This window comes from Cherax quadricarinatus, chromosome 58 (genome assembly GCF_038502225.1).
Source record: "Cherax quadricarinatus isolate ZL_2023a chromosome 58, ASM3850222v1, whole genome shotgun sequence".
In the NCBI taxonomy this organism is placed as follows: domain Eukaryota; kingdom Metazoa; phylum Arthropoda; class Malacostraca; order Decapoda; family Parastacidae; genus Cherax; species Cherax quadricarinatus.
The window spans coordinates 23,930,757-24,002,845 of NC_091349.1; positions in this window are offsets into that span (position 1 = coordinate 23,930,757).

The window sequence follows — 72,089 nt, forward strand, 5'->3', positions numbered from 1 at the left end:
GAGGTCGTTCCTGCCTGACAAATTTACTGACGTTCTTCAATAGAATTTTTGAGGCAGTAGACAGTGATAAAGAATATGATATTGTTTATTTGGATTTTAGTAAAGCCGTCGATAGTGTACCTCACAAGAGTCTCTTAAGAAAAGTGGCAGCTCATGGTATAGGAGGTAAAGTTCTAGTATGGATAGAGGTATGGCTTACCAATAGACAGCAGAGAGTTTCCATTAATGGGGTCAAATCTGAATGGGGATTAGTCACTTGTGGCGTTCCACAAGGATCAGTTTTAGGCCCTCTCTTGTTCATAATTTACATTCATGACCTTGATGAAGGGATTACGAGTGACATGAGCAAGTTTGATGATGATAAACAAAGATCGGCCGAATGATTCATTCTGAGGAGGATACCAATGAACTCCAGGACGATTTAGACAAATTAATGTCTTAGTCTGAAAAATGACAGATGAAGTTCAATGTGGATAAGTGTAAGGTACTAGTCCTTAGGAATGAAAATAACCCTCGAAGCTATAATCTAGGTGAAGCAGAGCTTGATCATACAGAATGTGAAAAAGACTTGGGAGTCATGGTAAGCAGAAATCTAAAGCCAAGATAGCAGTGCCTAAGTGTGCGCAACAAGGCTAACAGATTACTTGGATTTATCTCAAGAAGTGACCTGTACTTAGCTCAGAGATGACCTGTGCTTAGCTCAGTGAGAACGTGTCGAGTGTGCCCTCTACGGACTGAAGCAAGATGCCCTTCATCGAGCAACTTTACCAACAGCTTAAGGAAGAATTGAGGATGGCGAAAATGGAGATTCGCCGACTGACCGAGGAAAATAAGAAGATTCGTAATAGTCCTCCTGTTTTGAGTCCTCAGGTCAAGAAGGGAAACTGGTCAGTGGCTGGACAGCACGGAACGAAGTTGACGATCAAGAAGACGAATGGAAAGGTAGAAACGATGAAGAAGAAAGAGACTGCCGTGGAAACTGTGGTGGAAACATCTAATACATTCTCAGTGCTACCCGACGAATGTGAGTCGACTACTGGGAACATCACGACGAACGACACCAAGGAAGGTAATAATATTGTTGTTGTAAAGTAAAAGGACACAAAGCACAGAGAGTGAACACTGAAACAACCTGCCTCATTCCAGTTTATATTTGTCCAACCTATTTTTATGTTACCCAAGTATTAGCTTTTATATCCTTTTACTCATGTACGAATTAATTGCTTTTGTCACTACCACTACTACTACCACTAGTGAACATCGAAATGGTACCTCACTAGTATTCACCTCACTCTGAGCCTTTATATACCCTCTGTGTCCATGTATTGTTTGTAATGGCTTGATAAAGCTCCTGGAGAGCGAAACGTTGCCACAATAAATGTCACATTAGTTGCACTTGTGTCCTTTTACTTTACATATTGTCGGTAATTCTACCAACTTTATTACAATATTGTTGTTGTTGGGGATAGCCAGGTTAGATACATGGATAGGGCATTCTGCTTGAAGGACAGGAGTAGGAGACAAAGGGTATGCTTTCCTGGGGCTGGGATGGAGGACATTGTTAGCCGTCTGGATGACATGAGAGGTAATGGGAGCATTCCTATTATCTGTCTCAGTGCTGGAGGCAACGATGTTGGCAGACGTAGGAGTGAAGATCTGATTAGCAGGTATAGGTCAGCAATAGAAATAATTAGGAGGAAGGGTGGTAACCCTGTCATATGTGGTATTTTGCCAAGGAGAGGAGTTGGAAATGAATGGTTGTCCAGGGCAATTGGTGTCAATTGCTGGCTGGACAAATACTGCAAGGAAAATGCGGTAACATTCATTGACAACTGGGACCTCTTCTATGGCAGAAATTCTATGTATGCCATAGATGGGGTTCACTTATCTAGGTCTGGGGTGGTAGCACTGGCAACTGCAGTGGAAGGAGCCGTTAGGACTTTAAACTAGGAATAGTTAGTGGTATGGGATTTGGCAGGAAAGCAGTGAAGTTCCAGTGTAGTAATATTATGAGTTCTAAGGGAACTAGTAATAAGTAGAACGAGGTAGATATTCAAAAGCCAGTGCCACTAGGCGATAAGGATAATAGGTTCAGTAGAAAAACAGAAATGAGCAGGAAGGGTAAAGAGAGAGTCTTTCAATGTTTATTATGCTAATAGCCGTAGTGCTAGGAATAAGATGGACGAGTTGAGATTAATTGCTAGTGCAGGTAACATTGATGTATTTGCCTTAACTGAGACGTGGTTTAATTTAAAAAGTCGGGACATGCCTGGGGAATGTCACATTCAGGGTTTTAAATTGTTCCAAGTAGATAGAAGTATCGGGAAGGGGGGTGGGGTGGCATTGTATGTCCGAGATCGCTTGAACTGTTGCATAAAAACGGGTATTAAGTCTGAATACCCTGCATAAGTGAACCCCATCCCTGGCATACATGTCATTTCGGCCATAGAAGTTGTTCCAGTTGTCAATGAATGATACTAAGAACATAAGAACATAAGAAAGGAGGAACACTGCATCAGGCCAGAGGTTATACTGCAGCTTTATATATCATTAGTTAGGCCTCACCTAGATTATGCAGCTCAATTCTGGTCTCCATATTACAGAATGGACATAAATTCGTAAGAAAACATTCAGCGTAGGATGACTAAATTAATACATAGCATTAGAAATCTTCCTTATGAAGAAAGATTGAAGACTCTTAAGTTACATTCACTTGTTAGACGAAGAATGAGGGGAGATCTGATAGAAGTGTATAAGTGGAAGATAGGTATTAATAAAGGGGATATTAACAAGGTCTTGAGGATGTCTCTCCAAGAGAGAACCCGCACTAATGGATTTAAATTAGATAAGTTTAGATTTAGAAAGGACACAGGAAAGTATTGGTTTGGAAATAGGGTAGTAGATGAGTGGAACAGTCTACCTAGTTGGGTTATTGAGGCTGGGACTTTGGGTAGTTTCAAATTTAGGTTGGATAAGTACATGAGTGGGAGGGGTTGGATTTGAGAGGGACTTGCACATCAGAGCTTATTTCTTGGGTAGCATTGAAAATTGGGTTGGGTAAATGTTTTGTTAGTGGGATGAATTGTAAAGAACCTGCCTAGTGTGGGCCAACAGGCCTGCTGCAGTGTTCCTCCTTTCTTATGTTCTTATGAGAGTAAGACACATGTGCAACATCTGGGTATCTTTATTGTAGACGTTTCGCCATCCAGTGGCTTTATCAATACAAATTCCAGGACATAACTTGAAGACAGTAGAACTATGTACAGAAGATGAGGTAATCAGTCCCTCAACCTAGGAGTAGGTGCGAACAGCACCATAGTCGTGGAGATTCTGATACCCAGATGTTGCACATGTGTCTTACTCTCATCTTGTCGGTATTATATACCATTCGTACACAACATTATGTTCTTATGTTTAGTGAAATTTCATGACCTTAAAAGCAGTGATCTTCACAATATTACTAAAAAATGTCATCACATTCCCCAAAATTACATCATCACCATAAAATTATATCAGCAACACCAAAAAGTTCAATTTCAACCACCAAATTGACCTCTCAATCACCAAAGGAAATATACTTTAACAAAACAAAACCAAAAATCACATCACGAACAATTCAAAATTATAATCCTAAAACCAAAACAATACACATTAATAACCCCTAAAACTTGAATAAACCATAATCACCAAAAATTTATAATAAATCACGAAATTTTGACTTTGACCCACTTTGAAAAATCATTAAACTTTCCATCACTCCGAAATAATCATTATACTTTTATTTAATTTCATTACAACGATTAAATAAACATTTCATTTTCTCAATCATGATATAGAACATAATACATTTCATTACACTTTTCGTCATCCTGAAATTAAAAATTTTTTATTTCATTATCTTGAAAAAATCATTACACTTTCATTCCATTACCCCGAAATAAACATTATTCTTTTGTAAAGTAAAAGGACACAAGTGCAACTAATGTGACATTTATTGTGGCAACGTTTCGCTCTCCAGGAGCTTTATCAAGCCATTACAAACAATACATGGACACAGAGGGTATATAAAGGCTCAGAGTGAGGTGAATACTAGTGAGGTACCATTCCGATGTTCACTAGTGGTAGTAGTAGTAGTAGTAGTGGTAGTGACAAAAGGAATTAATTCGTACATGAGTAAAAGGATATAAAAGCTATTACTTGGGTAACATAAAAATAGGTTGGACAAATATAAACTGGAATGAGGCAGGTTGTTTCAGTGTTCACTCTCTGTGCTTTGTGTAGTATAACAGGAGAGACTATGTGATGGCAGGGTTTACTGTTTTCAGGAGGATTCTTGCTAAGACTTCGGAGATGGTGAAGCTGCCGTTGTTTTGTTTAATTGTATTCGAAACAGCGATCAGTGCTGATTCAAGGCATTTGCGTGTGCGGAAATTAGTTTCTTTTATCACTAATTGGGCGTCTCTGAATTTCATAAGATGATTGGTGGAATTTCGGTGTTGTACACAGGCATTGTTTAAGTTGTCGTTCCTACATGCGTATATGTGTTCATTGAGGCGGGTGTCGAGGTTTCTTGCTGTTTCACCTACGTAGATCTTGTCACAGCCTCCACAGGGTATAGTGTAAACTCCTGCATTGACTGGTTCGTGGTGCTTGGGTTTTGTCCTGGTTAGATCCTTTATTGAAGTGGTAGAAGCGATGGCGACTCTGGTGTTAGCTTGTGAAAGTACTTTTGAGACGTATAGTGCAACCTGGCTGTTGGGAAGAATAATAACTTTGTTGGGAGCGGTGTTGATGCGTGGAGAATTGATGATCTGAAGAGCTCTTTTCTTGCAGTCTTTGATGAAAAAAGAAGGAAATTGTAACTCAGTGAATGTTTGGTGAATGTAAGTACATTCCTCGTCAAGAAACTCAGGACTACAAATTCGGTATGCTCTTAGGAAAAACCCGATGATGATGCCTCTTTTGGTCTTGGTATCTTGACTGGAATAGAAGTGTGTGAGATCATTTTTATTGGTGGGTTTCCGATAAACTTGAAATCTTAGGTTGTTGTCTACTTTGTGAATGAGGACGTCGAGGAAAGGTAGCTTGTCATTGGACTCTTCTTCTAGTGTAAACTGAATCGCTGGTTCAACTGCGTTGAGCCTTGCCTGAAGATCCCGTACATCAAAACGTTTTGGAGTTATTACGAGGACATCGTCCACGTAACGTAACCAAGTGACGCTTGAAGGGATGATGTTGGCGAAGTGTTCGGACTCTAGGTGTTCCATGTATAAGTTGGCTAGGACGGCACTTATTGGGGACCCCATTCCCATGCCGTAGGTTTGTTTGTAGAGCTTGTTATTGAAGGAAAAACAGTTGAAGTTAACACAGAGTTCAATCAAGTCAACAAAATCTCCGGGAGGTAAAGGAAGATTAAGGTCCTGGTTGACTTTACGTCGTAGAACCTCGATGGCTTTTTTGGTAGGTACTTTTGTGAAGAGGGAAGTCACATCCAAACTGCTTAGTTTCTTGTTACGGATGGAGAGGTTACGGATGCGGTTGAGAAGGTCGCCTGAGTGTTTAAGATGAGCGGGGCTGATGGTCCCCAGAAGGCAGGAAAGATGTTTGGCAAGAACTCCGGCTAGTTTGTGTGGAGCACTGCCTATTCCTGACGTGATTGGTCTGAGAGGAATATTGTGTTTATGGGTCTTTGGTAGACCATACATGTGTGCTGGTTTAGGGTTGCTTGGTAACAAGTACAGAAGTTTCTTCCCTTCTCTAGTGCGTTTGAGTATTTGTCTGCTTTTGTATAGAAAGTCTTTGGTGAGCGTCTCCCACTGTTGAGTGCTGATAGGTTCGTATGTAGATTGATCATTCAAAAGGTCCATCATTTTAGTGTTGTAGTCACTGGTGTTGAGTATGACGACTCCACCTCCTTTGTCGGCGGTGGTGACGATAATGTTGGGGTCGTTGGCGAGGTCCTTAAGGGCAGTGATGTATCTTCTAGGAAGATTAGAAGAAGAAGGTTCACATAAAGCTGCAGTGAGAAGGCCCTGTATATAACCCTTCTGGAAGTTGCTGTCACTGTGTCTATGGTTCCTGGTAACAAGATTGAGTTGATAGTTAGGTTTGCGTATGTTGGTGGTAAATTTGAGTCCCAGACTCAGTGCTTGTTTCTCGTAGTCGGTTAAGGTGCGTGACGATAAGTTGTTTATCAGGGATTCGCGTCCCATTTCCTTCCACCGACTGTTAGTGCTCACTAGTATTCACCTCAAGTGCAACTAATGTGACATTTATTGTGGCAACGTTTCGCTCTCCAGGAGCTTTATCAAGCCATTACAAACAATACATGGACACAGAGGGTATATAAAGGCTCAGAGTGAGGTGAATACTAGTGAGGTACCATTTCGATGTTCACTAGTGGTAGTAGTAGTAGTAGTAGTAGTAGTAGTAGTAGTAGTGGTAGTGACAAAAGTAATACAATATGGCAGAGCAATTAATTCGTACATGAGTAAAAGGATATAAAAGCTATTACTTGGGTAACATAAAAATAGGTTGGACAAATATAAACTGGAATGAGGCAGGTTGTTTCAGTGTTCACTCTCTGTGCTTTGTGTAGTATAACAGGAGAGACTATGTGATGGCAGGGTTTACTGTTTTCAGGAGGATTCTTGCTAAGACTTCGGAGATGGTGAAGCTGCCGTTGTTTTGTTTAATTGTATTCGAAACAGCGATCAGTGCTGATTCAAGGCACTTGCGTGTGCGGAAATTAGTTTCTTTTATCACTAATTGGGCGTCTCTGAATTTCATAAGATGATTGGTGGAATTTCGGTGTTGTACACAGGCGTTGTTTAAGTTGTCGTTCCTACATGCGTATATGTGTTCATTGAGGCGGGTGTCGAGGTTTCTTGCTGTTTCACCTACGTAGATCTTGTCACAGCCTCCACAGGGTATAGTGTAAACTCCTGCATTGACTGGTTCGTGGTGCTTGGGTTTTGTCCTGGTTAGATCCTTTATTGAAGTGGTAGAAGCGATGGCGACTCTGGTGTTAGCTTGTGAAAGTACTTTTGAGACGTTTAGTGCAACCTGGCTGTTGGGAAGAATTATAACTTTGTTGGGAGCGGTGTTGATGCGTGGAGAATTGATGATCTGAAGAGCTCTTTTCTTGCAGTCTTTGATGAAAAAAGAAGGAAATTGTAACTCAGTGAATGTTTGGTGAATGTAAGTACATTCCTCGTCAAGAAACTCAGGACTACAAATTCGGTATGCTCTTAGGAAAAACCCGATGATGATGCCTCTTTTGGTCTTGGTATCTTGACTGGAATAGAAGTGTGTGAGATCATTTTTATTGGTGGGTTTCCGATAAACTTGAAATCTTAGGTTGTTGTCTACTTTGTGAATGAGGACGTCGAGGAAAGGTAGCTTGTCATTGGACTCTTCTTCTAGTGTAAACTGAATCGCTGGTTCAACTGCGTTGAGCCTTGCCTGAAGATCCCGTACATCAAAACGTTTTGGAGTTATTACGAGGACATCGTCCACGTAACGTAACCAAGTGACGCTTGAAGGGATGATGTTGGCGAAGTGTTCGGACTCTAGGTGTTCCATGTATAAGTTGGCTAGGACGGCACTTATTGGGGACCCCATTCCCATGCCGTAGGTTTGTTTGTAGAGCTTGTTATTGAAGGAAAAACAGTTGAAGTTAACACAGAGTTCAATCAAGTCAACAAAATCTCCGGGAGGTAAAGGAAGATTAAGGTCCTGGTTGACTTTACGTCGTAGAACCTCGATGGCTTTTTTGGTAGGTACTTTTGTGAAGAGGGAAGTCACATCCAAACTGCTTAGTTTCTTGTTACGGATGGAGAGGTTACGGATGCGGTTGAGAAGGTCGCCTGAGTGTTTAAGATGAGCGGGGCTGATGGTCCCCAGAAGGCAGGAAAGATGTTTGGCAAGAACTCCGGCTAGTTTGTGTGGAGCACTGCCTATTCCTGACGTGATTGGTCTGAGAGGAATATTGTGTTTATGGGTCTTGGGTAAACCATACATGTGTGCTGGTTTAGGGTTGCTTGGTAACAAGTACAGAAGTTTCTTCCCTTCTCTAGTGCGTTTGAGTATTTGTCTGGTTTTGTATAGAAAGTCTTTGGTGAGCGTCTCCCACTGTTGAGTGCTGATGGGTTCGTATGTAGATTGATCATTCAAAAGGTCCATCATTTTAGTGTTGTAGTCACTGGTGTTGAGTATGACGACTCCACCTCCTTTGTCGGCGGTGGTGACGATAATGTTGGGGTCGTTGGCGAGGTCCTTAAGGGCAGTGATGTATCTTCTAGGAAGATTAGAAGAAGAAGGTTCACATAAAGCTGCAGTGAGAAGGCCCTGTATATAACCCTTCTGGAAGTTGCTGTCACTGTGTCTATGGTTCCTGGTAACAAGATTGAGTTGATAGTTAGGTTTGCGTATGTTGGTGGTAAATTTGAGTCCCAGACTCAGTGCTTGTTTCTCGTAGTCGGTTAAGGTGCGTGACGATAAGTTGTTTATCAGGGATTCGCGTCCCATTTCCTTCCATCGACTGTTAGTGCAGAGGTACTGAAGTTTGCGATTGAGTTTGATCTTCTGTTGGAGGTTAGCTGTGGTGACTGTGCTGAGAATATGCTCAGCAGTGTGTTGGTCAATCTGAAGATTGGCCCTCATATTCCTTGCAGTTTCAAAGGTTTCCTTAGCGATGTTAGAAAGTTCTTCGGCACATTCAGTTAAGTAAGCTTGGGTAGCTGGAGAGAAGGGGTGCTTGGTGCTGAGTTACAATTTCCTCCTTTTTTCATCAAAGACTGCAAGAAAAGAGCTCTTCAGATCATCAATTCTCCACGCATCAACACCGCTCCTAACAAAGTTATAATTCTTCCCAACAGCCAGGTTGCACTAAACGTCTCAAAAGTACTTTCACAAGCTAACACCAGAGTCGCCATCGCTTCTACCACTTCAATAAAGGATCTAACCAGGACAAAACCCAAGCACCACGAACCAGTCAATGCAGGAGTTTACACTATACCCTGTGGAGGCTGTGACAAGATCTACGTAGGTGAAACAGCAAGAAACCTCGACACCCGCCTCAATGAACACATATACGCATGTAGGAACGACAACTTAAACAACGCCTGTGTACAACACCGAAATTCCACCAATCATCTTATGAAATTCAGAGACGCCCAATTAGTGATAAAAGAAACTAATTTCCGCACACGCAAGTGCCTTGAATCAGCACTGATCGCTGTTTCGAATACAATTAAACAAAACAACGGCAGCTTCACCATCTCCGAAGTCTTAGCAAGAATCCTCCTGAAAACAGTAAACCCTGCCATCACATAGTCTCTCCTGTTATACTACACAAAGCACAGAGAGTGAACACTGAAACAACCTGCCTCATTCCAGTTTATATTTGTCCAACCTATTTTTATGTTACCCAAGTAATAGCTTTTATATCCTTTTACTCATGTACGAATTAATTGCTCTGCCATATTGTATTACTTTTGTCACTACCACTACTACTACTACTACTACTACTACTACTACTACTACCACTAGTGAACATCGAAATGGTACCTCACTAGTATTCACCTCACTCTGAGCCTTTATATACCCTCTGTGTCCATGTATTGTTTGTAATGGCTTGATAAAGCTCCTGGAGAGCGAAACGTTGCCACAATAAATGTCACATTAGTTGCACTTGTGTCCTTTTACTTTACATATTGTCGGTAATTCTACCAACTTTATTACAGTATTCACCTCACTCTGAGCCTTTATATACCCTCTGTGTCCATGTATTGTTTGTAATGGCTTGATAAAGCTCCTGGAGAGCGAAACGTTGCCACAATAAATGTCACATTAGTTGCACTTGTGTCCTTTTACTTTACATATTGTCGGTAATTCTACCAACTTTATTACCATTATTCTTTTATTTCATTTCATGACCTCGAAAACATTTAAATATTTCTTTGTCCCAGAAAACATTAACATATTTCTTTGTCCCAGAAAACATTTACACATTTCTCTGCCCCAGAAAACACATTTCTCTGCCCCAGAAAACATAAGAACATAAGAACATAAGAACATAAGAATGTAGGAACACTGCAGAAGGCCTACTGGCCCATACGAGGCAGGTCCTTATCAAAACGATCTCTACCTAAAGCTACTCAAGAAACAACTCCCGCACCCCCCAACACCAATCAAACCCAGCCCCTCCCACTCATATATTTGTCCAGTCTCTTCTTAAAGCTACCCAAGGTCCTAGCCTCTATCACCCCACTGGGAAGACTGTTCCACGCATCTACAACTCTGTTAGAAAACCAGTACTTACCTATGTCCTTTCTAAATCTAAATTTATCCAACTTAAATCCATTATTCCTGGTTCTTACCTGGTTCGACACCCTCAGTACTTTATTAATGTCTCCCTTGTTTATGCCCGTCATCCACTTATACACTTCAATGATATCTCCCCTCATTCTACGCCTCTCCAGAGAGTGGAGATTTAAGGCTTTAAGTCTATCTTCATACGGGAGGTTCCTTACACAGTAAATCATTTTAGTCATTCTTCTCTGTATGTTCTCTAATGAGTCTATGTCCATCCTGTAGTAAGGGGACCAAAACTGAGCAGCATAATCTAAATGAGGCCTCACTAGTGATGTATAGAGCTGTAAAATAACTTTTGGACTTCTGTTACTTATACTTCTTGAGATAAATCCAAGTAATCTGTTGTTAGGTAAGACACATATGCAACAGTTAGGTATCTTTATTTCGAAACGTTTCGCCTACACAGTAGGCTTCTTCAGTCGAGTACAGAAAAGTTGATAGAAGCAGAAGATACTTGAAGACGATGTAATCAGTCCATCACCCTTAAAGTTTTGAGGTGGTCAGTCCCTCAGTCTGGAGAAGAGCATTGTTCCGTTGTCTGAAACAATATGAAGTTTAAGTGACAGGATGGAGCCTTTATATAGTGCCAGGAGGTGAGACGTAGGTTGCTTTGGGAGGGCAGGTCCCTCTCAAACCCAGCCGTTCTCACTAGTAGAGGTCGAAGTTGATGGTCTGTACCAAGATACCCTTGTGTTGCAGTGTCTGACAGAATGAACATTAAAATGGTATAAAATACCGACAGATTGTTAGGTAAGACACATATGCAACAGTTAGGTATCTTTATTTCGAAACGTTTCGCCTACACAGTAGGCTTCTTCAGTCGAGTACAGAAAAGTTGATAGAAGCAGAAGATACTTGAAGACGATGTAATCAGTCCATCACCCTTAAAGTTTTGAGGTGGTCAGTCCCTCAGTCTGGAGAAGAGCATTGTTCCGTTGTCTGAAACAATATGAAGTTAAAGTGACAGGATGGAGCCTTTATATAGTGCCAGGAGGTGAGACGTAGGTTGCTTTGGGAGGGCAGGTCCCTCTCAAACCCAGCCGTTCTCACTAGTAGAGGTCGAAGTTGATGGTCTGTACCAAGATACCCTTGTGTTGCAGTGTCTGACAGAATGAACATTAAAATGGTATAAAATACCGACAGATTGTTAGGTAAGACACATATGCAACAGTTAGGTATCTTTATTTCGAAACGTTTCGCCTACACAGTAGGCTTCTTCAGTCGAGTACAGAAAAGTTGATAGAAGCAGAAGATACTTGAAGACGATGTAATCAGTCCATCACCCTTAAAGTTTTGAGGTGGTCAGTCCCTCAGTCTGGAGAAGAGCATTGTTCCGTTGTCTGAAACAATATGAAGTTTAAGTGACAGGATGGAGCCTTTATATAGTGCCAGGAGGTGAGACGTAGGTTGCTTTGGGAGGGCAGGTCCCTCTCAAACCCAGCCGTTCTCACTAGTAGAGGTCGAAGTTGATGGTCTGTACCAAGATACCCTTGTGTTGCAGTGTCTGACAGAATGAACATTAAAATGGTATAAAATACCGACAGATTGTTAGGTAAGACACATATGCAACAGTTAGGTATCTTTATTTCGAAACGTTTCGCCTACACAGTAGGCTTCTTCAGTCGAGTACAGAAAAGTTGATAGAAGCAGAAGATATTTGAAGACGATGTAATCAGTCCATCACCCTTAAAGTTTTGAGGTGGTCAGTCCCTCAGTCTGGAGAAGAGCATTGTTCCGTTGTCTGAAACAATATGAAGTTTAAGTGACAGGATGGAGCCTTTATATAGTGCCAGGAGGTGAGACGTAGGTTGCTTTGTGAGGGCAGGTCCCTCTCAAACCCAGCCGTTCTCACTAGTAGAGGTGGAAGTTGATGGTCTGTACCAAGATACCCTTGTGTTGCAGTGTCTGACAGAATGAACATTAAAATGGTATAAAATACCGACAGATTGTTAGGTAAGACACATATGCAACAGTTAGGTATCTTTAGGTATCTATCAAAGCAACCTACGTCTCACCTCCTGGCACTATATAAAGGCTCCATCCTGTCACTTAAACTTCATATTGTTTCAGACAACGGAACAATGCTCTTCTCCAGACTGAGGGACTGACCACCTCAAAACTTTAAGGGTGATGGACTGATTACATCGTCTTCAAGTATCTTCTGCTTCTATCAACTTTTCTGTACTCGACTGAAGAAGCCTACTGTGTAGGCGAAACGTTTCGAAATAAAGATACCTAACTGTTGCATATGTGTCTTACCTAACAATCTGTCGGTATTTTATACCATTTTAATGTTCATCCAAGTAATCTGTTGGCCTTGTTGCGCACACTGAGGCACTGCTGTCTTGGCTTTAGATTTCTGCTTACCATGACTCCCAAGTCTTTTTCACATTCTGTATGACCAAGCTCTACTTCACCTAGATTATAGCTTCGAGGGTTATTTTCATTACCAAGGGCAAGTACCTTACACTTATCCACATTAAACTTCATCTGCCATTTCTCAGACCAAGACATTAATTTGTTCAAATCGTCCTGGAGTTCATTGATATCCTCCTCAGAGTGAATTGTACGGCCTATCTTTGTATCATCAGCAAACTTACTCATGTCACTAGTAATCCCTTCATCAAGGTCATTAATGTAAATTATGAACAAGAGAGGGCCTAAAACTGATCCTTGTGGAACGCCACTAGTGACTAATCCCCATTCAGATTTCACTCCATTAATGGTAACTCTCTGCTTTCTATTGGTAAGCCATGCCTCAATCCATGCTAGAACTTTACCTCCTATACCATGAGCTGCCACTTTTCTTAAGAGTCTCTTGTGAGGTACTCTGTCGAAGGCTTTACTAAAATCCAAATAAACAATATCATATTCCTTATCACTGTCAACTGCCTCAAATGTTCTATTGAAGAACGTCAGTAAGTTTGTCAGGCAGGAACGACCTCTCGTGAATCCATGCTGAGATTCATTTATCAAGTTATGCTCTTCAAGGTGACTTCTGATAATGTCAGCTATAATTGATTCTAATAACTTTCCCACTATAGATGTCAGGCTTATTGGACGGTAATTTGAAGGAGTGGACTTATCCCCTGATTTGAATATAGGAACCACATTAGCCATCTTCCACATCTCTGGCACAACACTGGTAAGGATGGACGCATTGAATACACTCGTTAATGGCTGACTAAGCTCCATCTTGCATTCCTTAAGTACCCTTGAAAACAACTCATCGGGTCCCGGGGACTTATTTTGTTTCAGTTTGTCTATCTGTTTAATAACCATGTCCCTCGTGACAGTAATATTAGTTAACTTAAATTCATCAGGAACTAAATAATTGTTAATTACTGGAATCTCATTTACATCTTCCTGTGTAAAAACTGACAAAAAAATCATTAAATAAGGAACACATTTCCAGTTCATTATCCGTCAGCTGTCCATTCCCAGATTTCAGAGGTCCTACTTTTTCCTTCACCTTCGTCCTATACACTTGAAAGAACCCCTTTGGATTAGTCTTTGATTCATTAGCGACTCTAATTTCATAGTCACGTTTAGCCTTTCTAATCGCCTTTTTTACTTCTCTTTTAAGCTGAACATATTGGTCAGTAAGGTTAACCTCTCCTCTTCTGATGCGCCTATAAATTCCCCTTTTCTCCCCTAATAGATGCTTTAACCTCCTGTTAACCCATTTGGGATCGTTATTATTAGACCTAATTTCTCTCTGGGGAATGTATATACTCTGGGCACTGAGTACATTATTAAGAAAACAATCATAAAAGCAGATCCCTTCATATTCACAAGTATGATTATCGTTAATAAAATCATTAGCTAGATAACCCCAATCAAGATTAGACAGATGTTCCCTAAGTCCATTATAATCGGCAGAACGAAAATCGGGGATTTTTACTGTATTATCATTATTCTTGCATTCCCAATTAATGCTAAAGGTGATGGATTTGTGATCACTTGCGCCAAGCTCTTCAGTGATCTCCAGATTATTCACTAGTGTTTCCTTATTTGACAAGACTAGGTCTAGCAAATTATTACCCCTGGTAGGTTCAGTTACACTCTGTTTCAGAAAACAGTCCTGAACTGTTTCCATGAAGTCACTGGACTCTAGATTACCTGTCAAAGAATTCCAGTCAATTTGGCTAAAGTTAAAATCCCCTACTATGACTACGTTACTGTGTCCAGAAGCCCTAACAATTTCGTCCCAAAGAAGTCTCCCTCTATCGTGATCCAAGCCTGGAGGTCGGTATATTACACCCAGAATTAGTTTTTCTTGACCCTCCACGAACTCTACCCAAACAGACTCTGTTACTGCTCCATCCATTTTTATACCTTTTTTTATGCAACAATTAATATTTTCTCGAACATACAATGCAACTCCTCCCCCCTTCCCATTACATCTATCCACATTGAATAACTTAAATCCCTGAATATTACACTCAGCAGTCATATCCCGACTCTTTAAATCATACCACGTTTCAGTTAATGCAATGATATCAAAGTTCCCAGCACATGCTACCAAACGTAGTTCATTAATTTTATTTCTTGCACTTCGACTGTTAGCATAAAATACCATCATATGTTTTTTCTTCTGCACACTTTTCATATTCATCTCTGTTTTTACACAATTTCTGAAATTATCATTACCCAGAGTTACTCCATGACAGTTACTATAAAGATTCTTAATATCAGAGCATAAGTCAATATATCCATACTCATTATTAATCATTTCTAAACCCATACCTCTAACTAATCCTAGTTTAAAGTCCTAACAACCCCCTCAACTGAGTTAGCAAGAAAACCCACACCTGCCCTGGATAAGTGAACCCCATCCCTGGCATACATGTCATTTCGGCCATAGAAGTTGTCCCAGTTGTCAATGAATGGTACTGCATTATCCTTACAGTGTTTATCCAGCCAACAATTAATACCAATTGCTCTGGACAACCATTCATTACCAACACCTCTTCTTGGCAAAATGCCACATATAACAGGGCGCCCCCCCCTTCTTCCTAATCATGTCTATAGCTGTCCTGAACTTTCTAACTAAATCCTCACTTCTACGCTTGCCTACATCATTGCCTCCAGCACTGAGGCAAATAATAGGATTGATCCCATTACCGTTCATGATGTTGTCAAGCCGGCTAACAATGTCCTCCATCCCAGCCCCAGGAAAGCATACCCTTTGTCTCCTACTCCTGTCCTTCAAGCAGAATGCCCTATCCATGTATCTAACCTGGCTATCCCCAACAACAACAATATTCTTACCTTCCTTGTCGTTCGTCGTTACGATCCCAGTAGTAGACTCACATTCGTCGGGTAAACCGAGAATGCGTTGGAGGTTTCCACGGGAGTTAAATAAACATTTCATTTTCTCAATCATGATATAGAACATTATACATTTCATTACACTTTTGTCCCAGAAAACATATATTTCTTTGTCCCAGAAAACATTTACATATTTCATTATTCATTTAATTACACATTTTCTTACTCTGAAAACATTCATTACTCTGAAAACCATCACACAAACTTTTTGATAATCTACAAAAAACCACATCATGAACATAGAAAACTTACTTAACCACTAAAAATTACGAAAAAATTACACTTACTCGAACTCTCACCAAACATTTACGTCTCAATCAACAAATTTTGCATCTCAACCACTAAAAAAATATTATACTTTTACAAAACACACAAAAAACACATCAAGGACAAAAATTACATCTCAGTCACGAAAATTACATCACATTTACAAAAAAAAAAAAATAAAAATTGAATCACCTAAATTTATCCCCTGAAATCATGTCAGTAACACCAAGAGATACAAAATCAACCATTATTATTATAATCAAGGGGAAGCGCTAAACCCGTAGGTTTATACAGCGCCTGGGGGGTATGTGGAAGGCATTCAGGCTTAATTCGGGGAACTGGAGCACAGATCCAATTCCCTAAATCAAGAGCCCCTCCCTAACATCAAGGAACCTTCCCTGAGGGAAAAACCACTAAAATTGCATCTTAGTCACCAAAACGCTAGAGAGGATGAGTATTGATGTTAAATGTATCTAAGACTGATGGACAAACCCATCGGGTTTAAACTTTTCTCCAGAAATATAGATATAAACCCCAGGTGACTGAAGGAAGTAAAGGAAATTCAACATCTTGGATGAATCATCGTACTATAAACAACAGCTGTACCATAGAGAACAACGTTAGCAATTTTAGAAATTTAATTTGTTTGACTCGCGAAATCGTAATGACACGATTGCAAACAAACCATACCACGGGTGGGGTTAGAACGTACGGTCAGAGAGTCTCAAAACTTCAGACCGACACGTTAGCCACAGGATGAATCTTATTGAAGCTAGCTGGCCCAGTGGCTAAGGCGTCGGTCTGGAGTTTTGAGACTCTCTGATCGCGGGTTCTAACCTCACCCGTGGTATGGTTTAATTTGTTTGATTCGTGGAGAGCCTGTATTAAGTTATAACATTTCAGTTGAGTTGTAGGGAAAACTATCAGATATTATGATGAGCTGGCGATCAGAGATGAGGGTGACATGAAAGCATTCGTTAGGTGATGATTTAGTTTAGTATCTGAAGCATATCACAAAGTGAGTTATTGTTTTGGATATCATAGAGATAGGTTGGTTATCAGGGTAATGAAATAATATATCTTTATTTCTACAAGTACATGTACAAGGTATACAGGAGTAGCTGACATGGTACTATATAGAAAGCATCAAATTACATAGCATTTTATCAACACGACCAGACACCAGTGATTTTCTGCCCCTCGTGAGGGCGGGGAATGGGGCTAGGCCTCTGAACAGTTGGTCCCAGAAGATTAGGAGGAACTTTTACCACCTCCCATGGCAGACATAGGTCTGAGACACTCCCAAGACAGGGAGCCGAGGCCGGGTCACAATCTGGAAAAGACGCAGACCGGGAAAGTACCGGCTAGTCAAGAAGAATAAGGAGAAAAAGAATTGTGTCATGAACTTTTCTGTTTCCCTCATTATTCTCACAATTTCCTGTATATTTTCTCTTCTATGTCTACCATTCCACTTACTGGTCTTTCATATATGCAATCCATTTACGAATATATTGATTTCTGTCTCCATCGTTTATAGAAAACGATTCCAATAAAAGCAAATTTGCTCTCGCGTTGCAGGAGACTCGGAAGTGAAAAGGTATCCAATTGTTAATTTATACATTAACTTTAAATTTCTTTATCTTTACATGGAAAACTGTATTCATTCCAGTAACAACTGGCTGTATTCATTCCAGTAACAACTGACTGTATTCATTCCATTAACAACTGACTGTATTCATTCCATTAACAACTGACTGTATTTATTCCAGTAACAACTGACTGTATTCATTCCAGTAACAACTGACTGTATTTATTCCAGTAACAACTGACTGTATTCATTCCAGTAACAACTGGCTGTATTCATTCCAGTAACAACTGGCTGTATTTATTCCAGTAACAACTGACTGTATTCATTCCAGTAACAACTGGCTGTATTCATTCCAGTAACAACTGGCTGTATTCATTCCAGTAACAACTGACTGTATTCATTCCAGTAACAACTGACTGTATTCATTCCAGTAACAACTGACTGTATTCATTCCAGTAACAACTGACTGTATTCATTCCAGTAACAACTGACTGTATTCATTCCAGTAACAACTGACTGTATTCATTCCAGTAACAACTGACTGTATTCATTCCATTAACTGACTGTATTCATTCCAGTAACAACTGACTGTATTCATTCCAGTAACAACTGACTGTATTCATTCCAGTAACAACTGACTGTATTCATTCCAGTAACAACTGACTGTATTCATTCCATTAACTGACTGTATTCATTCCAGTAACAACTGACTGTATTCATTCCAGTAACAACTGACTGTATTTATTCCAGTAACAACTGACACTATGCATTCCAGTAACAACTGACACTATGCATTCCAGTAACAACTGACACTATGCATTCCAGTAACAACTGACACTATGCATTCCAGTAACAACTGACTGTATTCATTCCAGAAACAATTGACTTCCATCTAGTACGTTAGTATGACATGATTCGAGTCGATGTTCACATTTATGTTATGTTAATCTCCTTGAAGATTTTATTCCTTTTCATGTCCACAATCCAACTTCATTTATACATTTTTTTTATACATCAAAGTGACTTGTAATATGATACTATACGAAAAATAAAAAAATATGTACTTGCTAATGCGCTTCCTTTATTTAATTTGTTTGCTGATTAATTACTGTGTCGGAGAAAAAGGTTATTACAAGTAACTGTAGCTAGAAGCTACTGTGTAGTTGGACTCTGTAGCTAGAAGCTACTGTGTAGTTGGACTCTGTAGCTAGAAGCTACTGTGTAGTTGGACTCAGTAGCTAGAAGCTACTGTGTAGTTGGACTCTGTAGCTAGAAGCTACTGTGTAGTTGGAGTCAGTAGCTAGAAGCTACTGTGTAGTTGGACTCTGTAGCTAGAAGCTACTGTGTAGTTGGAGTCAGTAGCTAGAAGCTACTGTGTAGTTGGACTCTGTAGCTAGAAGCTACTGTGTAGTTGGACTCAGTAGCTAGAAGCTACTGTGTAGTTGGACTCAATAGCTAGAAGCTACTGTGTAGTTGGACTCTGTAGCTAGAAGCTACTGTGTAGTTGGACTCAGTAGCTAGAAGCTACTGTGTAGTTGGACTCAGTAGTTAGAAGCTACTGTGTAGTTGGACTCTGTAGCTAGAAGCTACTGTGTAGTTGGACTCAGTAGCTAGAAGCTACTGTGTAGTTGGACTCAGTAGCTAGAAGCTACTGTGTAGTTGGACTCAGTAGCTAGAAGCTACTGTGTAGTTGGACTCTGTAGCTAGAAGCTACTTTGTAGTTGGACTCTGTAGCTAGAAGCTACTGTGTAGTTGGACTCAGTAGCTAGAAGCTACTGTGTAGTTGGACTCAGTAGCTAGAAGCTACTGTGTAGTTGGACTCTGTAGCTAGAAGCTACTGTGTAGTTGGACTCTGTAGCTAGAAGCTACTGTGTAGTTGGACTCAGTAGCTAGAAGCTACTGTGTAGTTGGACTCTGTATCTAGAAGCTACTGTGTAGTTGGACTCAGTAGCTAGAAGCTACTGCGTAGTTGGACTCAGTAGCTAGAAGCTACTGTGTAGTTGGACTCAGTAGCCAGAAGCTACTGTGTAGTTGGACTCAGTAGCTAGAAGCTACTGTGTAGTTTGACTCAGTAGCCAGAAGCTACTGAGTAGTTGGACTCAGAAGCTAGAAGCTACTGTGTAGTTGGACTCAGTAGCTAGAAGCTACTGTGCAGTTGGACTCAGTAGCCAGAAGCTACTGAGTAGTTGGACTCAGTAGCTAGAAGCTACTGTGTAGTTGGACTCAGTAGCCAGAAGCTACTGAGTAGTTGGACTCAGTACCTAGAAGCTACTGTGTAGTTGGACTCAGTAGCTAGAAGCTACTGTGTAGTTGTACTCAGTAGCTAAAAGCTACTGTGTAGTTGGACTCAGTAGTTAGAAGCTACTGTGTAGTTGGACTCAGTAGCTAGAAGCTACTGTGTAGTTGGACTCAGTAGCTAGAAGCTACTGTGTAGTTGGACTCAGTAGCTAGAAGCTACTGCGTAGTTGGACTCAGTAGCTAGAAGCTACTGTGTAGTTGGACTCGGTAGCTAGAAGCTACTGCGTAGTTGGACTCAGTAGCTAGAAGCTACTGTGTAGTTGGACTCAGTATCTAGAAGCTACTGTGTAGTTGGACTCTGTAGCTAGAAGCTACTGTGTAGTTGGACTCAGTAGCCAGAAGCTACTGTGTAGTTGGACTCAGTAGCTAGAAGCTACTGTGTAGTTGGACTTAGTAGCTAGAAGCTACTGTGTAGTTGGACTCAGTAGCTAGAAACTACTGTGTAGTTGGACTCTGTAGCTAGAAACTACTGTGTAGTTGAACTCAGTAGCTAGAAGCTACTGTGTAGTTGGACTCAGTAGCTAGAAGCTACTGTGTAGTTGGACTTAGTAGCTAGAAGCTACTGTGTAGTTGTACTCATTAGCTAAAAGATACTGTGTAGTTGGACTCAGTAGTTAGAAGCTACTGTGTAGTTGGACTCATTAGCTAAAAGCTACTGTGTAGTTGGACTCAGTAGTTAGAAGCTACTGTGTAGTTGGACTCAGTAGCTAGAAGCTACTGTGTAGTTGGCCTCAGTAGCTAGAAGCTACTGTGCAGTTGGACTCAGTAGCTAGAAGCTACTGTGTAGTTGGACTCAGTAGCTAGAAGCTACTGTGTAGTTGGACTCAGTAGCTAGAAGCTACTGTGCAGTTGGACTCAGTAGCTTGAAGCTACTGTGTAGTTGGACTCGGTAGCTAGAAGCTACTGCGTAGTTGGACTCAGTAGCTAGAAGCTACTGTGTAGTTGGACTCAGTAGCCAGAAGCTACTGAGTAGTTGGACTCAGAAGCTAGAAGCTACTGTGTAGTTGGACTCAGTAGCTAGAAGCTACTGTGTAGTTGGACTCAGTAGCTAGAAGCTACTGCGTAGTTGGACTCAGTAGCTAGAAGCTACTGTGTAGTTGGACTCGGTAGCTAGAAGCTACTGCGTAGTTGGACTCAATAGCTAGAAGCTACTGTGTAGTTGGACTCAGTAGCCAGAAGCTACTGAGTAGTTGGACTCAGTAGCTAGAAGCTACTGTGTAGTTGGACTCGGTAGCTAGAAGCTACTGCGTAGTTGGACTCAGTAGCTAGAAGCTACTGTGTAGTTGGACTCAGTAGCCAGAAGCTACTGTGTAGTTGGACTCAGTAGCTAGAAGCTACTGTGTAGTTGGACTCAGTAGCCAGAAGCTACTGAGTAGTTGGACTCAGTAGCTAGAAGCTACTGTGTAGTTGGACTCAGTAGCTAGAAGCTACTGTGTAGCTGGACTCAGTAGCCAGAAGCTACTGAGTAGTTGGACTCAGTAGCTAGAAGCTACTGTGTAGTTGGACTCAGTAGCCAGAAGCTACTTAGTAGTTGGACTCAGTAGCTAAAAGCTACTGTGCAGTTGGGCTCAGTAGCTAGAAGCTACTGTGTAGTTGGACCCAGTAGCTAGAAGCTACTGTGTAGTTGGACTCAGTTGCTAGAAGCTACTGTGTAGTTGGACTCAGTTGCTAGAAGCTACTGTGTAGTTGGACTCAGTAGCTAGAAGCTACTGTGTAGTTGAACTCAGTAGCTAGAAGCTACTGTGTAGTTGGACTCAGTAGCTAGAAGCTACTGTGTAGTTGGTGTTACACAGAAAAGGTGGGATAGCTTGGGACTAGAGCCTTGTCTAAGGGCAAAGGTAAAAGTTACACTCATCTCAAACATAAACAGGCCACCAAGGGCTATCCCAGTCAAAACAGAAAACGCTAAACCAGCATTTGTACTTCAATGGGTTGGTTAAGAGGGTTAGGCAAAAAATCCTAGTTAGAAAAATATATCTATTTATTCAACATAACACTATATACACACTCTAGAAAACACTTTCATGTATCTGCTATCCTAAACGCCCTCATAGCGGGCGCAAGAAGCAGGCGGCTGGCGGTCCAGTAACAATAACACTCGGCTTGTCAGCGCCAGGTTGTCACTACTCAAATACCAACCCCATTTCTCATTTCCTCACTCATCCCACAGCACCCTGACCATGTCAGAGGCTGGGTGAACATACAGGTAGCCATAGAAGAGCCTATGGCTTGAGTTAGCTAAACAAAAGGAGTACACAACTACAAAACTTACCTTAATACACAGCATCTCCGACGCCAGCTTCCACACCATGCTGACTCCACGTGACTCCCCTTTGCCACGCTTACTCCGAGTACCCAAACACAGTTGGAAAATAAATACCTAGCAGGATTTCTTTATAATTAATGTGCATTTGGGGGTACTTTACAGTACCCCCAAATGCACATTATGAATTATAAAATTATGCTTTACAATTATAACATTCATATTATTATGGCACACTTCTCCACTATATGTACATTACAATGTCATGCAGAACTCTGCATAACAACATTACAGTGTCATGCAGAACCCTGCATAACAACATTACAATGTCATGCAGAACCCTGCATAACAACATTACAGTGTCATGCAGAACCCTGCATAACAACATTACAATGTCATGCAGAACCCTGCATAACATTACAGTGTCATGCAGAACCCTGCATAACAACATTACAATGTCATGCAGAACCCTGCATAACATTACAATGTCATGCAGAACCCTGCATAACAACATTACAATGTCATGCAGAACCCTGCATAACAACATTACAATGTCATGCAGAACCCTGCATAACAACATTACAGTGTCATGCAGAACCCTGCATAACAACATTACAATGTCATGCAGAACCCTGCATAACAACATTACAATGTCATGCAGAACCCTGCATAACAACATTACAGTGTCATGCAGAACCCTGCATAACAACATTACAGTGTCATGCAGAACCCTGCATAACAACATTACAATGTCATGCAGAACCCTGCATAACAACATTACAATGTCATGCAGAACCCTGCATAACAACATTACAGTGTCATGCAGAACCCTGCATAATATTACAATGTCATGCAGAACCCTGCTTAACATTACAATGTCATGCAGAACCCTGCATAACATTACAATGTCATGCAGAACCCTGCATAACAACATCACAATGTCATGCAGAACCCTGCATAACAACATTACAGTGTCATGCAGAACCCTGCATAACATTACAATGTCATGCAGAACCCTGCATAACAACATTACAGTGTCATGCAGAACCCTGCATAACAGTTGGACTCAGTAGCTAGAAGCTACTCTGTAGTTGGACTCGGTAGCTAGAAACTACTGTGTAGTTGGACACAGTAGCTAGAAGCTACTCTGTAGTTGGACTCAGTAGCTAGAAATTACTGTGTAGTTGGATAGTTGGACTCAGTAGCCAGAACCTACTGTGTAGTTGAATTCAGTAACTAGAAGGTTATTACCACAGGCTAGTAGTTATCTTTAGCACCTCAGTATCGTTTAGACATGTTTCCATTGAACAACCATTGTACAATTGACGCTTCATAAATATAAATGGCTCCAAACACAGAACAAAAGAGGGAGATAACTCTTAAGAAACGACTTAAGACCCAAGAAAGAAGCGACTACAACACACAACCCGGTACCTGCAATGACAATGAGAAAGTTTACTTTTGCTGGGGCCTAGATCGTAAAGATAAAATTACAGGGGAAGCGACACTAAAACTCGGTGGTAACTCTTCCCCCGCCATGTACATAAAGCACCAATCGTGATAATACACACGCTGTCACATCGTCTCACCACACAATGAACACAAATGATGACGCTTCATAGTGTAATGGCCCGAGTTATTATAGGCGGTGGGGGAGTGCTAGGCATCTAATGGCCTAGTGAATGGGGGAGCCACACTATTGTGAGACGAGACACAGACTGTCTCTCTCTGTATGTATATACGTCAGTGTGCATGTGTGTGAGGTGGTAAACGTTGACGTGAAGCGAAATCTGAATGACGTTACGAGCCTTATATGCAGGATTATCTCTGATCGTAATACTGTTTTTGTTTATGCTCTCTATCGGTTTAGCTCTCTATTCAAGGCCAAAGCTGCCAGCTTTGGCCTTCAATAGAGGAACTAGTATATGTTTAGTGACCAGTATGGTGAATGTGCTCAATCTCCGTGGTCTTACACAAACGATATTAGAATCAAACACCGCTCCTCATCAAAGAGATTTGAGCTTCGAACCACTGAATTTCCAGATGTGTGCAGCCTTAACATGTTCGCTGTGTGTAGCTTACAAAGCCTGTGGTAACATTAGGTGTTAGTGTCTCTAAAAAACTTAACTCAAATAATGCTTTGATAAACGATAAAATAAAAAATGAGCCCCTCGTTTATTTTATAACAACATTGCTATTTTTTTAATTGCTGTTTGTTTAAGGTTATGCTTGATGTTAAGGCATAATACTGGGAGGGTTACGCATTTATCTCCTGATAGAAAACAAATCTTTGTAGTTGAAATAACAGATAATTAGTTGCTTGTGTGATTTCTACCACAGCTTCCTCTTTTATGCTGCTCCTTATTACTGTGATTTCTAGTTAGCATTGCGCCTTAATTATGTTCCTCTCTCTAGTTTAGTTCCTCAGTAGTGTGGTTCTGTAAATAATGGTGTTCCTCAGTAATGTGGCTCGTCATAGAGGTGGTTCCTCACTAATCTAGTTCATGGGTAGTGCGAAGCATCATTGAGAAGACCTTTTGAAATAAATGGTATGGTGGTGGCCTGGTGGTTAACGCTCTCGCTTCACACGGTGAGGGCCTGGGTTCGATTCCCAGCCAGAGTAGAAACATTGGACGTGTTTCTTTCCACCTGTTGTCTATGTTCCCCATCAGTAAAATGGGTACCTGGGTGTTAGTCGACTGGTGTGGGTCGCATCCTGGGACACTGACCTAAGGAGGCCTGGTCACAGACCGGGCCGCGGGGGCGTTGACCCCCGGAACTCTCTCCAGATAAACTCCAGATAAACAATGGAATTATAAACACTTAGGCAGTATAATGTGATCATCACTTATCTCCTTATTCAACAACTTCAACCAGAACAACGGTTTCTATAACATAGGTGAACCTCTCGCCAAGAAACTTCTTCATCGCTATCCCACATAAAAACATAAGAATCCAGGAACACTGCAAGAAGATCTACTCATATACTTATCCAATCTCTCTTAAAAGCTACCCAAGTTTTTAGACTCTATCACTCTACTCGGAAGATTGTTACATGCAGCTTTCTCCACCTGACCAAGCGTTCTCATCCTATAAATACTCACGTATGTTTCACTCATGTAGATCTGTTTGCGACCTGATAAAGTCCTCTGTGTGGGCGAGACGTTGTCAATAAAGGACCACATTATACTGTGTATGTGTTTATATTTTCATTTGAGAAGATCTTAACTAGTGTGGCTCCTCACTAGTGATTCATTACGAGTAAAGAATCTACTGTGGTTCTTCACTTCTCTGGCTCCTCACTGTTGTAGATCCTCACATGTGTTGCTCCTCATAAACGTGTTTACCTTCCGGTGTGAATCATCACAAGTATATTTCATCACTACTCTTCCGTTAGATTTCTTCACCACATGTGTAATTTTTTACAAGTGATGAGCATTCTTTGTGTTTCATCACTGTCATTCATCACTCATGCTTTTAATCAATATTGTTTTCTACAGTTAGGTCAAAAAAGCGAAATAAAGGGGGTTAATCTTGTCAAAATTGCATCAGAATCATGATACAGTGAATTTTCAGAAACATGATTCATTACACTATAACCAAAATCCGAATAAATTCCTAAACGGGAAAGTTCTAAAAACTCTAATATTTAAAACTGACTCCCAAAAAACTCACTCCGTGAGCGAGGTTCATCTTCCTTTTGGTAAAGACCTGTTTGTGTGCTCTCTGTGAATCTGAACCAGGATGCCCTCTCTTGAGCAACTTTACCAGCAGCTGAGAGAAGAGCTCAGAGTTGCTAAGATGGAGATACGGCGATTAACGGAGGAGAACAAGAGGATTCGTAGTAATCCTTCTGTTGTGAGTCCCCAGGTTAAGAGGGGAGCTTGGTCAGTGGCCGGACAACATGGAAACAAGCTGAAGATCAAGAAAACGGTTGGAGAGGCAGAAACAACGAGAAACCAGAAGACTACCGTGGAAACTTCCAACCCATTCTCGGTGCTACCTGACGAATGTGAGTGTTCTACTGGGAATGCCACAACGAGCACCAAAGAAGCATTGGCAGACGTGAGTGAGACATCACTAGAAACCCCAACGAAGACCATCGAGAACGTCTTGACGAATTCTATAAGTGGTGTAATGCTACCTGGCCAATGTGAGTCGACTACTCGGAGCATCACGACGGACGACGCCAAGGAAGGTAAAAACATTGTTGTTGTTGGGGATAGCCAGTTAGGTACATGGATAGGGCATTCTGCTTGAAGGATAGGAGTAGAAGGCAGAGAGTGTATTTTCCTGGGGCTGGGATGAAGGATATTGTTACCCATCTGGATGACATCATGAGAGGTAATGGGAGCAATCCTATTATCTGTCTCAGTGCTGGAGGCAACGATGTTGGCAGACGTAGGAGTGAGGACCTGATTAGCAGGTATAGGTCAGCAATAGAGATAATTAGGAAGAAGGGTGGGAAACCTGTCATATGTGGAATTTTGCCAAGGAGAGGAGTTGGAAATGAATGGTCGTCCAGAGCAATTGGTGTCAATTGCTGGCTGGACAAATACTGTAAGGAAAATGCGGTAACATTCATTGACAACTGGGACCTCTTCTATGGCAGAAATGACATGTATGCCAGGGATGGGGTTCACTTATCTAGGTGTGGGGTGGGAGCACTGGCCAACGCAGTGGAGGGAGCTGTTAGGTCTTTAAACTAGGAATAGTTAGTGGTATGGGTTTTTGCGGGAAAACTGTGAAGTCTCAGGGTAGTAATATGAGTACTACGAGAACTAGTAATAGGCAAAATGAGGTGGATATTGGAAAGCCAGTGGCACTAATTGACAAGGACAGTAATAGGTTTAGTGGAATAACAGAAAGGAGCAGGAAGGGTAGAGAGGGAGGAGGGTCTTTAAGTATTTATTACACAAATAGTCGCAGTGCTAGGAATAAGATGGACGAGTTGAGACTAGTTGCTAGTGCAGGTAACATAGATGTATTTGCCATTACTGAGACGTGGTTTAATTCAAAAAGTCGGGACATGCCTGCAGAATGTCACATTCAGGGTTTTAAATTGTTCCAAGTAGATAGAAGTATCGGGAAGGGGGGTGGGGTGGCACTGTATGTCCGAGATCGCTTGAACTGTTGCATAAAAACGGGTATTAAGTCTAAAGTAACACATACAGAGTCTGTTTGGATAGAATTTTCAGAGGGGCATGAAAAATTAATTTTAGGTGTGATATACCGTCCCCCAAATTTAGATAGGGACCAGGGGAGATTACTATGGGAGGAAATTGTCAGGGCCAAAAGGCACGATAATGTAGTAATTCTAGGAGACTTTAACTTTAGTCATATTGATTGGAATTTCTTGACTGGGAATTTAGAATCATACGACTTCTTAGAAGTAGTTCAGGATTGTTTTTTGAAGCAGTTTGTGACAGAACCTACAAGGGGTAATAACCTGCTTGACTTAGTTCTGGCAAACAATGAATCCCTTGTTAATAATTTAGAAGTTTCAGAGGAACTGGGTGCTAGCGACCACAAATCAATTACATTTAGAATTGAATGGAAGTATGATAATAGGGATAACTCAGTAACAGTCCCAGATTTTCACTTAGCAGATTACGATGGGCTTAGAGAACACTTATCATCTGTTGAATGGGGTAACGAAGAGAGCTATCAATATGACAGTTTTCTGAACACAATACATGCTGCTCAAAGAACGTTTATCCCTTATAAAGAAATTAGATCAAATAGAAACGACCCAAAATGGATGAATAATAGGCTCAAATATCATTTATAGGCATATCAAAACAGGTGAGGGTCATCTTATGAATCAGTATATTGACATTAAGAGGGATATTAAAAAGGGGATAAGAAAAGCTAAAAGGGACTATGAAATTTAAGTTGCTAGAGATTCTAAAACTAACCCAAAAAGTTTTTTCCAGGTATATAGAACAAAAGTCAGATATAAGATAGGTCCCCTTAAAAATAACTATGGGCATCTTACTGACAAAGAGAATGAAATGTGCTCGATTTTAAATAATTATTTTCTCTCGGTTTTTACACAGGAAGACACTAATAATAATCCGGTAATTAATTTTTATAGTGGGCCAGAAGAAGATAAATTATGTAACATCACAGTCACTAGTGAAATGGTTGTGAAGCAGATAGACCGACTGAAGCAAAATAAGTCACCGGGTCTTGATGAGGTTTTTTCAAGGGTTCTAAAGGAATGCAAAATGGAAGTCTGTGAACCATTAACTAATATTTTTAATTTATCTCTTCAAACAGGTGTAGTGTCTGATATGTGGAAGATGGCTAATGTAATTCCTATTTTTAAAACAGGGGACAAGTCGTTTCCGTCAAATTACCGCCCAATAAGCCTGACCTCAATTGTAGGCAAATTACTAGAGTCAATTATTGCTGAGATTATAAGAAGCCATCTCGATAAGCATAGCTTGATTAATGATACTCAGCATGGATTCACAAGAGGCCGGTCTTGTCTAACTAATTTATTAACTTTCTTCAGTATAGTTTTTGAGGCTGTTGACCACGATAAAGAATTTGATATTGTTTACTTAGATTTTAGTAAGGCATTTGATAGAGTTCCGCACAAAAGACTGTTGAAGAAAGTAGCAGCTCATGGCATTGGGGGAAGGTGCTCTCGTGGATCGAATCATGGCTCACAGACAGGAAGCAGAGAGTGTCCATAAATGGGGTTAAATCCGAGTGGGGATCAGTAACAATTGGCGTTCCACAGGGATCAGTCTTGGGCCCGTTGTTGTTTATAATATATATCAATGATCTTGATGAAGGAATTACTAGTGATATGAGCAAATTCGCCGATGACACGAAGATAGGTAGGATAATTGATTCAAACGTAGATGCTAGGGAACTTCAGGAGGATTTAGACAAACTCTACTCTTGGTCAGAAAAGTGGCAGATGCAGTACAATGTAGATAAATGCAAGGTTCTGAAGCTCGGGAGTGTCCATAACCCTAGCACTTGTTAGGTAAGACCCTAGGTAAGAACCCTAGCACTTATAATTTAAATAATGTAGAACTTAGCCATACAGATTGCGAAAAGGACTTGGGGGTTATGGTTAGCAGCAACCTTAAACCAAGACAGCAATGCCTAAGCGTACGTAATAAGGCAAATAGATTACTGGGTTTTATATCAAGAAGTGTAAGCAACAGAAGTCCAGAGGTCATACTGCAGCTTTATACATCATTAGTAAGGCCTCACCTAGATTATGCAGCTCAATTCTGGTCTCCATATTACAGAATGGACATAAATTCGTTAGAAAACATTCAGCGTAGGATGACTAAATTAATACATAGCATTAGAAATCTTCCTTATGAAGAAAGATTGAAGACTCTTAAGTTACATTCACTTGTTAGACGAAGAATGAGGGGAGACCTGATCGAAGTGTATAAGTGGAAGATAGGTATTAATAAAGGGGATATTAACAAGGTCTTGAGGATATCTCTCCAAGAGAGAACCCGCAGTAATGGATTTAAATTAGATAAGTTTAGATTTAGAAAGGACATAGGAAAGTATTGGTTTGGAAATAGGGCAGTTGATGAGTGGAACAGTCTACCTAGTTGGGTTATTGAGGCTAGGACTTTGGGTAGTTTCAAATTTAGGTTGGATAAGTACATGAGCGGGAGGGGTTGGATTTGAGTGGGACTTGCACATCGGAGCTTGTTTCTTGGGTGGCATTGAAAATTGGGTTGGTCAAATGTTTGTTAGTGGGAGAAATTGTAAAGGACCTGCCTAGTATGGGCCAACAGGCCTGCTGCAGTGTTTCTCCTTTCTTATGTTCTTATGTTCTTATGTTCTTTGAAATTTTTTTGAGCTGATGACCATTTTGTTGTCCTAATTATTTTTTTCTACAATTATGCCTTATCTTTCCCTATCTTGGAGAGAGACAGTAAGAAAATCTATATAAGAATGATAGAAAAATTTACTTATATCATTTTGCTAATTACAAGTAGCACAATTAATCAAAAAAAATTCTGTTATAGAAAGATAAAAAAAATAATGTAATATTCTCAACAACTGAATTAAATGCATTAATAGAAAACGTTTTCTATAAGTTTCAGACTATCTTGATTCTCTCCCGTATCGATCCATTAAAACGTTTTTACTACAAGATTCTTGGCACTGTCCACAATCATCTGTGCATGGTACTGGAGAGGTTAAGGAAAATCTATCTGACGACACTGGGGGATAGGAACGATAGAGGGAATATGTTAACGACATACAAAATGCTGAGACGATTAAACGAGGTGGATAGAGACAGAATATTTAAGGATGGGACACAAGAAGATGGGTCAAACCTGGAAACTGATGACGGAAGGTGCGTACTACTAGGTGAGAACACACACACACACACACACACAGACACACACACACACACACACACACACAAACACACACGTTGTGTGTGTGTGTGTACTCACCTAGTTGAGGTTGCTCAACTAGGTGTGTGTGTGTGTGTGTGTCTGTGTGTGTGTGTGTGTGTGTGTGTGTGTGTGTGTGTGTGTTTGCGTGTGTATGTGTGTGTGTGTGTCCTCACCTATTTGTACTGATTTATTTGTAGTTGCAGTGGTCGATACATAGCTCCTGGCCCAGCCTCTTCACTGATCGCTACTGGGTCCTCTCTCTGCTTTATAAGCTTCATCATACCTCGTCTTAAAACTATGTATGGTTCTTGCCTCCACTACGTCACTTGCCAGACTATTCCATTTCCTGACAGCTCTATGACTAAAAAATACTTCGTAACATCTCTTTAACTCATCTGAGTCGTCAACTTCCATTTGTGACCCCTTGTTTGTGTGTCTTATCTATGGAAAATCCTCTGTACCTACTATGTAGGCCCAATTTAGTAGTCCCTCTCGCCAGTTCCGTCCATTCCTTCCATTTCCTCAAATATCCATCGGTTTTTAATGAGCAGTGCAACTCCCCTCACCTCCCCTCTGCTTCCTCTGTCTTTTGTCAAGATCTGATATCCGGGTGGGAAGATTACGTCTCTTAGCATTCCGGAGAGTTACGTCTCTGTAACTGTCTGGGGACGTCTTCATTCTTTCATGTGTGTGTGTGTGTGTGTGTGTGTGTGTGTGTGTGTATACTTACCTAATTATACTCACCTAATTGTGATTGCAGGAATCGAGTCATAGCCCTTGGCACCATCTTTTTTTTGGTCGCTACTAGGTCCACTCTCTCCCTTCTCCATGAGTTTTGTGGAACCTCTTCTTAAAGCTACGTATGGATCCTGCCTTTTCTAAATCACTTTCCAGATTGTTCCACTTCTGTGACTAAAGAAATACTTCCTAACATATTTGCGACTCATCTGAGTTTTCAACTTTTAGCTGTGACCCCTTGTTACTGTGTACTATTTCTGAAACAATCTTTTCCTATCCACCCTATCGATTCCTCGCAGAATTTTGTATATCGTTATCATGTTTACCCTTTCCCTCCTTTCCTCCTGTGTCTTCAAATTTATTTCCCTTAACTTCTCCTCGTAGGATATACCGCTTAGCTCAGGGACTAGTCTTATTGCAAACCTTTGCACTTTCTCTAATTTCCTGTTTTACTGAGTGTGGGTTCCATACTGATGCTGTACTCTCCAAAATGGCCTGATATACTGAGAGTACAGTGTCTTGAATAACTCCTTGCTTAGATGACTAAACGCCGTTCTTAGGTCTGCCATTCGCCAATATGCTGCAGTCGTTATATGATCAATGTGCGCCGGAGTAGTGCTTGGTATGATGCACACCCCAAAATCCTTTTTCTTAAGTGAGTTTTGCAGCCTTTGACCTCCTAGGCTGTAATCCGTCTGCGGTTTTCTTTGTCGTCCCCCAATTTCATGATGTTGCACTTGTTGGGAATAAACTTCAGAAGCCATTTGTTGGACAAGGCGTGCAGCCTGTCGAGATCTCCTTGTAGGCTTACCTGATCCTCGCCTACTTGTATTCTCCTCATTAGCTTCACATCGTCTGGAAACAGGGACATCTCTGAATCTATCCCTTCTGTTAATTCGTTAACAATTACTAGAAACAGCACTTTACCTTACGGAACTCCACTCTGAAATCTCGTCATATAATAATGCCCTTTGTTTCCTTCGTTTCGTTTACTCTCTGATCCACTGCAGTACTTTTCCTGCTATTGCTACTCAATCCTCTAGCTTTTCAACCAGTCTTTTATGTGGTACTGTATCGAAAGGCTTCTTACAGCCCACGAATATGCAGTCTACCCATTCCCCCCCCTCTCTCTCTCTTTCTCCCTCTCTCTCCCTCCTGTCTTCTGTTATCCTATCGTAGAACTCCAGTACGTTCGTGATGCAGGATTTTCCTTCCATGAAGCTGTGATGAGCGAGGTATCTAGTTCACCTAGCATTTTCTTCTCCTCAGTTATGTGCAGTGTGTCCGGAACTTGTTGGTGCTGCCTACTCTCTCGGTTTGCTGGAACCCTTCCTGTCTCTACTGTGAATACCTCCCTGAATCTTGACCTGAGCTACTCACATACTTCCTGGTCACTCCATGTGAGCTTCCGTCCTTCCTTTCTCAGCCTGATCATTGATCTTCCATTCTTATTGTAGCTTATACATGCATATTATTTTCTGGCTATTTCACTCAGCTCCCTGTTTTCCCGAGTCCTTTGTCCTCTATACATTTTCCAAGCTCTCCACTTCTCCATGTAAACCATGGGCTCACTCTTGTCTTCCCATTGTTTCTGTTGACCCTTGGCACGAACTTCTTCGTCTCCTGGCAATTTGCGGTCACATGTTCCTTCATTTCTTTTGCTGTCTTCCCTTTAGCTCTCTTACCCAGCCATACAGGAATTTCCTCATATGTATGTATTTCTTTTTTTTTTTTTTTTAAGTTTCGTTTCTCCCTTCCTTCATGTGCTGCCTCACTTTTTTGTTAACTTTACTGTGTATTCGAAACTCAGGACCACGTGACCGCTAGAGCCCAGGAGCGTCTCGTGTGTGATTTCCCATTTGTTTGAAATGTTCAAGGTGAATATGAGGTACAGCCTTGCTTGTTCATCCTCTCTATGGTTGTGTCCCTAACATGTTGGTACATGAAGCTTTCCAGCAACACCTACAGCATCTTGGACAGCCAAAATCCTGGAGAGGAAAGAGGCTTTCTCTGATTATATTTGCTTGGACATCGTCCTCTTTATATATATATATATATATATATATATATATATATATATACATATATATATATATATATATATATATATATATATATATATATATATATATATATATATAATTGGTGAATTTGCAAGAATTCATTTAAAATTAGATCCTTTCTAAAATTTTCTCTTATACTTTTAAAAATATATATTTTTTTAATTTAATGTAAAAAATAATAATTTTGAAGCAAAGAAAGCTTTCCTAACCTTACTATAACAAGCGCAATTTAATTTAACCTACTCCAACTAAATATATTTAGATAAGTTTACAATAATTTAATAATAAACAAAAAATACTGAAATAAAATTTTTTCGTTAGCTTTAGAATGATTTTTTGCGAAATTATTGCGTACACAATTTTCACTTTCTCTATTCGGCACGAAAAGCGTTGCTATTTAAGCCAAAATCCCAAGTTTTACCTGTTCGGCACCACATATATATATATATATATATATATATATATATATATATATATATATATATATATATATAATCCCCTAGAAACCCGTTAACAGCAATTTCAATAAAACAATAAAACTTCTACTGAAAGGCAAAGATGAATTAGTCAAACAATTTACTTCCACTAATCCATCTTTACCTTACATGTATGGACTAATAAAAACACACAAACCAGGGAATCCAGTCAGACCAATTATTAGCTCCATAGGATCAGTTTCATATAAATTATCCAAATGGCTTGTTGATATTTTGAGCCCTATTGTTGGCAAAATTTCTAACTTTAATGTTAAAAACAACATAGATTTAGTTGATAAATTAAGCTCCTTGACAGACTTAAATGATTTTAACATGGTTAGTTTTTATGTTACTTCCTTGTTTACAAAAGTTCCTGTTGATGATTTATTAAGTTTCTTATCTGAAGAACTCGTTAACTATGATTTACCATTGCCAGTTCCTACTATCATTAAACTTATTAAACTTTGCATTGTTGATGCAAAATTTGTATTTAATGATAAGTTTTACACTCAGAAGTTTGGTATGGCAATGGGAAATCCTCTTTCACCTGTTCTTAGTAACCTATACATGGAATTTTTTGAAACAAGATTGCTTAACACAATCCTCCCTAATAGAGCTAAATGGTTCAGATATGTTGATGATATTTTGTGTCTTATGCCCAAAAATGTAGATATACACCATTTCCTTGGAAAATTAAATAGCTTAGCCCATTCCATAAACTTTACTGTTGAGTTTGAAGAAAATAACTCATTACCTTTTCTAGATGTTTTAATTATTAAGGGTAATAATGAATTCAAATTTAAAATTTACAGAAAACCTTCAAATAACTGTTCCTATGTCCACTATTATTCTTCGCATCAAGATAGAGTCAAACTGTCTGTTTTCTCATCAATGTTTTTGAGAGCTTTACGAATTTGTAGTCCTGAGTTCATAGATGAGGAAATATCCAAAATTTATGAAATAGGTAATGATTTAAAATACCCAAGAAATGTAATTGATAAATCTTTTAAAGTTGCTAGAAATACTTTTTACAATCCAAAAAGGGACAACCAGCCTTATTCAACTAAAAATATGTTGGTTCTCCCTTACCATGGAAACTTGGTTGATATGCCTTCTCTTCTTAAGACTTTTAATATTAAAGTTGTATTCAAAAATCTTGATACAGTAAAAAAAAATTTTGATAAAGAATTCCCCCCAAAATGCTGATGGATGTGTCTATAAGATTCCTTGTAAAATTTGCGATAAAGTTTATTACGGTCCATCTGGTAAAAATCTCGAACTAAGATTAAAACAATATAAATATAGCATTAGAACTGGACAAGATTCCAATGCTCTATTTATTCATGTAAGAGATTTTAACCATCCAATTTATTTTCAAAAAGTTGAGAAAGTAGTATCAAGCAAGTCCATGGTCGACAGGAATATAATTGAATCTTGTTTCATAAAAAGCAGTTTTGACAATAATATGAATATTTCCTTTGGTTTATATAAATTAGATCCATTTATAATTAATAGAATTTGGGAAGAATTTAATAATACACTGGACAAATAATAATTTTAAAAATTTTCTTGGGTAGAATAGTTTGTTGGTGGTTGTGCAAAGGACCTGTCCAGTTGGGCCGGCGCGCGTCAGGTGTTTAACCGTTGTGGGATCTGATAGTGAGGTGTTGGCCAGACCCCTTTATATACCTTCCTTGGATGCTTTACTTTCATAGTTCCTTGATAATGTGAGTAGTCACGAAAGCGCTTGTAATTTCTCTATTCTTTCAGAGTGGTTGTTTTGCATATATATATATATATATAAATATAAATATATATATACATATATATATATATATAGATATATATATACATATATATATATATATATATATATATATATATATATATATAGTCTATTTCTGTCTCATAAACACGCTAAGATAACAGGGATATCTTGCTACTCCTACTAACACTTTGGTCACACTTCACAGACACGCACATGCATATATATATATACATACATCTAGGTTTTTCTCCTTTTTCTAAATAGCTCTTGTTCTTTTTTATTTCTTCTATTGTCCATGGGGAAGTGGAAAAGAATCTTTCCTCCGTAAGCCATGCGTGTCGTATGAGGCGACTAAAATGCCGGGAGCAATGGGCTAGTAACCCCTTCTCCTGTATACAATTACTAAAAAAGAGAAGAAGAAAAACTTTATAAAACTGGGTTGCTTAAATGTGCGTGGATGTAGTGCGGATGACAAGAAACAGATGATTGCTGATGTTATGAATGAAAAGAAGTTGGATGTCCTGGCCCTAAGCGAAACAAAGCTGAAGGGGGTAGGAGAGTTTCAGTGGGGGGAAATAAATGGGATTAAATCTGGAGTATCTGAGAGAGTTAGAGCAAAGGAAGGGGTAGCAGTAATGTTAAATGATCAGTTATGGAAGGAGAAAAGAGAATATGAATGTGTAAATTCAAGAATTATGTGGATTAAAGTAAAGGTTGGATGCGAGAAGTGGGTCATAATAAGCGTGTATGCACCTGGAGAAGAGAGGAATGCAGAGGAGAGAGAGAGATTTTGGGAGATGTTAAGTGAATGTATAGGAGCCTTTGAACCAAGTGAGAGAGTAATTGTGGTAGGGGACTTGAATGCTAAAGTAGGAGAAACTTTTAGAGAGGGTGTGGTAGGTAAGTTTGGGGTGCCAGGTGTAAATGATAATGGGAGCCCTTTGATTGAACTTTGTATAGAAAGGGGTTTAGTTATAGGTAATACATATTTTAAGAAAAAGAGGATAAATAAGTATACACGATATGATGTAGGGCGAAATGACAGTAGTTTGTTGGATTATGTATTGGTAGATAAAAGACTGTTGAGTAGACTTCAGGATGTACATGTTTATAGAGGGGCCACAGATATATCAGATCACTTTCTAGTTGTAGCTACACTGAGAGTAAAAGGTAGATGGGATACAAGGAGAATAGAAGCATCAGGGAAGAGAGAGGTGAAGGTTTATAAACTAAAAGAGGAGGCAGTTAGGGTAAGATATAAACAGCTATTGGAGGATAGATGGGCTAATGAGAGCATAGGCAATGGGGTCGAAGAGGTATGGGGTAGGTTTAAAAATGTAGTGTTAGAGTGTTCAGCAGAAGTTTGTGGTTACAGGAAAGTGGGTGCAGGAGGGAAGAGGAGCGATTGGTGGAATGATGATGTAAAGAGAGTAGTAAGGGAGAAAAAGTTAGCATATGAGAAGTTTTTACAAAGTAGAAGTGATGCAAGGAGGGAAGAGTATATGGAGAAAAAGAGAGAGGTTAAGAGAGTGGTGAAGCAATGTAAAAAGAGAGCAAATGAGAGAGTGGGTGAGATGTTATCAACAAATTTTGTTGAAAATAAGAAAAAGTTTTGGAGTGAGATTAACAAGTTAAGAAAGCCTAGAGAACAAATGGATTTGTCAGTTAAAAATAGGAGAGGAGAGTTATTAAATGGAGAGTTAGAGGTATTGGGAAGATGGAAGGAATATTTTGAGGAATTGTTAAATGTTGATGAAGATAGGGAAGCTGTGATTTCGTGTATAGGGCAAGGAGGAATAACATCTTGTAGGAGTGAGGAAGAGCCAGTTGTGAGTGTGGGGGAAGTTCGTGAGGCAGTAGGTAAAATGAAAGGGGGTAAGGCAGCCGGGATTGATGGGATAAAGATAGAAATGTTAAAAGCAGGTGGGGATATAGTTTTGGAGTGGTTGGTGCAATTGTTTAATAAATGTATGGAAGAGGGTAAGGTACCTAGGGATTGGCAGAGAGCATGCATAGTTCCTTTGTATAAAGGCAAAGGGGATAAAAGAGAGTGCAAAAATTATAGGGGGATAAGTCTGTTGAGTGTACCTGGTAAAGTGTATGGTAGAGTTATAATTGAAAGAATTAAGAGTAAGACGGAGAATAGGATAGCAGATGAACAAGGAGGCTTTAGGAAAGGTAGGGGGTGTGTGGACCAGGTGTTTACAGTGAAACATATAAGTGAACAGTATTTAGATAAGGCTAAAGAGGTCTTTGTGGCATTTATGGATTTGGAAAAGGCGTATGACAGGGTGGATAGGGGGGCAATGTGGCAGATGTTGCAAGTGTATGGTGTAGGAGGTAGGTTACTGAAAGCAGTGAAGAGTTTTTACGAGGATAGTGAGGCTCAAGTTAGAGTATGTAGGAAAGAGGGAAATTTTTTCCCAGTAAAAGTAGGCCTTAGACAAGGATGTGTGATGTCACCGTGGTTGTTTAATATATTTATAGATGGGGTTGTAAGAGAAGTAAATGCGAGGGTCTTGGCAAGAGGCGTGGAGTTAAAAGATAAAGAATCACACACAAAGTGGGAGTTGTCACAGCTGCTCTTTGCTGATGACACTGTGCTCTTGGGAGATTCTGAAGAGAAGTTGCAGAGATTGGTGGATGAATTTGGTAGGGTGTGCAAAAGAAGAAAATTAAAGGTGAATACAGGAAAGAGTAAGGTTATGAGGATAACAAAAAGATTAGGTGATGAAAGATTGAATATCAGATTGGAGGGAGAGAGTATGGAGGAGGTGAACGTATTCAGATATTTGGGAGTGGACGTGTCAGCGGATGGGTCTATGAAAGATGAGGTGAATCATAGAATTGATGAGGGAAAAAGAGTGAGTGGTGCACTTAGGAGTCTGTGGAGACAAAGAACTTTGTCCTTGGAGGCAAAGAGGGGAATGTATGAGAGTATAGTTTTACCAACGCTCTTATATGGGTGTGAAGCGTGGGTGATGAATGTTGCAGCGAGGAGAAGGCTGGAGGCAGTGGAGATGTCATGTCTGAGGGCAATGTGTGGTGTGAATATAATGCAGAGAATTCGTAGTTTGGAAGTTAGGAGGAGGTGCGGGATTACCAAAACTGTTGTCCAGAGGGCTGAGGAAGGGTTGTTGAGGTGGTTCGGACATGTAGAGAGAATGGAGCGAAACAGAATGACTTCAAGAGTGTATCAGTCTGTAGTGGAAGGAAGGCGGGGTAGGGGTCGGCCTAGGAAGGGTTGGAGGGAGGGGGTAAAGGAGGTTTTGTGTGCGAGGGGCTTGGACTTCCAGCAGGCATGCTTGAGCGTGTTTGATAGGAGTGAATGGAGACAAATGGTTTTTAATACTTGACGTGCTGTTGGAGTGTGAGCAAAGTAACATTTATGAAGGGATTCAGGGAAACCGGCAGGCCGGACTTGAGTCCTGGAGATGGGAAGTACAGTGCCTGCACTCTGAAGGAGGGGTGTTAATGTTGCAGTTTAAAAACTGTAGTGTAAAGCACCCTTCTGGCAAGACAGTGATGGAGTGAATGATGGTGAAAGTTTTTCTTTTTCGGGCCACCCTGCCTTGGTGGGAATCGGCCGGTGTGATAATAAAAAAAAAAAAAATATACTACTCTTGAAAACTGCTATTCCAAACGGAAAGAGAATGAAATTTCTATGGCTACATGTGCGCTCGCATCAGAAGTGATATTTTCAGTGGTGCTAGACACCTGATGTTTGAAGCATTGGTGGCCGAGTGAACTAAGACGTCTCCGAATTTTAGCGGGCCTCCTGGGTGACCTACTTAAACAATCCAGGGTTCGATTTCCTACCAATCGCAGTGTTGTTATTTATTTAAAACTATTCGTTCGTGAATACATTATTCAGATGCTTATTTAGTTATTTATTTAAGAATTATGCAAAGCTTTGTTTTTGCTTCGTAGTGTTCCATGTAATGTTTCACAAGTCCTTGATCCTTTTGGATTACTATTGTAAAGTAAAAGGACACAAGTGCAACTAATGTGACATTTATTGTGGCAACGTTTCGCTCTCCAGGAGCTTTATCAAGCCATTACCATTCATAAGGAGAATCTTGTTGTTGCTGAAGGGCTTTTGATCTGAGGAAATGCATCTTCGTTTCCCTTCCTACTATCAATCTTTATTTCTACCTGTTTCTTGCAGGTTGAAATACATGTGTTTGATGCTCCCCTTTTAATATATTAGTAATGTAAATATTTTTGGCATAAAAACGGAAAGTGAATAGATGTCAGAAATAATGGAAATGGGGATATTTTCTTTAATAATAAGTACACTGCTGTTTTTGATCAAATAGTTGAGGATAACAAATGATTCAGCCATGTCTGTAAAACCAATATCGTGAAAGATTATTCCCTTAATTGGCAAATAGAGAGCGGTCATTCATTATTTTGAATACGCAGTAATACCGCTGAGTATTAAACACAGCTATGGCACAAATGATGTAGTTTGGAAAATAGTGGTCGTGTATTGATCAGTGCACCGGCACTTTGTCTGCAGCCACAGAGAATTCGTTATATATCCTGCATCACTTATGTCTACTTCCCTCTTTGCCCATTTTATATATCTATTTATTGTTTATGGGTCGAGACTCCATTTGCTACTCGCTAGCAGGCAAAGAATGGGTACTCTCTCCTTCCTGCTTTCGTGTATAAAATCTCAAGATCGTGCATATCATGTAGTTTACTGTCTCTTCGTAGTTCCATCTAATTTTATGAATCATTGTTTTTTGTGGAATCTGCAGTGTTTGCAAATTCCATAGAGTTTTTTCAGTAGATGTGTCACTCTGGGGAAATGCTCGTTACTATTCTAACTCCCTGATGCTTTTCCTTGAGTGGGGTTTACAGCCTCTGTCTCCCAGGACTCATCTTTCTTTCTGGTCTTCTTATACTGCTATTTTAGCTCTCAATACCTTACATTCACTTGTGCTGAAACCCAGTTACCACTTGCATCGACACATTCATTTGTTTAGATCACTCAGTAGATCCACCATTTTTTTCTTTAATTTCATCTAAACATCTTTTGTGAGAAGGAAGACATAAAGCTTGAAGTAAGCTGCATCATTTCTAGTACCGATTCTTCGGAATATCATTTGTGGATTAAAATAAGGGTCGGATGAGAAAAGCGGGTCATACTACTTGTATACCTGGAGAAGAGTGTAGAGGAGAGATTTTGAGAGATATTTAGCGAGTGTGTAGGAACTTTTGAACCAAGTGAGACAGTAATTGTGGTATACCTAGAGGACCCCCGAGCCGCGGGGACGTTGACCCCCGCGGCTCGGTCTAAGACCAGGCCTCGTAGTGGATCAGGGCCTGATCAACCAGGCTGTTACTGCTGGCCGCACGCAAACTGACGTACCAACCACTGGTACTGACTTTATGTACCTGTTCAGTGCCTTTTGAAGACAGCCTCCCAACCCATGGGTTGGGAGGCAGCTGAACAGTCTTTGACCCCCGACATTTACTGTGTTGTCTCTCGGTGTACTCGTAGCGCCCCTGCTTTTCATGGGGGGGGGAGTGTTGCATCTCCTGGCCAATCTTTTGCTTTGGTAGGAAGTGATCTTCGTGTGCAAGTTTGGTACCAATCCATCTGGGATTTTCCAAGTGTATATTATCATGTATCTCTCTCGTCTGCGTTCCAGCGAATACAAATCAAACCATTCCCAGTAATTTAGTAATTATGGGTGCCGTGAAAGTTCTTTGTTCACTTTCCAGGTCAGCAGTTTCGCCAGCCTTGAAGAGGGCAGTTAGTGTACAACAGTATTGCAGCCTAGAAAGAACAAGCGATTTGAAGATAATCATCAGGGGCTTGGCGCCCCTAGTTTTGAAGGTTCTCATTTTCTATACAGTCATTTTCCTAGCAGTTGCTGTAGATACACTGTTGTGGTCTTTGAAGGTGAGATCCTCTGACATCACTCCCAGGTCCTTCACATTACTTTTTCGCTCTATTGTATAGTTAGAATTTGTTGTATACCCTGATACAGTTTTAATTTCCTCAAGTTTTCCATACCTGAGTACTTGAAATTTCTCTTCATTAAACTTTATATTGTTTTGAGTGTCCCATTTGAAGATTTGGTTGATGTCTGCTTGGAGTCTCGCGGTGCCTTCGATGGAGGTCACTGTCATGGCAATTCGTTTGTCATCCACAAAGGAAGACGCAGAATAATGGCTTACATCTATGTCTAGGTAAGATATGAGGATGAAGAATAGGATGGGAGAGTACTGTGCCAAGTGTAACAGTTTTTCACCGTAGGTTCCTCAGACTTTACTCTGTTTACTATTACTCTTTGTGTTCTATTTGTCAGGAAGTTTTAGAGAGGTGCTACCAATATCATTTTGTTTTTTTTTTGGTTCAATTTCAATGAAATTTTTACAGTGATTTAAGCAGCATTTAAAGCCTGCACACTGGTTATTTTGACTTTTTTCCCTTAAATGATAGAAAAAATAAATAGTACCCTATTCTATAGGGGATAAAACTCTCCCTTTTCTACAAAATTGGTAAGATGTACAATGCACTAGTTGACATCAAATCAGATGGAACTAACCCAGTTTGAACGAAAATATCAATAGATTGAATGTTGAAGTTTATTATTTTTTAAGATTTTTTTGGAAAAAAAATCACAAAAGTATCACAAATCCCCTTTACATGCTAGTAGAACCATCATTACTCGATAACGTGTGCAAAACTCATGACACTCCTATAAATACTTTTTGCCAAAAATGGAAAATAATATAAATAACTTATTCCTCAGTTATTCATGTATTATGTTTTCTGTGAAACTCTATGGTCTTGGCACTCCACATTTCAGTATATTGTACACCTCAACACATGTTGACAGTTCACATGCGACTGAGCTGTTATCACTCCCTGAGTCTGAATGGAGTCCTCAGAGAAGTTGCAGTGTAGTGTATTTAGAAAGAAACAATAATAAAAATCGTACTTTTTGGAGGAAAAAAAAACACGAATTGCCATCATGTCTTTTCGATAACAACAAGAACAAAAATATTACATTACTGGAAAAACATACTTAGAAATAGGATAGAAACAAGCTAGTTACATCAACATGTTGCTAGAATTATGCACTATTTTTTCAGTTAAGTCATTTTTTCGTAGGTTCCTTTTGATCCATCTACCAACTTTTCCTGTTATTCTTTTGTCACACAGTTTGTACGCTATTACACCGTGGTCACACATGTCGAAGGCTTTTGCAAAGTCTGTGTATACATCTACATTTTGTTTATCCTCTACAGCATCCAGGACCTTGTCAAAGTGGTCCAGGAGCTGGGACATTCAGGAGCGACTTACTCTAAACCTGTGTTGCCCTGGGTTGTATAACTGATGGGTATCTAGGTGGTTGGCGATCTTGCATCTTAGAACCCTTTCAAAGATTTTTATCATATGGGATGTTAGTGCTATTTGTTTTGGGGCTATGTCTGATGTTTTTAGTGAATTTGGGATGACCATTGTGTCCATGCTCCCTCTCCATAGAATGCTGAAGGACCGCGACAGCTGCTTCTTGCATTTATAGATGAACACAGAGTTCCATGAGTATGGGCAGAGTGCATGGGCATGACATTTATTGCTTTTAAGAATTCTTGTGGTGTTAGGATAATATAAGATATTTTTGAGATGACCAGATTTTCGGTCTTGTTCATAAAGGATTCATTTGGATTGTCGACCCTTAGTCTGCATAACAGCTCGCTGAACACCGAGTCATATTGGGACTTTAGTGTCTCACTCATTTCTTGGCTGTCATCTGTGTATGTCCCATCTCGCCCAAGCAGTGGCCCAGTACTGGATGTTGTTTTTACCTTAGATTTGGCATAAGAGAAGAGGTATTTATTTTTTAGTTTTCCTTATCACTTTAGGTTCTTTCTGAGATTCTTGTTTCATGTAAGATTCCTTCAGCTTAAGTTTGATATTTGCTATTTCACTGATCAGTGCCTCCATTCATATTTCAGATATATTGGCCCCTCTCAGCAGCTTTGTGATTCTTCGCCTTCGTATATATAGGGAGTGTCTCTTTCTAGTTTACATTTTCTCTTTCTTTTTCTTAATGGAATGTGCCTTGAGCAGATCTCAAGAACTACAGAGTTTATTTTTTTCTAGGCAAAGGTTCGGATCCGTGTTGTTTAGGATATCTTTCCAGCTTGTTTCATTTAGGACATGGCTGACTTGTTCCCATTCTATGTTTTTGTCATTGAAGGTGAATTTTGGGAAGACAACCCTCAAGACTAATCACATTTTGCTGGTCAAGAGCCCTGTGCATACCTGTCTGTGCCTCTATTATGTTGTGATCTGAGTATATTGTCTGATACGATTATATTACGTATCAGATCGTCATTGTTAGTGAAGATGAGGTCTAGCATATTTTCTATTCTTGAAGGCTCTAATATTAGCTGGTTTAAGGTGAATTTGGTGCAGAGATTTAATAGCTCGTGTGTGTGTGTGAATTTTCATCTGAGCTGCCTCCTGGGGCGATCTCTGCTAAAATATTATTTGCTACACTCCTCTGTTTTAGATGTCTCAAGTTGAAATCTCTCATTAGCAAGATGTTTGGAGCAGGAGTTGGGAGATTTTTTTCAGACAGTGGTCAATTTTCAAAAACTGTTCTTGGAATTGCTGAAAAGTTGCATCCGGAGGCTTGTATACAATCACAATGACAATGTCTCGGTTTTCAATCTTTACCTCCAAAATTTCAACTACATCATTAGAGGTGTTTAGTAGTTCCGAACAAATTAGCGACCCTGTGACGTTCAAGCCAAACCTCCCTTGTTGGCTGTTTAGTCTGTCGCATCTGAAGAGGATATAAACCATACCACGGGTGGGATTGAACCCGCGGTCAGAGAGTCTCAAAACTCCAGACCGTCGCGTTAGCCACTGGACCAGCTAGCCACAATAAGATTCGTCCAACTAGGTATATTTCTATACCATAGGAAGGTTAGCATAGGCACCACTGTGACCACAAATGCAAGTTTTTACAGACAAATCTACAGCTAGCGTGGCCGTGACGAACTCTAGCTCAAGTCCCCTCAATGCCGTCAACATGACTCACGAAATCGTAATGACACGATTGCAAACAAATCATACCACGGGCGGGATTGAACCCGCCTTGTGGTCACAGTGGTGCCTATGCTAACCTTCCTATGGTGTAGAAACATACCTAGTTGGACGAATCTTATTGTGGCTAGCTGGTCCAGTGGCTAACGCGACGGTCTGGAGTTTTGAGACTCTCTGACCGCTGGTTCAATCCCGCCCGTGGTATGGTTTGTTTGCAATCGTGTCATTACGATTTCGTGAGTCAAGAGGATATAACATGGAATCCATATTTCATTGTCAAAAATGATCCTTTTTGTGGGTCTCTGTGAAAGCTGCAAACATTGCATTTGACTCCTTGAGCAGTCTCTTGATGCAAGGACCAAAATGTTAAAGTAGGAGAAACATTTAGAGAGGGTGTGGAAGGTAAGTTTGGGGTGCCAGATGTAAATGATAATGGGAAGCCTTTGGCTGAACTTTGTATAGAAAGAGGTTTGGTTATAGGTAATACATATTTTAAGAAAAAGAGGATAAATAAGTTTACAACATATGATATAGGGCGTAATGACAGTAGTTTGCTAGACTGAATGTTTATAGAAGGGTCATAGATATATAATTTAACTATTTAGTTATAGCTACAGCGAGAGTGAAAGGCAGAAGGGATACAAGGAAAATGGGAGCAGCAAGTAAGAGAGAGCTGAAGATTTATAGAGGAGGAGGCAGGGAAAGATACAAACAACTATTGAAGGATAATTTGGCTAGTCAAAGTATAGGCAATGGAGTAGAAGATGTATTGGGTAAGTTTAAAATTGTGGTGTTAGAGAGTTCAACAGAAGTTTGTGGTTACAGGAAAGTGGGTACGGGAGGGAAGAACGATCAGTGGAAATATGATGTAAAGAGAGAGTAGTAAGAGAGAAAAAGTTAGCATATGAGAGGCTTTCACAAAGTAAAAGTGATGCAAGGAAGGAGGACTTTATGGAGAGAAAACGAGAGGTTAAGAGAGTGGTGAAGAAATGTAAAAAGAGAGCAAATGAGAGAGTGGGTGAGATGTTATCAACAAATGTTGTTGAAAATAGTGTCAGTCTGAGCTGGCAGACTTCAGTAGTGTCAGTCAGAGCTGGCAGACTTCATTAGTGTCACTCAGAGCTGGCAGACTTCAGTAAGTTTTGGAGAGAGTTTAATAAGCTGAGGAACCCTAGGGAACGAATGGATTTGATATAAAAATAGGAGAGGAGAGTTACTAAATAGAGTGTTAGAGGTATCAGGAAGATGGAGGGAATATTTTGAGGAATTATTAAATGTTGATGAAGATAGGGAAGCTGTGATTTCGTGTATAGGGCAAGGAGGAATAACATCTTGTAGGAGTGAGGAAGAACCAGTTGTGAGTGTGGGGGAAGTTCGTGAGGCAGTGGGTAGAATGAAAGGGGGTAAGGCAGCTGGGATTCATGGGATAAAAATAGAAATGTTAAAAGGAGGTGGGGATATAGTTGTCGAGTGGTTAGTGTTTTTATTTAATAAATGTATTGAAGAGGGTAAGGTACCTAAGGATTGGCAGAGAGCATGCATAGTTCCTTTGTATAAAGGCTAGGGGACAAAAGAGAGTGCAAAAATTATAGGGGAATAAGTCTGATGAGTATTCCTGGTAAGACGGAGTAAGACAGAGAGCAGGATAGCAGATGAACAAGGAGGCTTTTGGAAGGATAGGTGGGAAGACCAAGTGAACCATATAGGTGAACAGAATTTAGGTAAAGGTAAAGACGTTTTTGTAGCATTTATGGGTTTGGTAAAAGACATATGACTGGGTGGATAGGGTGGCAGTGTGTCACATGTTGCAAGTGTATGGAATAAGAGGTAGGTTATTGAAAGCAGTGAAGAGTTTTTACGAGGATAGTGAGGCTCATGTTAGAATATGTAGGAGAGAGGGAGATTATTTCTCAGTAAAAGTAGGCCATAACAGGGATGTATAATGTCACCGTGGTTATTATATATATATATATATATATATATATATATATATATATATATATATATATATATATATATATATATATATATATATATATCTAGAGAGAGAGAGAGAGAGAGAGAGAGAGAGAGAGAGAGAGAGAGAGAAAGAGATGAAGTTGTAAGAGAAGTGAATGCTAGGGTATATGCAATGATGTGTGGGGTTTAAAGATAATGAATCTAACACAAAGTGGGAGCTGTCACAGTTACTCTTTGCTGATGACACAGTTTTTGGGAAATTCTGAAGAGAAGTTGCGGAGGTTAGTAGTTGAGTTTGGTAGGGAATATAAAAGAAGGAAATTAAAAGTGAATATACGAAAGAGTAAAGTGATGAGAATAACAAAAATAATGGTATAAACCTTGGTAATAAATACCGACAAGTTGGTTTAGAAAGACACGTAAGCAAACACTATAACATATTTATTAGAAAACGTTTCGGTCCTGGGACCTTGATCACTTCAGAAGAGATCAAGGTCCCAGGACCGAAACGTTTTCTAATAAATATGTTATAGTGTTTGCTTACGTGTCTTTCTAAACCAACAAAAATAATATTTAAGGAAGGATTGGATATCAGATTAGAGGAAGGGAGTATGGAGGAGGTGAATATGTTAAGATATTTCGGAGTGGACGTGTCAGCAGATGGGTCTATGAAGGATGAGATGAATCAAAGAATTGACGAGGAGAAAAAGGTGAGTGGTGCACTGAGGAGTCTGTGAAGGCAAATAACTTTGTCCATGGAAGCGAGGAGGGAAATGTATGAGAGTATAGTTATACCAACGCTCTTATATGGGTGTGAAGCATGGGTGATGAATGTTGCAGCGAGGAGAAGGCTGGAGGCAGTGGAGATGTCATGTCTGAGGGCAATGTGTGGTGTGAATATAATGCAGAGAATTCGTAGTTTGGAGATTATTAGGAGGTGCAGGATTACCAAAACTATTATTCAGAGGGCTTAGGAGGGGTTGTTGAGGTCTTTCGGACATGTAGAGAGGATGGAACAAAATAGTGTAACTTCGAGTGTGTATAAATCTGGAGCTGGAGTGTAGGGAAGATTGGAGGAAGGGAGTAAAGGAGGTTTTGTGTGGAAGGGGCTTGGACTTCCAGCAAGCATGCGTGAGCGTGTTAGATAGGAACGAATGGAGACGAATGTTTTCTATTACTTGAAGTGCTGTTGGAGTGTGAGCAAAGTAACATTTATGAAGGGATTCAGGGAAACCGGCAGGCCCGACTTGAGTCCTGGAGATGGGAAGTGCAGTGTCTGCACTCTGAAGGAGGGGTGTTAATGTTACAGTTTTATAACTGTAGTGTAAAGGACGCCTCTGGCAAAACAGTGATGAAGTGAATGATGAAAGTTTTTCTTTCTCGGGCCACCCTGCCTTAATGGGAAATGGCCGATGTGTAAATAAAAAAAAGTCATTTTTGAACGTAGTAATATAGAGTACTGCAGTAGGCCTACTGGCCATTCTGGGCTAGTAATATTAATACCCAAGCAATGTCACTCACAATCCCGTCCAACTGTTAAGTAGAGTAATGGCAACATTGTACTACTTCAGTTCTATCCTCTCTGTATCTAAATTTATGTAACATGAATCCAATGCTGCGAGTTTTGTTTTATTTAATATATTTCAGAACATTATTATTCGATTTATTTATTTCGGTTTATCGTTTTTACACTTTGATAAAAATCTCTTTAAATTCTACGCCCTTCCAGAAAATATATTTGATAATTATATTTGTTTTATATTTGATTATGATATATAAAATTTTGTTTATTGAAAGTCTAACATGAGAATTTAGGCATAAGTCTCGAGACATCGATACCATGCCTAACCCTTCTAGGGTAGGGTAGGTGCATGAGCCCGAGCTATCAGCTCACAAGACTGTCATTCCCATTAGTCCCCTTGGGGCGGGAATGGCAGGCCAGAGAGGCCTAGCTTGTGGCTAGGCCTGGGGACAGTTGGTCCCAAAGATGAGGAGGTACGTGTACCTCCTCCCATGGGAGACTTAGGTCTCAGACACTCCCTAAAGAGGGAGCCAAGGCCGGGCGACCACTTGGAAAAGGCCCGGGCCGGGAGAATACCGGCGAATCTTTAATAATAATAATAATAATAATAAAGGTTACTAAATGCAATGGATTACCTTTGTTGTTCTTTGTATGTTCTTTGTATGTTCTCTGGGTTCTGGTCTCAATTCTGGAGAAATAAGACCAGAACTGAGCTACATAATCTAAGTGATGGCTCGGTATAGATGTATAACATCTGGACTCTTATTGCTTATACTAACTGAAATAAATCCCAGTAACCTCTGAACCTTATTACACACACTCAGACGCTGTCATGGTTTCTATTTTCTGCTTACTGTAAGCCACAAGTCCTTACATTATGTATGGTCGAGTTCTTTATTACTTAGGGTTATGTACATTCTGTATTATTATGGTTGTTTGCAATACCGATATTTAGAACATAGCATTTATGTACATTGAACTGCATCTGCCATTTTCTGATGACAGACCATGTCATAGATGGAGGCGAGGCTGACGTATAGGAAACAAGAGTCTGCATTAATGGAGGTAAATCCGAGTGGGTATCGGTAACAAGTGGCTTTAAACAAGAATCAGGTTTAAGCCCAGCGTTGTTCAAAAAGTACATTAATGACCTTGAAGGGAGAATAATAAGTAATATTAGTGAGTCTCCTGACGACACAAATATGCAAAATAATTGATTTAGAGGAAGACGTTAGTAAACTTCAGGAGGATTTTCTCTAATTTCGTAGTCAGAAATGTGGAAGACGCAGTTAAGCGTTTAAAAATACAAAATCCTAAGGCAAGGGGAAGATGAATAACACTAAATAATTTAGAACTTGGCCATTCATAAGAACTTAAGAAAGAAGGAACTCTGCAGATGGCCTACTGTCTCATACTAGTTGGATTTTTCTCAGAAATAAGCTTTGATAACCCTACTAATTCATGATATACAGGTCCCACTCGAGTCCAACACCTCTTTCATGCATTTATCTAACATATATTTGAAGCTACATAAAATTTTAACTTCAGTGACCCTACTAGCCAGATGGTTCCTGTCTTCAGCTGTTCCATTTCCAAATGACTATTTTCTTACATCCTTTCATCACTTAAACTTATTCATTTAGAGTTGTTTCTTGGAGGTACGTTCTCAGAACTTTATTTATATCTTTCTTTATACCCATTTTCCACTACCATTCTTCAGACATGCCTCCTCTCATTCTACGCCTTACAGGAGAATATAGGTTAAGGGTTCTCTATGTATCTTTCTATGAAAGATTCCATACAAAGTGGATTTGTAAGTTTTCTTTATTTTCAAATGAATTGATATCCATTCCGTAGTATGGAGACCATAACCAAACACTATAAACTGAGGTCTTGTGTGTTGAACACGGATATATATAACTTCTGAACTACGCGCAGGCATTGCTGTCATGGCTTCATGTTGCTGGTTACTATAATTTCCAAATCCTTTCATATTCTGTGAATAGTTAGCTGTATGGTTTATTGTGGGAAACAGTGAAATGTGGTGCAACATAAATGCCAGTGTTAATTGCCAGGGTAGTGATGCAAGTTTTGGGGAGATCAGTTACAGGGAAAAATATGGAAAGGTTATTGGGGAATATTTTGAAGCCCTTTGCACAATGTCATAAAGACAGTAACAGACATAATGGAGAAACAGAGATAAACCCAAAGAGAAAAGAGAAGAGGGTCACTCAATCCGTAAGTCGTCGAGCTAGTAATAAGCTGGACGAGTTGAAATTAGTTGCAAGTGTAGATAGCTGACGTATTTTCCATAACTGAGACGTGTTTTATATGAAGAATTAGGCTGTACCTCCTAAATGCCTCATTTAGAGTTTTAAGTCGTTATACGTAGACAGAAATAACGGGAGGGAGGTGGAGTGGCTCTGTATGTCCGAGAAAATTTGAATTGTTGCATGCAAACTAGTGTAAACACTAAAATAAACACACACATTCTGAGTATAATTTTTGGAGGGGCAAGATAAACTTATTACAAGTGTGATATACCGTCCCTCAAACTTGCATAGAGACAATCATCAGTCCATCACCCTCCAAAACGCAATTTTGAGGTGGTTAGTCCCTCAGCCTGGAGGAATTCTGCCTCATAGTCTGGAACAATGTGAAGCTGAAGCAACATAGTGGAAACTTATATATACTGACCAGGTGAGACGTAGAAAATCTACCAGTGGACCCCGTCTCTTTGGTCATTTTCAAGATCTCTGCCTCACCTTTAATATAATGTGGGTCTCGATTTTGATGTTACAGCTTTACATTGTTCCAGATTATGAAGCAGAATTCCTCCAGGCTGAGGGATTAACCACCTCAATCAATATTTCTCAAGACTGAGGGACTGACCACCTCAATGCTACGTTTTCGAGAAACAGTAACTGATAATATCTTTGCATCTCGACTGCTTTGCTGCCTCCTCTGTCTTTAACTGAAGAAACCAAGTGTGTATGTGAAACTTCTGAATAAAGATTCCTAACTGATACACAAGTGCTTTACTTGGTGGCCCGGTGGCCTGGTGGCTAAAGCTCCCGCTTCACACACGGAGGGCCCGGGTTCGATTCCCGGCGGGTGGAAACATTCGACACGTTTCCTTACACCTGTTGTCCTGTTCACCTAGCAGCAAATAGGTACCTGGGTGTTAGTCGACTGGTGTGGGTCGCATCCTGGGGGACAAGATTAAGGACCCCAATGGAAATAAGTTAGACAGTCCTCGATGACGCACTGACTTTCTTGGGCTATCCTGGGTGGCTAACCCTCCGGGGTTAAAAATCCGAACGAAATCTTATCTTATCTTACCTATAAATTTCCTTACTGCGGCAGACCCAAGCACAATATTTCACGTATGTCACACGTAAACACAGTCCTGCATGCCTGCAGTTACCTGATTTTAAGCATAAACCATACCACGGGTGGGGTTAGAACTCGCGATCAGAGACTCATCGCGGGTTCTAACCCCACCCGTGGTATGGTTTGTTTGTAATGGTGTTATTACGGTTTCATGAATCATGTTTATGAGTGATACTTCGCTGCCTATGAGGGTTTTCAGTTAAGGTTCCTCATCAGTTTCAAAATGTTTAACATTATTTGTTTCATAAATGTGTACCTGGAGATATTTTTCTCAGGCATCGTATAAATAATTGTAATAAAGTTGGTAGAATTACCGACAATATGTGAAGTAAAAGGACACAAGTGCAACTAATGTGACATTTATTGTATTACTTTTGTCACTACCACTACTACTACTACTACTACTACCACTAGTGAACATCGAAATGGTACCTCACTAGTATTCACCTCACTCTGATCCTATATATACCCTCTGTGTCCATGTATTGTTTGTAATGGCTTGATAAAGCTCCTGGAGAGCGAAACGTTGCCACAATAAATGTCACATTAGTTGCACTTGTGTCCTTTTACTTCGTATAAATAATTGCTGATATAACATTTACATTTTCCTGTATGAAACCCGAGAGGAAATAGCATCTGGAACAAAAAATCATAATCATTTTCAGAAAACTGTAGAGAATAAGTTTTTAAGAAGACTTATTTTATCTTATTTAAGCACTGTACACTTAAAATAATCCCATGGAAAATGAATTTGATCCACTAGTAATTTAAATATTTTATTCTAGTTTAGCCTTTCTAATCTTATCCTTTTCTTTGCCTCCGTGTACATGAGTATGTTGGTTTATTAGTCAACTCTTCTTCTCTTTTCAGGCCCTTGTTAATTGCTCTCTACTCTCACTGAAGATGTTTTAGTCTCGTATTCATCCATTCGAGATTACTGTTATTTAAACTTGTTTGTTTCTGCAAAATATATAATAAAGAAAAAATTTAAATAATTTAGAAAAAAAAATCTTATTTCTTATTCTCAGTTGCCTTAGTTACTGTTTGTAAGATATTTAATAGAATCTTTAGCCAGATAAACCCAATGAGTATTTGTTACATAACATTTTACGTAACATATTTGTGATGACTTATGCCAAGCACCTCAGTAATCTCTTCGTTATTTACGAGATTATTATTGTCTGAGAACACCACCCTGCCTTGGTGGGATACCGCCGGTTTGTTGAAAGAAAAGAAATATATATATATATATATATATATATATATATATATATATATATATATATATATATATATATATATATATATATATATATATATATATATATATATATATATATCCCGAACCGATGGTACTGTGTTTTGCTGATAAAACGTTACACTAAGCCGGATTCACTATTTTGATTTGCCACTGAAGCACGTAAATGACCATGTAGCTGCGACTCCCAAGAGTCAACGATGAATGAGCGGTGTAGTGACTCAGAGAACACCCAGCAAGGTGTAGACGTGTTAGTGTTAGTCCACGGGGTAGCACGACGAAGGTGGTTGTAGGTGATGACAGCACAATGATTATTCTAAGTGTTCTTTGACACTTTAGGTATTTATAAGAAGTTAAAGTCACTGAGTCACTGTACATATGAAGCTGCCCGTCCTGTCTCTTCGGGGTCCAGTGACGCAGTTCCACCAAAAAGGCTGAAAGACAAAAAACATAAACGTTACAAACTCGGAGAAGCAGTCACTCACATGACAGGCAAAACGGCTTTGTACAGTATATTTCTACAAGTACATGAACAAGGTATACAGGTCTAGCTGACATCAATGACATAGTACTATGCAGAAATTGTGAGGACCAGGAAAAATGGAGTTAAAATATAAAAGTCACATCAGGTCCGATTACATTAAAAAATAAAGAAAAACATTAGGAAACAAGAGTGGAAATTCATACTTACAGACTGATGAGAGCAGGAAGTCAAGTAATATCCAACTGGCTACGAGGATCCCATGTTAACTCCCACAGTATGAAAGTTTAGACACATGTGCAACATCTGGACATCTTCATTGTAGACGTTTCGCCATTTCATAGTGCCGGTATTTTATACCTTTCTTGCACAACTCCCACAGGGTGGAATGATGGGAGGAGGTATGGGGGGGTTGGTATTGGTAACGAGGCACACCTATTACTCAGCAAGCATTCAACCACTCTTATCTTACTTACTTTTTCCTCACGAAGCCATAAACTCGAACGAGTCATACAGCGCTGGTCAACCTTCTGTTCCTTCAGTTATTTATCCGCTTCCTTCTCAAACATCCTCTCTGAATATTTTTTTTTAGGTGTATAGCCCTTGTGGTTTAGCGCTTTTTTTGATTATGGTATAATAATTTGAATCTTTTTTGCTAAGTTCCTCGCATGTTGCTCTTCCACTCTCCGTCAACCTCACATACGTTTTCCTTCATAATTATTAAGTCATCCTTTGCATTTGTCTTTCTTCCTGTGTAAATATCTTCATGTTCGGCTTTTCGTGGTGAATAATTTTAAAATTGTTTTTCAGCTGCCCTTTTCTATTTTTGCATATTCATTTATGATTCTCATGTTTGCAAAGCAACCATCTACGGTTCTGATTTGCTCTATGGTTCTTCCACTCACTCTCGCTGTTGCCATTTACCCTATATATTTCTGATTGAACCGTCGGATTCGCTATTCTTATTTTGTTCTTGTTCGGTACTTTTTTTTTCTATTCTACGTCTATTACCTCCCATGGAAGACACTCATCGCCTTACAATGATCACTCACCTGCATATCCAACAATTTCAACCATAACAACAGCATTTACAACCAAACTGTAACAATTACCAGGGAACTTCATCAGTATCTTCACATAACAACCACCATACTTGCCCATTCTGGGCAGGTCCTTCTCAGATCCAATCTTCTCATCATCCCCCACCTGACTCTCCACCTCACTTTGCTTACTATATTTATTTTCATGTATTTTCTGCTTAGATCTGTGTGTGGCTTTATAAAGCCCAGTGTGTGGGCGAAACGTAGTCAATAAATGATCGCATTGTACCGCATTTGTGTCTATTTTCCCCATCAATCGTGTGCTGATTCTTGCTGACAGTCATATACAACTATGAGGAAATGGTATGGTGATACCGACAAGATGTGGAAAAAGACATGATGCCAGCAGGCCCCTCTCTAGCATCACCTCCTTAGTTCCACTACTACTACTACTACTACTACTACTACTACTACTACTACTACTACCACCTCTACCCACGCGTTACCTCACCTGCCTCTTGCCAGTATATATATAAATGTATATATATAAACGTTTCCTCTAATAAATGTCCTGAACTGTACATATAAACACGTGACATAACTGTCAGTCATGTTCTAACACTAGCTGACAGTTATGTTCTGGGGGCAACAGTTACTCAGATGTTGACTCCAACTGATATTCAGGCGCTGACTCCAACCGGTACTCTGGTACTGATTCTGATTTCAGCTCACAGTCACATGCTGACTTCAGCAAAAATCGTGTTCTGGGTCACTCTGACATTTAAGTGTTAGGTATGGCTGACAGTAATGTGCTGACAACTGACATTCATGTGTTAACACCAAATGACAGTTATCATCCATTACAGCTGTCACTCATTATCTGACTACAGCTGACAATCTTTGTTGACTACGACTAACAGTTATGTGCTGACAGTCATATGCTGAGAGGAGATGACAAAAATGTGATGGCTCCAGCTAACACTCATGTGCTGACTCTGACTGACAGATAGTCATGTGCTGACACTTGTTTGCAGATGGTTATGTGCTAATACTGGCTGACAAACGGTCGTTTTCTGACATTACGTACACACGGTAATGAGCTGGCTATGGTTGACAGATGATCATGTGCTGACTTTAGCTGACAGAGGGTCATGTGCCGACTAGTTGACAGACGTTCATATGCTGACGCTGGAAGACAGATGCTCATGTTGTATGTCTGGATGACAAACGGTCATGTGTTGACCCAAGCTGACAATCATGTGCTAACTCTGTCAAACGGTCACGGGCCGACTCTGGGTAACAGATTGGCCATATGCTGACAGACGGTCTTGTGCTCACCTGTGCTACACTTTTATTAATGAGAATAATACCTGCGTCTCAAGAGAGAACACGTTATTTATGTTAATCCTATTTACTAATTACCTTCACTCTCGTACAAGGCTCTTTAATATTGTGTTGCTTTCTAATTAATTGCGTTATTACTAATTATGCGTCTATTGGCATGACAAGCTGTTGTTATGGTTTAAATCTGATAACATTCTCACACAATAGCTTCATCAAGAGTAAATTTAGCTATTTTTCTTCATAAATTCTAATATAAGTACTTTGGTACGCTAACTTAATAAGTCATGTTTAGCATTCACTTTGCAATTAAATGAGAAAAGTGATGAATGTGGAAGAAGTTCATTGTGTCTGAAAAATAGATTTTTTTTATTAATTCAGTTATGAAATTTTAAAGATTTTTTTCCTTAAAGTAATTACTTCACTTGTGAACATCAAAATGGTATACAATACCGACAGGTTGGTAGGTAAGACACATAGGCAACAGTTAGGCAACTGTTGCCTATGTGTCTTAGCTACCTACTTCACTTGTATTAAGTTTCCTCTCTCTATCTTCTCACTGTTACTGGATTGTGCAAGACAGGTATACAATACCGACAAGATGAAAGTTAAGACACTTGTGTAACATCTGGTTATCTTTATTGTAGACGTTTCGCCATCCAGTGGCTTTATCAATACAAATTCTTGGACATAATTAGAAAACAGAAGAACTATATACAAAAGATGAGGTAATCAGTCCCTCAGCCTTCGAGGTGGTGTTTACAACACCGTGGTTGTAGAGATTCTGAAGCACAGGTAAGGAGACTGGCGCTTTTATAGGCGTCAGTGAAGAGAGACGTGTAGCAGACGAGGACGTAGTCACTGGTAGGCGGGATTCCCCAGTGGAAGTAGGTTATTCCCAAATTGATGGGCTAGATGTAGAAGTCGTGAAGAAGGTCCTGTAGATGTCCTCTGAATCAAGATACCATGATGTTGCAGTGCCTGACAAGTTGTGCAAGACAGGTATACAATACCTGTCTTGCAGTTACTGGATTCACTGTTACTGCTGTATTAAGTTATACAAAATAAGCTTGCTTACCTATTGACTGTAATCCTAGTGTTACTTGGTAAACTCGCATGTACCGTGTCCCACAAGAACATATGAAAGGTGGCCTTGAATGGGCCTACTGGCCCACTCAGGGTAGGTCCTTCCCACCTAACCTTTTCCCAAACCTTTGTCAATACTTCATATAATAATCAAACCCAACCATTCTTGCTCATGTATCTAAGTTCTTCATGGAAAAATAAACACAAAAGTAGTATAATGTGATCCTTTATTGACAACGTTTCGCCCACACAGCGGGCTTTATCAAGTCACAAACAGATCTACCTGGGTGAATAGGGGATGAGTATAGGATGGAGAGTCAGGTGGAGAATGCTGTATAGATTAGATATGGGATGGACCTGTAAGGGACAACTGGGAATATTTTGGAAGGTTGGATCTGATACGGACCTGCACAGGACGCGTGGGTGTATATGTAGTTACATAGGATAACGATTAAGAAGTTTCTTGGCAAAGGGTTCAGCTGTGTTTTAGAAGCCGTTGTTTTGGTTGAAATTGTTCGTTATATAGATAAGTGATGATTCCTGGATTCCGCGGTATTGTTTTCTTGTTTTCTTCTGTTTGTGACTTGATAAAGCTCATTGTGTGGGCGGAACGTTGTCAGTAAAGTATCACATTATACTGCTTTTGTGTTAATTTTCTATCGTGTCGGTATTTTATACCATTTATTTCTAATCTCTTCATAAAGATACCCAACGTTTTAGCTTCTTACTTCTCTACTTGGCAGATTGAGCCACACATCGACAATTTTCCATCAAGCGAAAATTATAGTTACATGGAATTTCGAAGCACGAGCACCTTATCCTTATCAGATATAGGACATTTAATACCATATCCAACATAATTATCACTAACTGTCTATGTGATGAGCCATGTTTATTAATTCTGTCCAGAAAAGAGAGAAAACATTTGTCATGTATCCTTGTCACTGTTTCCATCGGTTATCTAGGTTACCTAGGTTATAGCACTTTAATGGGTCACGTCCCAGGAAATATGCTGCTATACCTTTTCTGCTTTTTCTGTTTTCCCTAACTGTACCAGCCGGGTAAATATTTCTTGTTTGTTTAAAGCCCATTAAAATATTTTTAGAAAGTTAGTTTAAATCGTATTTGTAGTTCATCAAAATATATCAATATTCATTGCATTTTTATCATTCTCCAAATATCAGAATAGCCTGAGTTTTGTCTTGTATCTCTGAACAAGATCATCATTAAGTTATTATTAATTAATATATATTTGTACATTAAATAAATCTAATTGAGCTCCACTTCAAATAAATCTTTACGCAATATGGGATTTATACAGTGATAGCAAGCATTAGTTACTAATTCTCATTCTCTACATGTAATTTGTTATGTATATGAATGGTATACAATACCGACATCATGAAAATTAGACACATGTGCAACATCTGGATAACTTTATTGTAGACGTTTCGCCATCCAGTGGCTTCATCGTTACAAATTCAGGGACATAATTGGAAGACAATAGAACTATATACAAAAGATTAGGTAATCAGTCCCTCAGCCTTGGAGTTGGTGTGAAGAGCACCGTAGTCGTAAAGAATCTGAAGCACAGGCAAGAAGGCTGACGCTTATATACTGGCGTCATGTGGTAAGGGATGGGTAGCAGACGAAGGCATTGTCACTAGTAGACAGGATTCTCCAGTGGAAGTAGGTCATACCTATGAGACGGGTTAGTAGTCGTAGTGAAGAACGTTGTGGAGATGTCATCTGAACCAAGATTCCATGATGTTGCAGTGTCTGACAGGTTGTACTTGAATGGTCAACAATAACGACACCCAGATGTTGAACATGTGTCTAATTTTCATCTCATCTTGTCAGTATAGTATACTTTCATGTACAACCTATAAGACACTGCAGTATCATTGAATCTTGGTTCAGAGGACATCTCCATAACCTTCTTCACTACTACTAACTAGTCCCTTGGGTATGACTTACTTCCCCTGGGGAATCCCACCAACCAGTGACAATGCCTTCGTCTGCTACACGCCCCTTACAACCTGACGCCAGTATATAAGCAACAGCCTTCTTGTCTGTGCTCCAGATTCAATACGACTACAGTGCGTTTCACACCAACTCCATGGCTGAGGGACTGATTACTACACCCTTTGTATATTGTTCTACTGTCTTCCAATTATGTCCTGTAATTTGTATAGTTAAAACCACTGGATGGCGAGACGTCTAAATAAAAATACCCAGATGTTGTATATGTGTCTAATCTGTTATCTTCATAAATGACTTTGCTTCAGTATTTACCACACGTAATTTTTCCTCATAAGGGACATGGACCTCACTTTAAGCTGGTCTAAATTAACGAGCCCATCTTCTTTATTATCTTCATAATGGTTCCATGGCATGTTTTTCCTACATCCTATTTGTTAACACAGTGTTTGTCATAAATATTGAAATTAGAGTCATCTTCATCATTGTGAACTCAGCCTTTTTATAAAGTTTATGTGTATTTAACACAATTTGTGTAGTTTTTGTTTAAATACGATTAATGTAATGGAGCACTGACCACTAATAACTTTATAAAAATGGAACGGGTGGGGATAGAATCCATGGCAAGTGAATCGTAAAATTCCAGGCAGTCAAATTAATCAATACCGTCCTTGTCAAGACTTCCATTAATGGCAGTGGAAGTTAGACATAATTAGGTATCCCGGAAGAGGATTATTTAAATGATTGTCTGATTTTTTTTCTATCTTCCTCCAATTTTTTCTTTTTCTTTTTTTTTTTTTGTTCAAAGCACCAGAAGGCCTCATCCGACAGTTTCAATTTTTTTAAGGCTTGCTAATAGCAATTATCGCAAAATTGAAGGAACAACTGGTACGCGTGGGTCCTTTGTGAGCTGTTGAAGCTATTTCCATCATCCTGGAATGACTCCAATAACTACTAAAATTCTCTGCGGTGAAGCATCAGACTCTCAGAAAAGGTAACTCCTAATTCGACACAGACGAAAAGTGGAATTATAATGTATTACCACATCTGCAAGTTCAGTGTTTAAATTTGAGTGAAATTTCGATACCCTCTTAATCACATTAACTATATTTCAGTCTATTTTTTTCTGAATGACATCTTACGGCAAGGATGATAATAACTGGTATAAAACTAGGTTCACAACACACAACCCGCATATAGAAGAGAAGCTTACGACAACATTTCGGTTCGTATTTTACCATATACAAAGTCACACTGGTAACTGATACTGACAAATTGGTTTAAAAACAAACGTGACCAAAAACTAGGATATATGATGTCCTAGCGTTCCCTCACCTGTCTTTTCAAATGATAAGAATTAAGTTCAGTTTGTGCGTGTGCAAACTTAACAATCCATTATTTATTTTTATGAAGCTTGGGATTACTGGAATCAGCGCAGTAACTGTACAATGCCTCTTCTGATCAGTTACAAGTTATCCTCTCAGGTGTGTCTTCCAAAAAGCAGGAGTCGCGCCCTGTTGTTAGGCTCCATAAGTCCCAATTAGCCATTTTTATTAAATTAATGGTGATTGTCCTTATAATGGAATGCCTTATATTATCGGCTTTAAAATGATTAACGTTGATGCATTTCAATAAGTTGATATACAGTAGGTTTAGATTGTTTAAGTGTATTTATAAAACATTTATGAAATCGTTACAAAAATTATATCCCGGAATTCAGTGCAAGTACTGGAGAAATACTTTTTTTTTCTTTTTTGGACACTGTTCAAAGTTTCAGTGTAGATGGATTTTTTTTTAATGGAAAGATTAGCTTTTACTTTGATCTGTGGAAATTTTACATTACTAATTTTATGAAATGAATTAGTTTTCATGGAAAAAAAAACTAGGAAATACCTCTTCTGATTGGTTTGAAACGCTTTGGTGTATCTTAATTATATCTTAGTTAAGAAAGACTCGATTGGGGTGTGACGTTTTTGTAATTTTGTGGCCTCCAGTATTATGTTCTATGGTGTTGGTGACGGCGATTAGCGAGGCCTCCAGATTTAATTGACATCTAAGATCTTGTTCGGTGAGAACGAACTGTGCCTCATCCGAATTTATTAAATGTCCTGCGGAGTCCCTGTGAAGGACACACGCGTACCTTATCTCGTCTCTGTTGCTGGCTTTTCGATGTTCGTTCAGGCGGACCGAAAGATTTCTGCCTGTCTCTTCTACATATTTTTTGGGACAGTATCCACAAGGGATACTGTCCAATCATCCAAGGGATACTGTAGACGCTCGCTGTGTAACTTACAGGTGGAAACAATTATGTTGCTCATAGGAAGGTAGCCCCATACCTCTAACTTCCACAGCTGGCGTCTACACCAATCCCTATTCATTCTGTCCTAAGAAATGTGAAGGGAAGATAGGTAGAAATCTTTCTGTTCGCGTGAACGAACATCGAAACTCCTAAGTTTTTGACTATTTTGTGAAAGCGAATATGGAGAGAAGCAAAGCAGAAGAAAGGAAAGAGAAACTTTACTGTAGAAGAGGAGACCATGCAGATATGAAGCAATTGTGAATGAAGTGCAGTGGGAAAGCGAACCAGATGGAAAGACAGATCATACAGTGGAGGAAAGTGTTGCCAAAAATTCTTTAAGACTGAGGTGAAATTTATAACAAGGCGATGACACAGTGACAGTAGTGTGAGGCCATGGTTCACCCAGAGGCAGAATCAAAAAGCGAAAGTGCATGGAAACCAAAATAGACTGCAAAGATTGCAACAAGAAGAAAGCAGATACTGAATACCCATGAGTATAAAGAGAGGCTATAAATTTGAGAATACCAAAACACTGAAAAACACATCTTAACCATGGTTATTATACTATCACAAAAAAAAAATAGTGTCATTATACAAATGATCATAATTTTTAAAGGGGTGGACTGGTAAGCCAGCGGAAGGCCTCGGTCGGATGACCAAAGCTCCAATGGCGGGTCATCATCTAACTAAGACCCGCGTCAGGAAACATTTGTCCTGTTTCCTGACGAACCTTACCTAACCTAACCTACCACAACAAATAATTAGTAATTCTGTGAGGAGCTGAACAAATGTCTTAGGGAAGTATTCTCAGATTAAACTAGATATTACCAGAGTGTCTAAGAGCACTTTCTAACAACGGAAACAGCACAACATCCAATTCATTCTAGGGTTTTACCCTGAAAAAAATAACAAGAGATTTTGTACATGTATAGTTCTAGTCCCTTGTAATAACAAATGTGCATCCTGTGCCTCTGCCTCCATGTTGCAAAATCGCAGCTATTTTTGTGTTACGTGCAATAGCTATTTAACGGTTGAAGATTGGCAAATAAATGCTTTGAGCATAAATTATAGAGGACTAATTGATAAGCATTTTTGGTAATTACCATTTTACCGTAAGTGAAACTGGAACCGAGTCACAGCTGAAATAAAAGTTGCAATTTAACGCATTTCAATTTTCCATAAAACTCTACATGATTTTTTGAGGTAAAGCGGATGATGTTTTACTTTTATCAAAATGTTTTCTAAATATGATTATATTTTTGAATAAAAACACAGGTGACATAATAGAATCTGATGTTTACCATATTTCAATGTTTATTTCATTGCTCGTACTGTAACTGGGTTCTTAATTACACATTATCTGGTTTTATATTAAATTGATCTTTTTCAGTTAAGTGCCACGACAGGACATTTCCCGCTGCATTCTATGTAATTTATGTACTCTATAATTCATGTACTCTATAATTCATGTACTCCATAATTCATGTACTCTATAATTAGTGCCAGTTTGAAGCACAAAGATGACAGACATTTAATGTTACCAAGACCAAACCAAGTGTAAGTCCACATCTGTCGCAGAAAATCTTACACTATTTAGCAAAATATTAAGGTTAGTAAGGGAAGATGTACTGAAAATCAGTCCTGGTCCATCCATTTCAGATCAGGAGTTAAATCATTTAACTTAAAAAAAGAAAAATGTCTGTTTTGTACAGAACTGTGAAGCAACTATTCAACAGAATTATTTGTTTCAGCAGTGGTCCTGAATAACTATATAAGTGCTATGGCTATGAACTTGCATTTAGTCTTCCCTGCTTTTTTCAGCTAAGACCCAAGGTCTATGAGGGAGGGGATGGGGGGGTTCAGGCTGTACACTGATCCGTTACCAGACTGGAAAACCAGAAGTGAACACTTTGAATTGGTAAATTTATTAACAGACTACAAACTCTGTGAGGTACTTGCAAATGTTTGTGTTAGTTTTTGATTACTGTTGGCAATTCCAATTACAGCAGCGTCAACAGAAAAACCTTTTAGCAAACTTAAACATATCAGAGACTTGTTAAGATTTACTATTTGTCTAATCTGACTTGTTGATTTAGCAAGACTCAATATTGAATCAGTGCCATAGATTGATTTCATAGTATCACTAGAAATGTTGCAGACAAAAAGAGCCAGAAAAGCTCATTTTACTAAGCAGTCTAAGTAAATATTAAACTTTCAAGATTTTTTTTTACTTTGAAAGAACTTGTAAAACGATTAGAAAGTTAGGCACTTGTAGTTACAGGTCAACAAAAATTTTCAAAATATATAAAGTACGTCATCTAGTCATTCTGCTGCTCAGGAAATAAAACATAAAAGTTTACCAGTGGTTTTATTGGTCTTCAAATTCTCAATTTTGAGAGAAGCCTCAACCTCCCCTCTGGGCCCCCTAAGCAGTCTTATTCCGCCTTGCAAAATTTCTCTTGGAGGTCCTACTGAAGACTTCATGTAGAAACTCAAAATCATTTTTAGTTTCTCTTTCAGCCTAAAAAACATCGTGTTTGCTCAGAAATTTTACATGATCTTGATGGACAGCACGTATTAAACTGTATCATTTGACCGAAACCAGATACTCACGCAAATGTTCTAAATGCATATAACTTTCACGTAAGACATTTTATTGAAACAAATGTTATTGGGTTTGACAGACCTACTACATAAGGAGAAGAAATTCGTCGCTACACAAAAAAATACTAGGCTACACACAAAATTACTAAGCTACACAAAAAAATTCTAGACTACAAAAAAATACAAAAAAATTACAAGGCTACACACAAAATTACTAGGCTACACACAAAATTACTAGGCTACACACAAAATTACTAGGCTAAACAAAAAATTACCAGTCATTCAGATTAGTCAGAATATTTACAAGCACCCATAATCTGATTCTCAGTCCAATAAAGCAAACAAAAAGTACTCTATTAGTCCCGTAACGTTAAAACTGCACAAAGACTGAATAAAGGTGCACCTTGAGGCTGCTGCCACCAATGTTTTAATCACAAAAGTTGTCCTACAACATGCGGGTGATGCTGACCGTGATAGTGTTGTCGCCCAAGATACGAATCTTCATTTGAACATGAGTTTTGATTCTTGGGCGATAAATTATAAGCAAAAAGTGTATTCAGACTTTTCAAGCAACAGGAGATCCACAAAGATAAAAAAGAAGTGATTGTCTTACGTGCATTGACTGGCTGCGATACAATATCCAGAATTTTCTGCTAAGGGAAACCGGAAGCTTTAAAGACTGAAAAAATGAGCAGTTGAGGGTAAAAATGAAATATATTTAACCAAGATAAATCAGGTTAAACTGACGTAGCTAAAGCTGGTGAGGAATTCATCTGAACTTTTTATGGATCAAGTAAGCAATCCTTGAACGAACTTCAATATTCGTACAACTAACAAAGGAAGAAACAATAACTCGAAGTGGTCACACTTCCTCTCACAACAGCAGCTGCTGCTCAGCATTCCTATAGAACTTTCAGGTCCAACAGTGGTTAGGACATCGCCTTAACTCAAGTAAATGGGACTGGAGCCTCGGAGGATATTCACTTAACTCTGTACCCACAACCTTGCCCTCAGCACTTGACAAGCTATTACATTTAATTTGTTTCAGTTACGACTTAAGCGCAGCGATGTGGGGCCATGATGATGAAAAATTATATGAACACTCAATCTTTGTTTTTATGGAAGAACCGAAGGAAGGTAATTATTAACTATTATAACAAAAACTGTCCAGAAATTATTATAATAAAAAATAAGTGCTAAGCCACAAGGGCTGTACAGCGCTGCAGGGTAGTGAAGGAAGCGAGGGTATCGGGTGGCAGAAGGGGGAAGGGATGATTAGTAGGTTGCAGAAAACAGCGTTGCAGGGGATAGTGCAGGGGTAGAGGGTAGCAAGAGATTGAGGTAGGAAGGGCTGAAGGAATCCTCAGAGTTTGTGGAGTAAGTCAGTTGTTGTCAAAAATTCAATGAGAGAGTCTGGATGAAAGGTGGGTCCATCAGCGAGAAGGGAAGGTAAAGAGAGAACAGCGGAGCAAAGACGATGCTGGAGGTAAATTCTGCGAGCTCGTTGATAAAGTGGGCAGCCTAATAGAATGTGGCTGACTGATAATGGAACCTGACAATTCTCACAGAGAGATATCCATGAGTAAGACGAGTATGGCCAATGCGAATGCGGGAGAGAGTAGTCTCCCAACCTCTACACCTATACTTGGTTTAATAGAACAAGGTTTGTTATTGAGCAGAGCAGACCAACGTTGTTGCCAACGGGTGTGAAGGTGGGTAGCTATTACAGCAAAATAGTCCGGAAATGGAGCACCTCTATATGAAATTTGTAGGTCATGTACTGCTGACCGCGCAGCAGTGTCTGCCTGTTCATCGTCCTGTACGTCAACATGACCAGGGACCCAACAAAAAACGGTATCTTTATGCTTGGTAGAGATACGGTGTAGCCAAAGTTGGATACAGAGAACTAGGGGGTGAGGTGTATCAAATTTCCGTATAGCCTGTAGAGCACTAAGGGAGTCTGAGACAACCACAAATGATGACACAGGCATAGATGCGATACGAATAAATGCTGCAAGAATGGCATACAATTCAGCAATACAAATGCTAGCCAAAGATAGTAAATGCCCTCGCACGACGCTATCCGGAAACACTGCTGCGAATCCGATGCCATCAGAAGATTTAGAGCATCTGTGTACACGGCGATGGCATGAGAATGAAAGTGGAAGTGGTCAAGAAAAAGAGAGCGGGAAGCCACCGTAGGCAGTTAGGCTTTCGAGCAAGGGAGTGAGAAAGAACAGACCCGAACAGCTGGAACTTCCCAGGGAAGTAGGGAAAAGTGAGATGCTACATGAACATATAAAGGCTGTAAGTGAAGGGAAGACAAGAGTCAGACTGGGTTCTGCTCTGGCAAGACGTACCTGCTCCTGGTTGGGAGGATCAGACCTCTACATTCAGCAATTGGAACAGGCAAGAGAAGAGGAATTCTTCATCCCGCTCCAGGACTTGGTGCGTAGCTGGCTGCCTGCCCCTGGGCAGACGGTTGGCCTCTGCACTCTTGTAGTTGGGTGAAGTCTTCCCTACTCTCTCCCTGCGATCCCCGTTGGGGAGGGGAACCTGTACCAGCGTCGTCTTCACCTTCATGCACGATGAGCTACGCAAATCGTGTCAAGATCAAGCCAACAAGTGGTACCGTTGATGATTCAACGAAGATTGCTCTTGCAACTGTTGTTCAAGGAACACTGCAAGTTAAATTCAACGCCATTTTGTCTCTGAAAGAAGCATTCATTGTTGTTTGTCACGATGATGCTGAAGCAGAGAAGCTACTCACTACAGATGCCACCACTACACTTACTGCTCAAGGGTTTACTGTTATGTCATCTCCTGCCCTCAAGGCCAGGAAATCAGTATTCCTTAAAAAACTAGACAAGATTCTGACGTCTCAATCACCTGCAGAACTCAAGACATCCATCGAGACGCAAAATACTTGGGCTACTGTTGACAGCATTACAAAAATCCCGAATGCATCGTCCATGCTCAAGGTCACCTTCACCGACGTTAACATGGCTGCCACTGCTCTGAACGAAGGTCTTGCTGTCTACTACTACTTCATCAGTCCAACTTACATCGAAGCAGAGAGATATCAGTACATCCAACACTGCTGGAACTGTTATTCTTACCATCATACCACCAAAGCATGTCCAGTAAAAGACAAGAAGTTCTGCACTACATGTGGTAATGAGGGACACACCTTCAGTTCCTGCACCGCTGCCACTCCACCACAACCATCGTGCTTAAACTGTAAGAGTAACGACCACCATACACTGGCAGCAAAATGTCCTACACGTAAGGATATTGTGAAGAAAACACAAGAAGCAGCAAAGAAAAAACCTACTAGCAACACACCAACGTATGCAGCAATTGCAAAGATCCACGCTAATACTACGAAATTACTTCAAGCTACTACTCAGCCAGCCTCCACCATCATCACTCCTCCAGCATGTGACGTAACCAAGATCCACTACTGTCTAATATACGCTCACATGCAAAATATGGCTGTACCTGGATCTTTTAACTCGACCATCAACGAGTTATTTGCACTAAATAATATGCCATCATTCATATTCCCAGCATCTCCACCTTCGGAAGAAATACTAAAATTCACCAAGGACCTAATCAACACCTCCACGCCTGCAGCTCCAACACCATCACCAACTTGTGACGTCACTCCAACAACGTCCAATGACAAGCCTCCATCGCCTCCACTCCTCAACGAAACCGACCAATCAGAAGCCTTTCTACCAGAAACATCCTCTCATTCGTCCATAGAAGATGAAGAAGTTGAAGTGGAACATGTACATTCACCAGCACCAACACTACGATCCCAAGACCCAAAAAATACTGAACCATATGAATATGACGATTATCTTGATTGGCATGGAATATATTTCTGTACCTCAGACAATTATCCTCAAGACATGGAGCCAGCTGAACTCAAATCTCACCTCATCCAAAAAACAGTCAAGTTTGTTGTAGATACCGACATTGCTTGTGAAACTGAACTTTCAGACCTTATAAAGCATGCTGAAAACTTAATCAAAAACCCTCAATATCGACACTCGTTAACTCGTCTCTCAAAAATTCCTCTCCAACGATTTAGACGTATTGAAAATGGAACACCACTCAGTTACTTCGAAAAACAGAAAAAAAAAAACACCACAAGTCTAGATAACCACCAAGCCATTATGAAATGACCAATCAACGTTGAGCTCCTCCCTTGTCGCCTGCAGCCACCAATCACCATCAAGAAGCAGTAATCTTCTATCCAGCAAGTTGCAGTCAGCTCCTACAGAGTTCCTGTTGTCTCTACGTCGTCTTTTCTCATTGTTATCCAGGCTTAGCAGTTGGGTTTAGTCCTGACTCTTCTCTCTTCGACTCAAGACATTCCTCTCACCGTCTATTCTTCGCACTGTCCCCACTTGCCCCTCGCCCCTCGTGGGTCCTTACCTGTGAGTCCTATCGTATCGTATCGACAAGAGCGAATGTAGGCGAAGAGAGAAGTGACGGAGCAAACAGGGGCGCACATAGTAGCGAAGGCAATGGGCATCACGGCGATCAGACAAGGATGGAACATTCGCTTCTGCATAGAGGCTCTCAACAGGGAAATAGCGAAAAGCACCAAGACATAAACATAATCCTTGGTGATGCATGGGGTTAAGGCTAGAGAGAGCAGCAGGAGAGGCCGCTGAATAGATCAGGTCACCATAATCGAGTTTCGATAAAATGAGGGCTGAATGTAGGCGAAGGAGAGTTCCACGATCAGCTCCCCATGAAAGATGAGCAAGGGTTTTAAGAAGGTTCAGCCGGATGTGACAAGTTGCCTTTAGAGAGGTAATGTGGGGTTTCCAGGATAACCTACGGTCAAAGAGAAGGCCTAGAAACCTAACTGTATCACCTTCAGGAATACGGGAGCCATAGAGGTACAAAGGATGATCAGAGATGACAGAGCGTCTAGTGCAAATAATTTGGTGAGTTTTGGTACTGGAAAATTTAAACCCATGTGTGGTGGCCCAATTGGAAACACGGTCGACGGCATGCTGGAGAGAAACTGTAATGAGGTGAAAGTCAACGCCTGCACAAGCAATAGCGAAGTCATCTACATAGAGTGATGACCAAATAGTAGACTCAATTCAATTCAATTCAATTCAATTCAAGTTTATTCTCTAAAAGGGTTACAATGTGGGGTTTACAGGTTTTGGGTATTGTGTGGCTTACATGTTATAAAATACTAATTACAGAGGGGGCCACTAGGACACCCAGCATGGCTAGGCATTTCGAGCAGACTTAGATTAATTCTTAACATTAAATCCTTACAGATTATGGTATTGAGGCTAAGTGACTACATCATAATTTGTGAGTTTAGCAATGTGAATGCTTTTGTTTCGGCACGAAACAAAGTGTCTATATTGGAGTATCATAGGCAAACTTACGACTAGTTAGGATGGAAGAACTGAGGCCAAATCATTTATAGCAAGGAGAAAAAGTGTTGTGCTCAGAACACATCCCTGGGGGACACCTTCAGCTTAGACAAAGTCCGGGGAGAGCACATTATTGACTCGAACACAGAAATGTCTGTCAGTTAAAAAGTTTTTAAGGAAATATGGTAGATTGCCTCGGAGGCCTAAGGAGTGGGCTTGGACCAAAATATTATACCTCCAAGTTGTGTCATATGCCTTCTCAAGGTCAAAAAATATGGCAATAACTGAGTGGTTATTCGCAAAGGCATTACGAACATACGTATCCAAATGTAGTAAGGGGTCTATGGTAGAACTGCCCTTACGAAAGCCATATTGACGAGTGGAGAGACTGTTGTGTGTTTCTAAATACCACAGTAAACGTCTATTTACCAGACGTTCCATCACTTTGCGAACTCACTGGTAAGAGCGATGGGACGATAGTGGGAGGCTTCACGTCCCGTAGTACCCGATTTGCGGAAAGGGAGAACAATGGCAGATTTCCACAGCTGTGGAAGAACTCCTTGTGACCAAATAAGATTGAAAAGGCGTAAGAGGACTACAAGGGCTGACTGATGTAAATGTTGTAGCATACGAATATGAATGTCGTCGGGCCAAGCTGTCGATGATCGGCAAGCTGAGAGTGTTGCCTCCAGTTCCTGAAGTGTAAAAGGCACATTATACTGTTCTTCTCTGAGAGAAGAAAAGTCCAAGGGTACTAACTCTCTGGGAGACTTTGAGGAAAGAAACGAGGGGCAGAGATGGAGCCCCAGAGAAATACAGACCAGATGATTACCAATTTCAATGGCAACATCTAGAGGGTTTGTTATATCAACACCGGCAACCTGCAGAACAGGAGCCGGGTCAGGAGAATATTTACCACTCAGATTCCATACTTTTTTCCAGACTGCACTCATAGAGGAAGCAGAGGTGATGGTGGAGACATACTCTCGCCAGCAAGTGCGTTTAGCGTCATGGATGACACTGCGAGCGATCGCACGCTTCTGCTTAAAATCAAGAAGTCTCTCGGTGGTTCTGTTATACCAGTACCTGCCCCACGCAGTGCATTTCAAACGTACTGCACGAGCACAAGCACAAGCAGGAGACCACCAAGGCACGCATTTCTGAGAATGCCTGCCAGAGGTTTGGGGTATAGAATGAGAAGCTGCGGTTAAAACTGAGGACGAGAAGAAGTGTAAAAGCTCATCAATGGAGGACGAAGAAGGAACCTCACTAAAAACAGTTAGTTGTGAGTAAAGGTCCCAATCTGCCTGATCAAATTGCCAGCGTGGGTTACGAAGAGGTGGTGAATATGAAAGGGAAGTAAGAATGTTTGGAAAATGATCACTGTAATGCAAATGAGGGAGAACAGACCAGGAGAAGTATAGTGCAGCGGAGGAAGAGCAGACTGAGAGATCGATGCAAGAAAGAGCATGAGTACGAGGATCAAAATGGGTGTGAGTACCTGTATTTAAAACATGGAGGGGGTGGGAAGCAAGAAAAGCCTCTAGCTGAATGCCACAGGAATCACAGTGAGACATCCCCCAGAGGAAATGATGGGCATTAAAATCGCCAAGTAACAGAAGTGATGGCGGTAATGACGAAACAAGAAAGGCAATATCCGGAATAGATAATGCTCGAGAAGGAGAGAGATACAAAGAACAGAGTGTATACCACCTATGCAGGTGGATACGGGCTGCTGTGTAATGCAGCGAAATACGAACAAATTGCTGATGGTACGGAATATCAGTGCGTAGAAGAAGGGCACTTTCGTTAAAGGTCCCATCAGGAAAAGGATCCGAAGAATACAATAAATTATAGCATGAGATGGGATAGATAACAGCAGAGTGTAATTTTGGTTCTTGTAAGCAAACACCAACAGGGGAAAATTGGGAGAGCAACGTCTGAAGCTCACCCCGATTACCCCTGTGGCCGCGTATATTTCACTGTAAATAGGCCATGATTGGCAACGATAAAGATGCTAGAAATCCGCAGGTAAGGGTACTTACGGACTAGAGGGGTTAGAAAAGTCCACATGCGGTGGCAGCGGAAAACGTTCAAGCAACGAAGGAACGGTGCTCTGTGAAGAAAGGAGTTGGGGAGGATGGGATAGGGAAGGGGGGATTGGGGGGTAATTAGGTTCGGTCTGAGGAAGGAGACCGACAGGTCTAATTCCTCAGACCAAGAGCCTCTTCACCACACCAAGGAGCCCCCCTTGAAGAGGACTGTCCAGAAAGTTTTAATAAAACAATTCTATTTCTTCTCATCTCGCGTATCTTAACACTTCAAATGGATAAATAACATCAACGTCATATTGTTTGTATAAACAGTTTTATATTTTAAACAACAAATTCTCCAAGTTTCAAGAATACATAATGCATTTCCCAATTCATATCTTTTATGCATCAGTAAAGAAGGGTAAGACCAGAAGTAAATGTTTAATTTTTTTGCGAGTGAGGTTCAACAGAGATACTTAGTTTTGTCGTAAAACGTCTTCCAGATGAACAAAACATAAATTAATCACCGATTGCTACCTTTTACACCTCAGAAGTCATGTACGTTGTATGATGGAAATCTAAAATACGTACAAACTGCAACTTTTATTTCAGCTTTCGCGCAGTTCCTTTTGAACTTACGGTAAAAGTGATAAATCCTCCATAATTTTTTTGGGTTCAAAACTTATTTTGTTCTCTTCAACCGTTTTAGAGATAGAAAAAATACACACACACAAAAAGCGCTGTTTTCCAAGATAATGGGAGTACCATGAACAAGTGTTGATTTTTGCTCTAAAGAGGGAATTATATCAATATAAGTGGGAATTATATCAATATAAGTGGGAATTATATCAATGTAAGTGGGAATTATATCAATGTAAGCGGGAATTATATCAATGTAAGTGGGAATTTATATCAATGTAAGTGGGAATTATATCAATGTAAGTTGGGATTATATGAATGTAAGTTGGGATTATATCAATGTAAGGCCATTTTTTTCCTTCCAGTGACAGGACAACCATAGAA